This window comes from Phasianus colchicus, chromosome 19 (assembly GCF_987193195.1).
Source record: "Phasianus colchicus chromosome 19, bPhaCol1.hap1.1, whole genome shotgun sequence".
Lineage (NCBI taxonomy): Eukaryota > Metazoa > Chordata > Aves > Galliformes > Phasianidae > Phasianus > Phasianus colchicus.
This window is the reverse complement of record NC_143454.1, coordinates 259,808-330,392: the sequence shown is the minus strand read 5'-3', so window position 1 is coordinate 330,392 and position 70,585 is coordinate 259,808. Positions and strand designations below refer to the sequence as shown.

Below are 70,585 nucleotides of genomic sequence, written 5' to 3'. Positions count from 1 at the left end.
AAAAAAAAAAAAGCATGACAAAATCAATTTGATGATGACGTTATTTATTTATTTATTTATTTACCGATATTCTTAAGCACTTAGCAGAGTTTTGCTGGGCATAGAGAAGTTTTCCTTGTTTTTCTTCGTCTTGTTCCAACTGACGTAATTCTCTCCTCCCTCAACCCCGACCTAACTGCGTTTTTCCTCTGCCCTCACGAGAGAGAAGGAACGGAGCGCCAGAAGCTGCGGCGCGGCTCCGCGTCAGTCCAGTCGGAGCTGTTGTTTCCGCGGTCTCTGGTGCCCCCTCGTGGCCAATCGGTGGAATTGCGGCCGCGTATGTTCGGTGCCGCAGGCAGCAGTACGCATGCGCGCAGGCACGCGGAAGTGGCGTACGTACGTTCTCATCGCTCTGCGCAGCGAATCTGCCGAGCTTTGTTAGGGTTAGTCCTCCAGGCAACAGCACGCATGCGCCAGAGAACTCATAAATAGCTTTCAAATCTACCAAGCCCTGAGATGCAGTCGAGCAGTCAATTCCTGCTGGCTCAGCAACGGTTTTCTCTCTTGCTGTCGGAAGTGCTCCTTGTCTATTTCCTCCGACGGTCTGACGCTCGAGCCTGCCTCGGGAACAGGCACATGCGTAGTGCGGTGCGGAGGGTGGCGCTTGCGCAGTGCAGCGTCTAGGCTTGGGCACGCGTAGTGCTCTGCCGAGAGGGGCGCATGCGTAGCGCCGAGCCGCTACCGGCACATGCGCACTGCAGTGCCCGGGCTCGCGCGTGCGCGTTGCTCTCCCGAGGCTCGCTGGTCGCGGGTTGCTGCCGCGTCGGTGCTGCTGCACGCCAGTACCGCGACCGCGAATCTCGGAGCTGCTCGCGTTCCACTGCCGCTGGGAGGGCTTTTAAACGGCTGGGGGACGGTGCAGGGCTGGGGGTGGAAAGGGACTTTGCTGGTTCACCGGGGCGGAGAGGAAGTTGGATGCCACGAGGCGCTGAGGGGCAGCTGTGAGCCCAACCGGTCCGCTTCCGCGTGGGCTTGGGCATAAAAGGGCGGAAATAGACGAGGGGCATCCTGGATTAGAAGGGGGAGAATATCGCTGGGCCGGCGGCCCGGGAATCGACTGCTTGCCCGTCCCCGTCGTGGTCTGTCGAAACAATTGCTGTCTTTAAGTGGACGGGCGCACGGTCGCTATTAGCTGGAGGACTGATCACCATAGAGAGCGGCGCATTAGCTGCGCAGAGCGGTTAAAACGCCACTTCCGCATTTGTACGCGCATGCGTTGTGCTGCTTGCGGGACGCGGCGACAGACAGCGGCAGTTCCGCGCATGGGCCACGAGGTGGCAGCAAAGACCGCGGAAAGAACTTTTCTGACGGGATCGGCCCGCGTTTTTCTCCCCTGGCGACCCGTTCTCTCTGTCTTGTGATGGCGGGAGAAGAGCGCGAAGTTGGAAGCGGGGGCGTTGTGGGGGGAAAGACGAAGAAAAAAAGAGAGAGACTACCCCAAACCCAGGCAAGCTCTGCTAAGTGCTTATAAGTAGCTGTGAAAAAATAAGTTCTTTTTTTTTTTTTTTTTTCTTTTTGCCAGCATCTGTTGCATTGTTTCTAAATGTTCACAGACCAAAATGCAACTGCCCGGCAAATTTAATGATAACGAAATTAAAGCCCATTGGCAGAAAGCGCGGGGCCATATTAATGTTCACTCAGCCTCTGTCTTGTTCCTACTTTTAATGTATTTTTTCCCAAGGGCCTTTCTTCAACTCCAGGTTTCATTTTTGGCTTTTTATTCTTTTTTATGCCCTAAAATGGGTAGTGTTAGGCCCCAGCAGGTCTACGCAGGCAGTCACAGCACAGAGTTGCTGTTTTGAGATTAGTGTGGACCATTACAGCGTTTCCACAAAGACTAACGAAAACTGCAGTTCTCCACCTAAGTTTGCAGATGGAAAAAATTAATTCACCTGCATAGAACGAATCGATGCGTCACAGCTGCCATCGGCAAGATGGCCCGAGAGCTGTGCGGGTCTATCAGGCTCAGCTGCAGCTTTTCATCTTTTCAGCTGCCCTTCTCTGGTCCTCCTGCAGCTGGACAGATAGCCCACAAGGGCACGGGGTATACGCAGGCCCTCCCCAGCCAGCTGCGGCAGGCGCTCCTTTTTTGAGGATTACTTGTTCACATACCCAGTTTCCAGCTCATTCCCTTTGGAAAGCTTTTCTTGCGCTCCATGTTACTAGCGCGCAATAGAAGTTAAGCCAGTTAAGCCTCTCTCAAGCCCAAGGAGTCCAATGTGCAAGTGTTTTTTGTTTGGGTCTGTCTGTTTTTTTTCCGGGTGTAGGGGGCAGGGGGTGGGCATTTGAGATAGCTGAGCTGTGTGAAAAAAGTCAGTGTCAGAAAGGCCTCTCTCTGATGCCAATGAATATGTCGTTTCCTAAAGCCTGGTCAGTCTTCTCTGCTGGTTGCAGAGAGTTGAGCTATTACGTATGGCCAAGACGAAAGTGTAATCAGTGAAATAGGTGGAGTTGCTCCTTCTGGTAATTTAATGCCTCACCGTGGTATAGGGCGGATGAATGCTGGCTTTGTACCAAAGCACTTGGTAACCCTGAGATTCAAACCTTAATGCTTTCCAGCAAATTTATATTTTCAGGTAGTGCCGCAGAGATGCGGTGACTATTGTTCACGTATTTTCACGTGTCACTGATTACATGGGTTTTCAAAACAGGCACAGCAGAAAACTATTCTCATTGACCGGAATGATTTCTAGTAGGATTCTGTTGTTTTTGCCTCTGGGCCTTGTGTTAAAATAGTAATTTCTGGGGGCTGGCAGGTGCTATCAATATCAGAGATGGGCAAATAAGGCATAAATCTGTGTCCTATAGTAAGCTGGATATGAGCGAGCCGGGTACCTTATTATGGGAAATTGTAAAGCTGTTTTTCTAGGAATGGTGCAGCTGTGTCTCAGTTGTGTGCGCAGTTGGTGTCTAGACTAAAGGAGACTTGTTAAGCGCTCTGCTGACACGTAGGGATGGATGGAAAATTACAAGAGGGAGCTTGAGCATGTATGTATAGAATGTAAGGACCTGCAGTTAAGGATTTGGATTGGCACCTGAGTCCGTGCCTTCAGATGATGCAAGCGCTATGCCTTATCACCCAGTGGAAACGGTCAAAGAGCTGCTTTGGGACAGAATGTTTATATTGCTCAGGAAGTGTGGCCTTCCAAGGTACTTCAGGTATCCCGAAGAACAGAAGCAAGCAGTAATGATTCCTTTCTCTCTCGATTCCAATACTTGTAGGTAGTGCGCTTGAGAAAGACTTTGGAGGCTTTCCTCAGCCTCTTGCTTTCCTCATACCTTTACAAAAGCGGACTGCCAGAAAACAAGAAGACTTCACACGTGCGTTTTGAGTTTGGTTATTTTATGGTGTTTTTTAATTTTTTTTAGATTTTTTTCAGTCCAAATGTAGTAAATTCCCAGTCATACAAGTGATAAATTTTCAAGGTCTTTGTGCCGATGGACCATGCTTCAGTTGAACATCAAGTGGAGCAGGAGGTATTCTTCATCTATGTGGATGAAAATATGGAATCTTGATGGGATGCTGCCGTATTATGGAGAGGAATCTCCGCATCCCCCAGGCTCAGCCAATACACGGACACAGATTTCTGGATGGTGACCATCACTTTCTGCCACCGCTCCTGCTGCCTAGTTGCTCGTCATCGTCGGTATCCAGCAGGAGATCACGAAGCTGTGGAGGCACAGTCGTATCCAGGTCATCATCTGAAACTTCTTCCACCAGATTGGAAGGGACCAGTCCTCTTGTGCCATCCGTCAGCTCTCCCAGAAACCAGCCATCTTCATCTACGTCTCCGAAGATGTAAAGGTATTGTCCAGCAGTCAGTGGAAGCTCGTTTTCTGGGTCCTCATTAGGGCCCTCAAAAGGATTGTAGCTGTGACGAGCTATGAATCTTCGAATTAGTGCTGGTGATCGTCTGCGAGAATGCAGGCTGCAGCTTGCCATCAGCCACCCTCCCGACTTCTCCAGCCATTCCTGTTCTGGATTTCCGTGCGGCTCCAGCTTTTTCCCACTCTCCTTTTCCAAATGCTGCCCCTGCAGCTGGTTGGCTTCCTCTGCCTTTTCTGCGGCCCCTCTGGATGTGGAAGAGGCCTCCTTGAGCTGCCGGACTGTTTCCCGCAGCTGCTTGGTAAGGAGGCTGAGCGTATGCGTCTTGTCCTTGAGCCGCTCCACCTCCTCCCTCATCTGCTGAGAGCTTCTGCTCCTCAGCAGGCGGTTCTCCTCTCCAAGGAGGCTGCATTGTCTCTGCAAGTCCTTCAGTGCCCTCAGCAGATGGGCACTCTGCTCCCGCAGCTCCCTGTGCTCAGGTGGGCAGGCCTGTTGTTGCTCTGCAGCCTGAACACCCGCTTCTGCTACAGCCCGACGGCAGGCTGGCCTTTGCCGTGTGCGCGGCCCAGCGGCTGCAGCCCTGGCCCCGTTGCAGGAGGCGGGCGGCTGCCCCTGTCCGTGCTCCAGGATGTAATGCAGGAAGCGTCTCCTCTGCTCCTGCAGTTCGCGCTGGAGGCGCAGGACGTGGGCGGCCTGCTCTGCACAGGGCTTCCTGCAGAGCTGCCGCTGGACTTCCTGCTGCAGTCTGTGGGCCTCTCTGCTGCTCTCGCCACTCAGCAGCTCCTTTGCTAGCTGCCGCAGCAGATCCCGTACCTGGCGGTTGGCGTTGTTGCACCGCTGCTGCAGCCGCTCCTGCGTCTGGCGGAGCTGGGCCTCCTTCATCTGCAGCAGTTGGCGGATGTCCGCCTCCCGCTGCCTCTGGCTCTGCTCCCGCAGGCGCTGCAGCTTTGACGCCCGCTGTCGCTCCCAGTTGGAGCGCAGTCGGTCGGCCAGGAGCTGCCGCTCCCGCTCTGCCGCCTCCTGCAGCTCACGTCTCTCGACGGCCCGGCGGCGCTGCATCTCCTGGGAGCGGAGCCGCTCGCCCTCCAGCTGGGCCCGCAGCGCCTCCAGCTCCCGCCTGTGCTCCTCCCGCTGCGCGGGGCAGGCAGGGGGCTGGGCCGGGCCCCGGCGCAGAGAGGGCTGGCAGCACTTTGCCTGTCTCTGCGGCATGGTCGCAGGGACCTGAAGAGACCCTCAGCCTCCAAAAGCTGTGGCCGAAGGCCGCTGAAAGCTGCTCTCCTTCCTGGGGCCTGCAAGGACAGCTGCCCCTGGCCCCGTAGCGCCCACTGCCTCTCGTCCCTGTCGCAAGGGTGTGCAGACAGTGAATGCCGTGGGGGGGTGCGCCCACAGTCTTCTATGCTGTGTGCCTGCCTGGCACGTAATGGAGGGTGGGGCAGCGGCCTGCAGTGCTATTGGGCAGTGCAGCCTTCCGGCCTAACTCACAATGAAGGGAGGGTGGGGCTATAGGGCGGGGCGGCCTTCTGGCCCCAGCTCAAAATGGAGGCTGAGGCACGGTGGCTTCAAGCTGCGTTGGGTGGCAGAGACGTCGCGGTGTTGGACAGAACTGCCTTCCGCAGCACTGGGCTGTGTGCATGACCTTTTGTGGTGCTGGAATATGTGGACTTCTCTGGCACTGGAGAAGAAAAGCAGGATGCCATCCAACTCATTGTGATTTCCATTTCGATTCCCGTAAAGGAACTATCTCACCATACCTACCAGCCAGTTAAAGGAAGCTAGTTGCAGGCGTACTCTGCTTAAGGAGCTGCTGGGGCAGATGGCCAGGCTGTCACGAGAAAGCAGCAGCCTGAGGTGCTCCTGGGAATCTCTGAGGGAGACGGATAGGAGGTGGTGTTGTGGGAATCAAATGTTGTTTCTGCATTAGAATTGGATAATATTTATATTTCGTGAACTCCGTTGTCATAGTTCTTTTGGGGAGTCCTTCTACTTAACTTGGGGAAGATCTCAGATAGTTTGCATCACTTATCGTCTAGCCAAATCTTCCCAGGAATGCCCGCTCTGTATATAGGTGTATATATGTATATTTTGTCACACACATTGCAAGAATATCCTGCACGAGATCAAACCGGAGAAGGCTGGACCCTGTGTGGGGCTGGTGCTGCAGTCCAAAAACTGGGGTGGAAAGACACTGCTTTGAAGGGGTTGGGTATGCTCAGCCCTTTCATCCCCCAACATGTATTGCCCCAGCCCCAGCTCTCTCAGCCTGTCCTCACAGGTGAGGTGTTTGATCCGGAAGTGGTGCGCGCACGGTCCTGCTCCTCTGCGCAGGCACCCCGCCGATCTGCGTTATGCTCGGTCCTCCGGGAAGTAGTGCGCATGCGCCGTCCAGCTTTCCAATAGCATCCATTTCTTCGAAGCCCTGAGATGCAGGTGAGCAGGCAATACTTGGACCGCCGGCTCCGCGACACTATTCTCTCTTTTCCAATCCAGAATGCTCCTTGTCTATTTCCTCGGGCGGTTTTATGCCCCGGTCTGCTTCCAGAACGTACTGTCTAGGCGGACCGTGCACCCGCCGCTTGCGCAATGAGGCGACGAAAAAAGCGAACGCGTAGGTGCGTGCCCGAAAACGAGCGTACGCCGTAATCCGCGCGCGAGAAGCGCATGCGCAGTGCCGTGCCAAGGCGGCCGCACGCGCAGTTCGGTGACATGCTTGCCGCATGCGCACTGCAAACGATGGCGCATGCGTTTTGCGGCCGTGAGGAGAGCATGCGCATCGCGGTGCCGAGACTGGCGCATGCGCAGAGCGGCGCGAACGGTCGCGCATGCCCAATGCGCTCTTGCAGCTGGCGCGTGCGCAGAGCACTTGGCACATGCGCATTGCGGGGCACAGACAGGCGCATGCGCCGTGGCGGGCAGAATCCGGCGCATGCCCCGTTCGGAGCAGAATCCAGTGCGCGCGTAGTGGTGTGTGGTTTTTTTTTTTTTTTTTTTAAACCACTGGCGCATGCGTTGTGCTTTCTCATGAACCGCGCGTCCGTACTCCGTGCTGTTGTCTCGAGAACCGCGCCTGCGTAGTGCGGTGCCTAGAGAGACTGCCGCGTGCGCAGTGCCTAGATTCGCACGTGCGCGTTGCTCTCGCGAGACTTGCTTTTCCAGGAACGCTGCGGTGCAGAGCTGGGGCTGGAACGGGACGTCTGCTCCTCCACCGCGGCGGCAAGCACGTTGGGTGCCACGAGGCGCTGAGAGGCAGCCCTGAGCCGACCCGGTCCGTTCCCGGGTGGGCTCGGGCATAAAAGGGCGGAAATAGACGAGGGGCATCCTGGATTAGAAGGGGAGAATATCGCTGAGCCGGCGGTCCGAGAATCGGCTGCTTGCCCGTCCCCGTAGTGGTTTGTCGAAACAATTGCTATCTTTCAGTTGACGGGCGCGTGTTCGCTATTACCTGGAGGACTGATCACCACAGAGAGTGGCGGATTAGCTGCGCAGAGCGGTTAAAACGCCACTTCCGCGTTTCTACGCGCATGCGTTATACCGCTTGCCGGCCTAAGCAGCGGGCAGCGGCAGTTCCGCGCATTGGCCACGAGGTGGCAGCAGAGACCGCGGAAAGAACTTTTCTGACGGATTGCCGGGGACCCGCGGCGCAGTCCCTGGCGATTCGTTCTCTCTGTGTCTCGTAATGACGGGGGCAGAACACGAAGTTAGAAGTGGAGGGTGTGTGGGGGGAAAGACGAAGAAAAAAGAGGGAAACTTCTCCAAACCCAGGAGAGCTGTGCTAAGTGCTTATAAATAGCTGTAAAAAAAGAGGTTTTTTTTTTTCCTTTTGCCAGCATCCGTTGCATCTTTTCTAAATGTTCGCATTACCAAAGTGTAACTGCCCAGCAAATTTAATGATAACGAAATTAAAGCCCGTTGGCAGAAAGCACAGGGCCGTATTAAAAAATTAAATAATAAAATTATTTTAATAATTAATAAAATCTGCTGTTATCAGAGATACCGTCCTGACAAAAAGTATTTGGATGTTTCCAACAATTTGGGGCTCGTCTGGGATTATTATCACCTCTTTGGATGTCTCCCTACTGCCCTGGACAGGATAGGTGCAACCTGCTGATTTCAGCGGTCCTGTCCGTGTAGTGAGGTGACTCCTTGGGACGGCCGATAAGAAACCGAGGCTGTTCCATGAAGGTGGGCTCTGTAAAAGCCACGGGGCAGGTAGGCATGGGTATTGATCCCTGGAGACCCGGTTACTTCGTGCGCGGACCAAGGTAAGGGAGTTTGATTCTTACCTTGGGGGTCGGTGGAGACTCGAGTGAGTGTGTATGACTGAGACGCGCTTTCAGTGTGAAGCGAGTGCTGAGTCCCGATTTGCGGTTCTGTTGTCCCGTGAGGGGCACGGCCAGGGACGGACGAAGCTGTGTTGGTAAAAGGAAGAGTCTCGGCAGGGAGCTGTTGGTGTGCGGTACCCTGGACACTTGACGAAGTGCCAGCAGTACACCCCTATTAATCCGAGAATCGGAGCGAGGTGCTCCAGAGGGATTGGCCCTAGATCCGAGAATCGGAGTGTGGTAACCTGTGAGCTGGGGAGTTCACAGCAGCATTCCGGAGGGATGGGGAATAGGAGCTCCGTAGAACAGGGGAGAAGGGTCCCCAAATTCGTGCCTAGAGATAGCCCCTTGGGAAAGAAGCTTCGGAATTGGAAAATAATCCCCAGACCAGGGATAAGAACAGGGAAAAGATGTTTAAATACTGTATACAGACATAGTCTAGAGAGCCACTACGGGGAAAATCATGATTTTGACCAAAATAGGGGTCTGACGGAGATTGGGCCTGTCAGACTTTGTATTTATATGTAATCAGTAAGACTCCTTTTTCTGAAACAGAATTGGCTTATGTTGCTGAATGGGTGTATGAAGTAAAAAAAAATGTTCCTCACAAGAAGGAGTTGAAGTTCAAAAGAAAAAGGAAAGAGAAGCAGAAAAATCATAAATGGGATCCCTTATATAACTCCCCCCCCCCCCTTCAATTTCTAAAGCAGTGGAAGTGGCAGTGACATCTCCAGAGAAGGAGAGTGGCCGTGCAGCTGATCCTGAGCAGGGTTCTGGAGAGAGGATGCACTCTCGATTACTGAGGGAGTTGGAGTAATGTGAATGGGACCTGGAGAGTTTTCCTTTCCCCAGCACTGACCTTACTAATACTTCACTTTATCCTCTTAGGGCAGTCTCCTTAAGTCATGGGAAATAGGGTATGCTAATGCCTGCTGTTTTTACTAGAAGAAAAGTTAGGAGTTTCAAGAAGAATTCCTTAGTTGAGGATCCTAGAAGTGTAGTAGAACAATTAGATCAATTTCTAGGGCCTAATTTCTACTCGTGGATGGAAATGATGTCTATTATTTGGTATGTTGTTTACTGGAGAGGAAAGAGGTATGATTAGGTGGGCACCTATGCAAGTGTGGAAAATGAATACAGAGGGCAGGTTGGGCCCTGGAAGGAGGCGGAGAGAGGAAGGATCCTGAGGATAAATTGTACTTATTATTGTCATTGTCTTTGTGATTGTTAAATGTTTATGTTGTGAAAGTGTTATGTTACGTTACATTATGTTATGTTATATCATGTACGAGGCTGTTGTGGAACAAAGGGTGTCTAAAGTGATACCGGGAAGACCCCCTGGGTTGTATTTTGGCTCACTGGAGAAACACTGCTGGTGAGCCAGGGGGAATACTGAATAAGAAATCAGGAACATAAATGGAGTAATGGGACCGGTTTTATAATTGAGTGCCCTAATCATAAGACCAAGTGCTGGGTGTTTGTTGAAGGTGAAGAACTGTATTGTTTGATTTGTGGATTTGGAAGGCAGTGGGAGAAACTGTCTTGATGATATATGGAAGTGCAGTTGTTAATGGTGCAATTGGTAATGGTATATGGAAATGTAATTGAGGGTGTACAAATAGTGGAATTGTGGAAAAGCAAACAAACAAAAAAAAAAACAACGGCAAAAAGGTTAAGGAAAACAGTGAGCTTGAGATATTAGAGTTTGGGTCGGCACAAGAACACATCCCCCACACTACCCCCCCCACCGCGGCTTGTAAGAACAACTTGGTGCGAGAGAGAGGGCTGGGGGCCGGAGCCTCCCGCTGTAACTGTGCGGGGTGTATTAATTGTGAATGGGGATGGGACGGGACAGTGAGAGTGAGAATAGCTGTCATCTGCAGAGATCTCGGGAAACCCGACATCCCAGTGTAAGCACTGGAAGCCTGGGGAGGGGAGGATGTGAAACAGAAATTACTAACATTATATTTCAGTAATGATGAAAGTCTGGAAAGTGAAAAGGGTTTGGGAAAAACACGGACTGAGGAAGGCAAAGTTGAGCAAGGTGTTACAGGGATGTCCTTACCTAGAAGAAGAGGTAAGGGGGAGCCTGGAAGGGCTCAGGGAGAGTTCCACCCCCACTGGACCGAAGGCAGCTGGGGAAGCAGGGTAAAGACGCTTATTTTCTGATATGGGTGCCTCTTACTCTGTGTTACATCAAGAATTATTACCCATAGATGATTTTTGTAATAGTTGTAGGAGCTCTGGCAAGAGAAGTTTACTTTTGGGGGACCAATTAAATACAGGTTAGGAGAACAAGTAGGATTATATAAATTCTTGTACATGCCAGGTTCTCCAAAACCATTACTTGGGCATGATGTATTAGAACAGTTGAATGTAGAGATTAAGTTCAGTAGAGAAAATTGGAGCTAAGTGTCAAGCAAGACCAATTGATGGAAAATTTTAAGTCTGGCTTTAACACAAACTGGGAAAAGCAATGTTGTACCCCCAGAAGTCAGGTAAATCCTAAATCAGGCATACACAGGATTGCAGGCATCAGGAATGCCTGGCAGAGCCAAAAATGCAGCCCAATAAAGGTTAAGTTAAAGACTGGAGCCAGCTTAACCAGGGTAAAGCAGTGCTCTTTAAGGATACAAGATTGCAGGAGGATAAAAGAAATAATAAATAACTTTTTGAATTTTGGATTATTAATTGGATAGAAATCCAAATAGAACACCCCAATCTTGCAAATGAAAAATTGGATGGCAAGAGCTATAGTTTGGTTCAAGCTTTGAGGGCAATTAATAGAAATGTTGAATATATACAACCCGTGGTGTATATCTTTATTAACCAAGTTAAGGAATAAGTAGGCGGGGTTTACCGTTCTGGATTTGAAATACGCCTTTTCCTGCCTGGTTTTGCCAAAGAAAGTCTAAGATTATTTGCCTTTGAATAGGAAAACTCCAATATGGGAAGAAGGAAAAAAAAAAAAATTAAAAATACACATATATATAAATAAATAAATAAGAAAAATTCAGCTAACCTGGACAGTGTTACCCAGGGTTGTGAGAACAGCCCAGTAATTTTTGAGAACTGGTCAACTCGTGAGCCTGAGATTTGGGTTCCTCCATCTCACAGTGGAACTTCACTGCAGTACGTGGATACTACAGTAACAAAGGAGGACTGTGTACAGTGGACTGTGAGTTTGCTGAATTTCTTGATTTAAATGGCTATCAAGTTTCTCAACAGAAAGCACAACTGATCAAAGAGAAGGAAGCAGTTTGTGGAACACCCAGAGCATCAACACAGAGCTACCTCCAAGCCAGCAGTGTGCACTGCAGGGAGGCTGTCTATGCCAGTTGGTCAGACCTACAGGAGGAACCGCTGGACAACGCTGAGGATTCCTGAATTCACTGACGGAAGCAGCTTTGTGAGACAAGAAAACTGTAAGGCAGGATATGCAGTAATGGCTACTGACAAGGTAATTGAAGCAAAACCATTACCTGTGGGGACTTCTGCTCAGAAGGCTGAAATAACTGCCTTGACAAGAACCTTATATATATGGACAGATGTTAAATATGCTTTTGGGGTGGTACCCACTCATGGTACCATCTGGAAAGAGCGAGGTTTTCTTACACACATGGAAAACAAATTCAGCATGATGTAAATCTACCAAGGAGCTGCGTGGCTGTTGTACATTATAAAGGACATCAGAAGAGTGACACTGTACAGGAAACTGGGAATATGATGATGGATCAGGTGGCAGAACAGGCAGCTGAAGGAAAAGAAATTGGTGAACTGGCTTTAATTCCAGACGGCAAACTTAAAATATCTGAACCTTAATCAGAACCTCTAAGGTATTGTAGAGAGGATAGGAATCTAATTAATAATTTAGAAGGGAAGAGAGCAAGCTGACAGGTGGGTGACCCAGATGGACACACTGTTGTGCCCTTTATTATTTTATAGAAATTGGCTCTAAGGGAACATAATAAAACACAAGGGGGTACAGACATCAGAAAGTAACTGTACAATCCTAGTACCAGGACTGGGTACAAGAGGGGCTTGTTGGGAAAGGGAATCTTTTAGGACAACAATTGCAAATTGATTTTTTTCAGAACTGCCAGGAAAAAGGAGGGTTTCGGTATATGCTAGTTCTAACAAATACCCTTTTCAGGGTGGCCAGAAGCATTCCCTTGCAGGACCAATAAAACCAAAGAAATGAAAGGTATTGCTGCAGGAGATTATACCAAGGTTTGGGTGTCCTGCAACAATACCCTTCAACCAGGGAACTCACTTTATTGCAGAGATTGTCCAACAGGTCAGTAAGCATTGGGAATAAATTGGCAATTGCACATATCACACAGACCACAGGCGCGTGGTCAGGTGGAAAAGATGAACTATCTAATTAAATCACAGGTTGTAAAACTGGGCCAGGAAGCTGGATTATCCTGGCCAAAGTTGTTGCCTTTGGCTCTCCTTAGGAGCAGAATGAAACCTAGAGCCAAAGAGGGGTTAAGTCTTTCAAAATACTGTACAAAAGGCCTTATGTTGTACAAACAGGATCTCTACCCAGGTAGGGAGTGAAATACTGAGCATGTGGTAAGTCTACAAGAACAGCTTCAGGAAATAGAGAAACTGGTTCTAGGAACTAGAGCCCAAGGCCTTGACGGCTTGATACATAATATTTTAACAAGAGATTATATGTATATAGAAGATGTCTTTCACATTTGCCCCTGAAATCAAGGTGGGTAAGTCTGTTCCGGTGCTGCTAACATCCCACACAGCAGTGGTTAAGAAGGTCCCTCAAATACAATGGAATAATTGTTAGAAATGTTCATTTGATTAAGTGCAGCATTTGATGTAAATGTTTATGTATCTCTTGTGAAAAACATCATTGCAAAGTATACTTACATCAGTAATTGTTTGGTATGTGGGCAAGCTAAGGATTTAAACTTTTCACTTCTTGTTGTCCCTGATGATTTTAAGGCGAGAAATCAAATTGTTGCAGGGTTTGAGTCACTGTCCTTGTGGGTGATGATCAACAAGAATGTAGATTGGATTAACTACATTTGTTATAATCAGTGGAGATTTACAAATTATACAAAAGAGTGCAATAAAGGGAACTGCAGAACAGTTACATGCCATAAGTAGGATGGCCTGGGAAAATAGAATCTCCTAAGATATGATACAAGCTGGAAAAAAAAAAAAAAAAGGGTGTATGTGTAATGCTGGGTACCGGTTGTTGCACCTTCATCCCAATAACACAGCTCCAGGTGATACAATAACTAAGGCATTGCAAGGGCTTACCACCCTTGCCAATGAACTGGCAGAAAAATCGGGGATACTTCTATCACTGGATGGTTGGAGTCCTGGTTTGGTGAATGGAAAGGGGTGATTGTATCCACGTTTACTTCTTTCATAGTAGTAGCAGGAGCCCGATGGCCACTGGTTGCTGTGTTATTCCCTGTGTGAGGGGACTGGTACAGTGATTGATCGAGACAGCACTATTGAAGCAAACACCAATGGAGTCACCACATTTGGATAAAATGATGGTATTAGAGGAGATGGGAAATAAAGAAAGTGGAGAAGAGGGAGATGTCTATAAAAGTGAAACTTTAAAAATTGCAGAAAGCAACAGTGTATGAAAAAAGAAAAGGGGGGGGGGAATTGTGGGAATCAAATGTTGTTTCTGCATCAGAATTGGATAATATTTTTTATTTCATGAACTCTGTTGTCATAGTTCTTTTTGGGAGTCCTTCTACTTAACTCGGGGAAGATCTCGGATAGTTTGCATCACTTATCCTCTAGCCAAATCTTCCCAGGAATGCCCACTCTGTATATAGGTGTATATATGTATATTTTGTCACACACATTGCAAGAATATCCTGCACGAGATCAAACCGGAGAACAAGTCATGGTATGCCTGAGGAAGCGCCTGAAGAGACATCTGAAGGCCTGCCATCATCCCCCCCGGTGCTCTTTGTTTAACGAAAACTTCGGAGACAATCACCATATCGATACGACGACAAGAAGAGCACTGAGACTTCTTGGAAACAACAGGACGGCTGCTGACTGACACCAGATAACACACAAATCAACAAATGTAAACTGATAAGATTGTGAACCTGGAGCACCCAGCAAATGGGGAAACTGGGCAGGGGATGGATAAAGGGAAAAACAGGGTATAAAGATTGTCATCTTGTGTCCATAGGTGCGCTCCTGCTTGCGGGACGCCCGCCATTGCAATCGCAAATAAAATCTGCCTCTCTGGATGTGGAAGAGGCCTCCTTGAGCTGCCGGACTGTTTCCCGCAGCTGCACGGTAAGGAGGCTGAATGTCTGCTTGAATGTCACTGGCACCTCCTGGTACCGCCTGCTACCTCCCTGTGTTATCTCCTCTCATTTCTGCGGCTCTGACCCCACACGTCAACCCCATGTCCCCTCAAGTCCCCCCGTGCCCCCTGGCCGACTTCGCTCCGGGTCGATGTCACCATGGGGTTGACAGGGATAGGGATGCCTGTGGGGTGCGTGGAGTCCTGGGAGAAGTTGATGGCCGTGCGCCGTGGGGTGATGGTGTCCTCGTCTGTGACAGTGGGGTGGGGGCAGTGCCCCACAAGTGGGGGTCATTGCCCCCAGAATGGGGCTTGTGCCCCACACACGTGGGCAACTTGCATGGGGACTGCATTCTGGTGATGCTTTGTCCTTTCTCCAAATGTGCTGTGACTTCAGCAATCCCACGTTGTGCCGCAGCAGAAATGGGGTCCTGCAGTACATCAGTGATCTCTGACTTGAGGTGTGCAGGGGCTGCACGAAGTACGCACGCTGCAGCCTCCCAACTTCTTCGGGGTTTGGGATCGATGTTTGAGCCAAAGGGCTTCACGCTGCCATGCGGGCAGGTGCCAGGTTCACCCGCTGAGGACACCAAATCCTAAAATAAGTTCACAATGGTCTTTAATTGCTGTGCGAGTAGATGACACATGTTTCTCACTGGGAAGCCATAAGCTGACCCCGGCAGTTTGGCAGACAGCACTCGCTCCATTCACACCATAATCGCAGCCCTTTGCTGTCCAGGCTGCACACACAGCTTCTCAGCACCTTGCTGCATTAGTATAGATATCTGTACTCCCCTACTTATTAGAAATTTCACCAGTAGCCTTTGAGGACAGACTGGAATCAAAATATGTGGGCCTTCATAGCTCGTCTTTTTTTTTTTCTTTTTTTTCCTTCATGCTTTTATGGGAACTTTGAGATCACAGCCTGAAGCAGTGACGGAGCACCTGGTGAGGGGTGTAGCCCTGCAAGCACTGGTAATGGAGGGACTGATGTTTATTCCGTTTGTTTGCTCTTGTCTCATTTCTGGAATGCTTCAATCGCCCCAAGGTAATGCTGGTTGGCTGACTGAGTATTGCAACTCTGGAAATGCCTGGAGCTTTTCTGTAAAGGGATTCTGTGTTCTCCAGATCTTCTTTACAGCTCTTTTTAAGTTGAATATCTTCTCGTGAAGTCTCTGTTCCCTCTTACGTGATACTCCTTGCATGATCTCCAACCTGGGACTCCAAACTTGGTTTGTCTGCTACCTTGTTGCCCCAACTCTTTTTATGGCACATTCCCTCTGTGTCCTTGTGTCCTGTTTGTGTCTTGGAGTCCTCCCTGTGTCTCCTGCGCCACGTATTAATTTCACCCATGCTGAGTATTGTTTAAGGGCACGTATTTAAATTATGCTCCGTGTCTCTTTGGATCCCGTTCTGTTTTGCAGCTCGATGGGGTTTAAGGGTTCCTGGGGCTCTTCTAGTTAGTGGTTTAAGCACTGTGAAATCTGTGGAGCAGATAATAGAACACCACGAATCCCTTGTATGCAGGTGGGTTTTGTGATGGCTGTGGGACGCTCACTTAGAGATGGAATGGGGGTCACAAGGGGCTCGCCTTGCTCCCTGGGGTTTATTCTTCCAGCCCAATAAGCTACGTGGCTGGTGATAGAGTGAGGTGCGTGTATCAGGCTGGGACCTGAGCTTAAGAAAAGCCCCAGCCCCAGTGGCCGTTTTCTTCATCCTCGCTTAGTGTAATGCAGTCTCCACTACTTGAGCATACTGAACACGAGTATTCTGTTCCTGTTTTGTCTGGTTCTCTCCTAGACCTCCCTTACAGATTTGTCAGTAGTAACAGATGTCAGGGCACAGTTCTCAGAGCACGTTGTGGCCGACCACCCCAGGGTCCTAGGGTTCTTTCTGTTTTTATGGCAGATCCGGCTTCGTCTTTCTAGGAAACAAAGGATTGTCTTCTACTGGACCACTTTGTCTGGATCACCCCAGATATCTCCATCCCAATTGTCAGGGGATGCTGTTAGTTTCCTAGTCTGTATGATACCCAACCTCCCCACCCCTCTTCCTTCCATCCCCTGGCCCCCATTCAATAGCTAGCTCTGCCGCTGTGGGACCCACCAGTGTGATGAAGCAGTACCTCTGGTGTGCTGAATACTGGGACTGGCACAGAGAGGCTCTATGGCTGATGTGAATCTTCCCGACTGGACTACTTGGTGAGTTTCCCCGGAGCTGTTGAGCACACAGGCTTCCCCACCTACCCTGGTTGCTCACCATGCCATCGATGTCCTTTGTGGACATGGCTTCAGGTATCATACCAGAGACTCCTTAGAGTCGGAAGCAACCATTTATGATGATCTAGTCCGACTCACCCACAATGAACAGGGACATTCACAGCTAGATCAGGTTGCCCTGCGTGTCACCTTGGAAGGGACAGGGCATCCACTGCATCTGGGCAACCTGGTCCACTGCGCAGAGTCACAGAATGTCCCGGGTCGGAAGGGACCTCAAGGATTGTGGATCTCCAACCCCCTCCCCCGCTACGTGCAGGACCATCAACCTCCCCATTTCATACTAGACCGGGCTGCCCAGGGCCCCATCCAACCTGGCCTTGAACACCTCCAGGGATGGACGGGGCATCCACAGCCTCTCTGGGCAGCTGTTCCAGCACCTCACCGCTCTCTCTGTGGAGAACTTCCCCCTGCCATCCAACCTAAATCTTCCCTCCCCCAGCTTAAAACGTTTCCCCTTGTCCCTTGCTATGAAGGATATTTTCCTTATATCTAACCTAAATTTTCCCTCCTTCTTTCCTTTAGCTCCCCTTTGGGTATCGAAAGGCTGTTACCAGGTCACCTCGGAGCCTTCACTTCTCCGGGCTGAACAGCCCCAGCTCTCTCAGCCTGTCCTCACAGGTGAGGTGTTTGATCCTTTGGTTCTTTTTTTTTTTTTTTCCTTGTGGCCGTCCTCTGCATGTGCTCCAACGGGTCCATGTCTCTTCTGCACTGAGGGCTCTTCATATGGACGCAGTACTCCAGGTGAGGCCTCTTCAGCACAGAGCAGAGGGGCAGGATCACCTCTTTTCAGCTGCTGACCGCACATCTTTTGGTGCAGCCCAGGATGTGGCTGGTTTTCCGGGCTGGGAGGGCACTTTGCTGGCTCGTGTACAGCTTGCCATCCACCAGGTCTTTTGGGACAGGCCTATGCTCAGCCCTTTCATCCCCCAGCATGTATTGGTAGTGGGGGGTTCCCTTGTCCCAGGTACAAGACACTGCGCCTGGATTTGTTGAAGCTGATGAGGTTTGTCTGTGCCCGCTTCTCAAGCCTGTCTAGGTCCCCCTGGCTGGCATCCTGTCCCTCTGGCGTGTCGCTGCTCCCCACAGCTTGGTGTTGTCAGCAGGGTTTCTGAGGGTGCGCTCGATCCCGCTGGTGATGTCACTGACGAAGATATCGAAAAATCTCAGCCCCGGCACGGACCCCTTTGAGATGCCATTCATCACCGATCGCCATCCGGACACGGAGCCATCGGCTCCTGCACTCCCTCCTGCAGCCGGGTCTTTGTCCATTGAACAGTCCACCCATCGAATCCGTGTCCTTCCAATTTGGAAAAAAGGATGTTGCGGGGTATTGTGTCAAAGGCCTTACTGAAGTCCTGGTAGATGATATCAGTGGCTCTTCGCTTGTCTATTGATGTCTAGGGACACCATCACAGACAGCCAATGGATTAGTCAAGCAGGATTTACCCTTGGTCCTCTGGATGCTCCAACAGGTCCATGTCTTTTCTGCACTAAGGACTCTACATCTGGACACGATCCCTAGATATGGGATTATGTAGAATATGGTCTCAGATAAGGGAAACCACTTTACTTCAAGTCCTACAGGAGCTAATGAGAACTTTAGAAATCAAGTGGGAGTTCCATACTTGCTGGCACCCTCCTTCTTCAGGGAAAGTAGAATGAATCAATCAGATGCTGACAAAGCACTTGTCAAAATGCATTTTAGAGACCAAATGACCATGGACAAAGCGTTTACCTTTAGCCCTTCTCAGAATACGAACCGCTCCCAGAAAAGACTTAGGAGTATCACCATATAACATGCTGTTTGGGTTGCCGTACTTGAGAGGGAGGGGTGAGATGCTCACTCTCGAGACCAAGGATAAGTTTCTTAAGAACTCTTGGAAATCTGGCCCTCGTATCTCCATGGAGAAGTACAAAACATACCGAAAAACAACAGGTTGGTAATGGACCTCATTGGAAATGTATCATAGCAACAGCATCGGGGAGATTGCAAGCCTGAGATGCTCAACCAGTGAGCGAGTGCCAGGAGAGCATTACCTGCGTTCGGTTTAGAGTATAGAACGGAATGAATTTCGCTGACTGGTGCACAGTTTCTCCCTTGCTAATGGGGCATATGAGCCCAGTATTGCAATAACAAATAAACTTTGCTGCTATCATTAAGTTTCTTGCCTAACCCGAAATTTTTGAGTATTTCTCACATGGTCTTGTTCAATATGTTTGTCAACTCCCTTGCTGTGGGGGATAGTGTCCACCTGTAGTAAGTACACTGATGAGACAAAGCGGGTGAAGTGGTTGGCACGCCAAAAGGCTGTGCTGCTAGACCTGGACAGGCTGGAGAGCTGGGTAGTATCAAACCAGATGAGCTGTAACGAAAGCAAGTGTTGAGTCTTGCACCTGGGAAGGAATATCCACAAGTATCAGTACAGGCTGGGATATGACATGCTGGAGAGGAGCTCTGCAGAGAAGAATCTGGGTGTCCTGGTGGATGACAGGTTGGCCATGAGTCAGCAGTGTGCCTTGGCAGCCAAGAAGGCCAATGGAATCCTGGGGTGCATTAAAAAGAGCAAGGGAGCTGATCCTCCCCTTTTGCTCCTCTCTGGTCAGGCCTCACCTGGAGTACTGCATCCAGTTGTGGGTTCCCTGATACAAAAATGACAGGTTTCTCCTTGAGAGAGTCGAGCAGAAGGCCACGAAGGTGATAAAGGGCCTGGAGCATCTCCCCAGTGTGGAAAGGCTGAGTGACCTGGGTCTGTTCAGCCTTGAGGAAAGAAGACTAAAAGGGGATCTGGATTAATGCTTATTATATTAAGTGTGGGAGTCAAAAGGACGTGGCCAACCACTTTTTAGAGGTCTCTGGGGACAGAAGAAGGGGATATGGCCATAAACTGGAACACAAGAAGTTCCGCACCAAAACGAAAGGAACTTCTTCACAGTAAGGATGATGGAGCACTGGAGCAGGGAGGCTGTAGATTTTCCTTCTCTGGAGATATTTCGCCTGGATGCCCATCTGTGCAGCCTGTGGTAGGGAACCCATTTTGCAAGGGGGGTTGGACTCAGTGATCTCTGGAGCTCCCTTGCAACCCCAGTTTTGTGATTCTGTGATTTTATTCATTGCTTCTTGCAGCAATGCAGCGTTTCAGAAGAGAGAAAAGCACGGCGGGCGTAAACTGGGTTTCTGTGGTTGGTAAAGCTGTGCTGAGAACTGGGCTGACTACTGCACCTGGAAATGTGTGCAAAGTCTGCAGACACAGAAGAATTACTTTTCCTTGCAGGTTGGGCTTGTCTAAGGTAGGTGATTGCTAGGTGAGCTTGTGCTTTAAAGCATCAAGTTGTATAAATAAGGAAACTTTAAAAGCAAGATTGCCAGTTCTTTTTTACCTAGGTGATTTTTTGCAAGGAGAGATTTGAAATGCTGCTTGCTAATGGAAGATGGAGAGAGGAGAATCAAGTCAAAGGCATGCTGTGCATAGCCACCACGTAGCATCTGCGCCGCTCTCCCCCTGCACAAAGGAGGAGCAGCTCAGCAAGCTTGGCCTGGGCCATGGAAGGGAGCATACAAACATCTGGACCAACCCCAACGGAGCGGGTTCTGCAGGTTGGTTGTCTTCTGCTGTTTGTCTCCCATCCTGTTGCTCAGGGGTAGACGTGTTCTTGATCAGTGCTAATAGGAAACTTTCATGACATTTTTGTTTCAGCTGTCCCAATGCTTTGATCCCTTGCTGCTGGGATGGGGCGTTTGCAGAATGACAATGTCCAGTCAGATGTTGGGGATGAGTCTACGCACCGGGGTATGTCTGGCAGGACTGAGGCTTGGGGACCAGGCCAGGTCAAATCCAGTGCACTTTGCTCTCATTCTTAGTGCTTGCTTTTGCTCAGGAGGGTGGGTGGTGAGCCTTATGAACCAGTGCCTGCAGATGGGGTTTGTGGAGAAAGAGGTCCTGCAGGCCTTGTGTGACACCCATGGAGCTATAGTGAGGCTGCATCAGTGTAAAACACCAGAAATCCCCAGAGGTGTGAAGGTGAGCTGTGGGCACCAGTAACACAGGAGGGAATGTGCATGCTTGGGTTTGGATGCTTCTGTGTGTTTTAAGTGACTGTGATACCACTGCTCAGTCAGTTTGAGTGCGTGGAACAAGTGTGACATCCTCTTTGACTGAGTCCTGTGAAAGGAGTCCTATGAATTTGAGATCTGAGTTCAAGCCTGTGGGCATCGTCCAGGAGTTGGGGAAGAGTACGAGGCAAGGAAAGTTGGGTAAGAGGATGAGGCTTCGGACCAGGAACCTCTTCCATCGGTATTAAATCTTGTTGTTCTCTTTTTGGATTAGGAATCCATGTGGGTCTTTTTATGAAGAACAGCCTCGTTGTGCAGCTTATGAATTAATTCATTCACGCCTGTTAGCTGGTTTTCTTTCCTACATGAAGCTGCAATTGAAATGGACACTTTGTGATCTGATCCCCTCTGGCATGCTCAGATCAGCCAAGTTGGCAAGGTCTGGCACAGGCTCAGAGGCGAGGCCACAGCAGCTCTTCCGTTGTGACACAGAGCAGGGACATAGAAGTGGAAGAAGGCCCCACAGCTGTACAGGGGAAATTCCACACAATCATCAACTTTCCATCTGAAAGGTAAAGAGGACTTTGTTTTCCAGCAACCATCATTATTGTTTGGGTGGGTTGTGTTGTTGTTTTTTTTTTCCCCCATTATTTCTTGCGCCAAAACATGTGGAAGATAAATTAAAGTAACGGTGCCTGAAGTGAATTGTTGCAGTGAATCTCTGCTCCCTTTGGACTCTGAGATTCAACTAACATATTCGGTTTAGCCACACGAGGCTGCCATTCCTTCCTTGCTGGGCACGCAGTCACGAGATGTATAAAGCCATGCTGACGTCTACCCTGGCCTGAGCTGGCTCTACCTTGAAACGTTGGGGTTTTCCAGCTGTCGGGGCCACATGCCTGAAACCAGTTCTGGTTCTCCTCTAAGCAGAGCTGTTGGTCAGACCTGCTGGCACTAGAAACTAAACTTGGCGGTGAGATGGGGCCGACGAGGTGTTGATGTCAGAGTCAGAGGTGCTTTTGAATTTCCTTTATGGCTGCACGGTTCCTCAGAAAGCAGTTACGCCTGCTGGCTCCAGAAGAGCCATCCCTTAGATGCTGTCCTGTACAGCCGCGGAGCCTTTGCTCACGTGCTCTGCATCTTGCTTGACACAGTTTAGGGGAATTTAGCCAGCAAGACTTCAGGGCTGAGCTATAGGAGTGGAACCATCCTCAACTGCTTGAAAGAGAGCGAGTTTCTAAGTTGTGCTTCAGCAGAAACCAGGCGGTGCCAGGAACAAGCAACTGTTGGCAAGAGCTCAGTGCAGCTCTTCCCTCACCCCGCACCACGCACGACTCACACCAGTCACTGTTTTCTCTCTCCAGACAACGTCCACCCAGCAAGACGAAGGAATCACCAGCTGGCAGTTGGCGTTCCTGCTTCAGCCTGCGGAAACCATCCTCTGTGGCCAAACGCCGACTGCAGCGCAGTCCCAGGGAGCCCTCAGAGACAGAAGTCGTGGTGCTGGCAGGTAAGGGTGTGAATCCAGCTTTCAAAGCCTTGCTTTTCAGCAACATAGAATTCATGCAATACAAGTGGACTTGTACCTCCTTCTAGCATTCAAGCCCGTGCCTAACAACAACTTCGGTTAACTCCTGTCTTTCCCAAATGAGTCTCTTGTTAAGTCAAGATCTGGACCTGCACAAGGATTGCTGTCAAGACAGTGGCACTGTTGCTGGAAGCCTATTTGCTTCTTTCCGCCATCACTACCTAACCAAATGTCAATGACCGCTTTCATAATTCAGCCTGTCAGTGTCTTGGTTTTGTTTCCCTAGGGGGGACGAGGAGACCACGGGATTCTTTGCTCAGCTGACAGCGCAGACTTAATTAACAGCTATTGCTAACTCCATTCTTTGTTGTTGTTGTTTAGAGCTGGCCAGGGAGCATCTAGCATGCTGCTTAAAGCTACTTGACAGACAACACCAAGACATTGGACAGTGAAAGTTTGACACTAACCCTTGTGTATCCTTCCTAGGTGAATCGAGCCCTTGTCTACCCAGAAGAGCCAGGGCAAGCAGCGATGATGCGCTGTGTGCTTCCATCAATGGAGAGCTCTTAGGAAGCACAAACTGCTGCTGTTCAGATGACAGCCTTCCACATAACAACAGCGATGGAGAGAAGGAGCTCATCTGAGTTCATGCCCTCATTTTTCCCGGCTGTGCTGAAGATGCTGACCTGAGCCTGCCAGACACCAGCCTGGTCACCAGCCTGGACTGTGACCCAGTGCCTTTGCAGAGCAGCCCAGCCCAAGCACAGTCCGAGTGCCCCAGCAGCAGCACCTCCACGCAGGAGCAGGTCAGCATCGCTGAGGAGAAGCCGAGCCTCTTGGAGGGGGACTTAGAATCAGGCCTCCAGCCCCAGGCACCGGGCAGCAGCACTGAGAGCTCTGAGCCACTCTCTCCGTGACAAGAGAGGATGAGTCCCATCTTTACCCTGGACCTCTCATGCCCTCCTGTCTTTTACATAATAATAAAAGCACGCTTGTGCTCAATCAACGCCTTGACTGCCTTCCGAGTCTTCATTCACAGAGACTGGGACGAATGCAACGAAGAGCAAGGCACCCCAGCTTGCAACGCGATGGCTGTGGGGTGCGCACAGCAGAGCTCTGGGTTTGTTCCCGTTCTGTCTGGCTTTGGGACGTCTGCAGCGAGAGCTCAGCTACCATCTGGTATGGTAGCAAATGATGTTTAGCATCCTGGATGCTGCTCATGATAATCCCGAGCTTCCTGGCTGTGGCTTTGTGATGCTTTTCAGGGCTTTTTGATGCATTTCGAAGCCTCGGCTGCTCCCTAACGCCTCTCTCCTCCTGCCGTGTCCATTCCTGGCTCCCGACCTAGGAGCTGGCCGTGCAGACCTGTCGTCATCACGCTGCGGCAGGAGGAGCTCACCTTGAGCAGCATCTCCCTTGCCCCGCCCCCTGCCTCTGATTGGGCAGCGGCGGCGCCGCCCCGCCCCCGCGGTCTCCTTGGTCCGCGGTAGCTCCGCCGGCTGCCGTTGGCCGAGCCGCCGTGCGCGGGAGCGAGCGTTGGGAGCCGGCTGTCGGAGGCGCGGCTCTCCTCGCAGTGCGCCGCTCCTGCCGCCTGGGCCGCCCCGCAGGACAGCGCGGCGGCAGCCGGAGCTGTCCGGGCAGCACCGAGAGGGAAGCCGCGGCGCGACGGGAGCGAGTGCTGAGGACAGCTGTGCCGGAGGTGTGCGGGAGAACGGTCCCGGGACGGGGAGGGGGGCCGTGCGGGGCTCCAGGAAGCTGCAGGGAGGCGACGGGGGGGGATCTAGCGAGATCTGAGGCTGTAGGCGGCTGCGAGGGGGTGTGGGGGTTCTGGGGAGCTGGATGATCGTTGTGGTCCTTTTCAGCCCCCCTGCCGTTCTGTGGTTCTGGTAAACGCTGTGGAAAGTGAAAGTGGTGTTTCTGCATTGGATATTTAAAAGGGCAATTAATCTAAAGAATGAAGCTGTAGCATGTCCTTAGAAATAGCTGATGTGAAAAGTAAGATTACCATATACGTATTAGTGACATATTTTAGAGACATAGTTACCGAATTACGTGACCAATTCTTTCTCCCAAAGCTGCAACAGACTTTAAATGTTCTAAACAATGTGGGTATAGTATTCTGACCTGGGAAACGTACTGTAAGGTTGTTCATTAGGCCAGCAGAAGTGGAGTCCATTGAACAAACTCTCAAGGAGTCGGGGCCTTTACACAAAGCAGAACTGTCCCACTCTGTGGGAACGTTAGGATGCCGTAGGCAGGCTCCAAGATACTGCCCTCTGTCCTCCTTCCAAGCTTATCTCTAAGCAAGGACAGACGGATGACCTGAACATTGACCCAGTGCAAACGGCACAAATGCTAGGGGGTAATGAAGCAGTTAAGAGGTTATGTTTATGTTGTAAAGTAGACATCCAAAACTTACGACCAGATGTTTGTTAAGAAAGCAGTTGTTAGAAGGCAATTGATCAACTAAGATATTTGTGGTTGGGTGGTAAGGATTTGTGCTTTCTTGGTATTCGTACAATTAGTGAAGTGTCGCGAAAGAGTGTGAACCTGCAGTACTCAGCCAGTGAGGAGCCGGGGAGAAAGAGATAAGGGTCGGGCAGTAGGGGATAAAAGACGTAACACTGTTTTCTCTGCGCTCTCCTGCTTGCAGGAGGCCCGCCATTGCAGTTGGGAATAAAGATAGATATAACGATCAGAGATACTGTCCTGGAAAATTATTTGGCTATTTCCAACAATGCTTATAAATATCTTAGAGAAAGCCTATTGCATACTTGTCCAAGGTACTAGACCCTGTATCTCGAGGTTGGCCTGAATGTGTCCAGGTGGTAGCAGCAAGTGCCCTATTGGTAGAAGAGAGAATGTGTGTACACTTTGGGGGTGTAAGGAGTAAATTGTTGGGACTTTGATAGTATGTATTTGTCCCCCCCAAAGAGATTGCTCCTCATTTTGAGGTATGATCATTAACAAAAAAAAAAAAAAAAAAAAAAAGCAAATTAAAAAAAAAAAAAAAGGAATGAGGGCAGGAATCCACTCCTTGACCTCTTAGAAAAGCACGGTGCCAAATTCTCCCCCACGGAGATGAATTGGGCACAGAATAATTGGCCCAACTTAGAGGGAGTTGTGGATCATATAGATTCCCTCCACAAGCAAACTCGTATGGTGGAGGAAAAGGGAAAATCAATCACTTGTGCAGTTTCAGGAGCTGCTCTTACTGCTGCCGTAGAGATCCACAATGAACAGCACACGGCAGAAACCCAAATTATTCAGTCCTTGCAGGAATTGGTTACAAAGACAAATCAGAAAACCTGGTGATCCTTCTCTGCCTTCCGATAGAAACTGGGCATGCATATGAAGAGACTGAAAGTGGGTATTCTGATGTTCGTATCGAGGAGGTCTCCCTATTCTGCTACAGAACTAGCCAAATAAAGGAATGTTTTTGGTTACACACCTAGGAAATCAGTATGTGTGGAAAGTGCCACTAACAGCGGGAGATGAGATCCTGTTGATTGAAAAGGAATCAGAGGGTTACTGGGGACCACCACTGGCAACCACTGTGCCCCGTGGTCCCTTACTCAAAGAGCTGATTATTGGGATGATTACTCCCCAGGACAACTAGTGTTGATTGATTTGCCCCACCCTGGTCCTGTCCCTTTAACCCTCAGGGAGACTCTTAACAAATACATCTGAAAGGCTCAAGATGATCAGGAGGAAATGTACAAAATTAGCTATCTGGATTTCACCTACCTTCTAACTTTGGTTCACTTGGGACCAGGAAGTTTTATGTTTGTTTTGTTTTTTCCAGTTATGCTTCCTCTAACCTTGGTTCCTTTGGAACCGGGAAGTTCTCTCTTGTTTTCCAAATGCTAATGAATGCTGATCCTATTTCTGTGCCTCACATGTTCCCTTCTCGCTCTGTTCCTTTCTCTGGGATCCCCATGGTATCATTAGTCACTGTTTTGGACAGGAATCTTCTTCAGATTAATTTTTGTAATTGCTTATGATGACCTTATCACAGTCACTGGCTGCTCATGGAGCCATGCCCATATTGGCCGTACTGGGCATATGGGACTGAATTCTAATTCTAACAGAGGCTTAACCCTTTCAACCATGGTTAAACACAGTGATTAAATGCATTCAGGAAATGAATAGGGCCAGGATAGCACTGGCCGATTGCCCCCAACTCCGGAGAGATGCAGGATAAAGAATAAAACTAGGGTGTCAGATTAACAAGTGATCTTGTGCATTGCTACACCCCTGCAGTTTTCCCTATCAGCACTGGGAACAAATCAGCAGTTATTATGTAGTGTATTATCTCAGTGGGAAAGAACTAATATAAAAAGTCCACCAGTTAATTGTAGATGCACTTGCCATAATTCAAATAATGTCTCCCTAGCTCTAAGTTGTGGAAGGTAAAAGAAATGCTTTACCCACTGAATTTTGAAAGGTGATTTGGGACAATGCATACAAATTTCAAAGAGAATTTTAATCTTGGTGACATCTAGTTAATTTTACTTGTGATCCTCTCACTAACTATGCCACAGCTTTTGTCCTAACAATATGCAATGCTTTGGTACATATCATATACCTAATAATTGTGCTGGGACTGAATCACAATGGAGTTGGGTTTTTTTTCCTGCAAAGAAGAAAGAATCCCAAATGCTTGTGGAGAAAGAAGATTCAGGGATTTCCTTTTCTTTCTCGCTAGCAGATCTTGATGCTCTCCTGTTCCTGCCTGTGGGCTGCTTGTCATGCCAGAGTCCTGCAGTCTCCAGAAGCTACCCCACATGGTACCAAAAGAGATCATGGACCTGGATTCAGGCATTCCTCATTCTCCCACTGCATGAGCTCTCATGGAGCAGCATGCTCCTCAAAAGTGGTCATGGTCATTTTGTGCAGTTACACAGTGTTTGTGTACTTATGTAGGAATGGAATGTTGTTTCTGCATTAGAACTAATAACGTGAGTATTTTATGTCGTTGTTTCTGCTCCCATCTTGTGTTGTTTGTCAGTACTAATAGCTCTTCTGTCTCTCCCAAATAGCATGGGTTTGTTCTTTTCTTTTTGGGTTCAGTATCATTTCTTGCCATTATGGAGTGTTTCTCTTCCTTTCCTTTGTTTTCAATGCTGTTAATTGACGCCTCATTGGAGCTACAATGACCCAAACACAGACTACTATGCACTGACCAAGTGAGATGCAAAAAGAAGAGGTAGGCTCCAAAACAGGCTTCGGGTGAGTGCTGTGTATGACTTGTGGTTTCTAGAATGACACCTAAGTCTTACTAACCCGTGTTGTTTAGTATCTCGTGTGGAGGTTTCTTTTCTCCTTCCAGGACTGGAGACTCCAGATGCTATTGCCCTTCCTGATCTCTTTGGGTTGCAGTGTTAGACATGCCCACATGCTTGGAAAGGGGTGATTCCTTCATCCTTATTAGAAAATCTTGTCTTGTGTTCAACAGGTGGCATTGGAGAACTGTGGCCCTCTGAGCCGTGCGAGGACGGTACTGAGGCTCTTGGTGGTTACAGCAGGAAACCAGAGCCATAGATGGGTGCCAAGATGCACTCCTTATTTTGTCCGACTAGCTATGTTGACCCCTGAGGCCACTCCCATGCTTGTAGAGGTCCTATATTCATGGCATTGGTTGTCCCTTGTGCTCACTTTGTGTTCACCAGATGTTCTTATTTTACACCATCTTCCCCACCATATACTTACAAGCAAGTGTTCCTCTTGGTCTCCATATCTCGCTCTGGCCAGGCAGATGCGGTGTGCCAACAAAACAAAGCATGCAGACCCTGAGAAGAAAAAAAAACAGGAGAGAAGCTGTCCTGGGTGAGACAGGAGAAGTGTCCCTTGAAGGGATGCTCCACTGGCACTGCCTCTCACATCCGCCGCCTGCACGTTCCTTCTCTCTCTTGTCTTCTAGGGCTCACAAAGTCCAAACGTACCCTGATGGAGTTCAACTCTAGCTTGACCAACACTCACCACGTCCACAGTAGCTGGCTTAGGCTCCCAATTACCAATGGGATGTCTGCGGCTTCTGTCACTCCTACCAAACACGGGTTTGTTCTTTTCTTTTTGGGTTCAATATCATTTCTTGCCATTATGCAATGTTTCTTGTTTCTCTTTTCTAGTGTTTCATGTTGTCAATCTGTGCCTCATTGGAGCTACAGCGACCCAAATGCTGACTGCTCTGCTTTGACCAAGTGAGATGCAAAAAGAAGAGGTAGGCTCCAAAACAGGCTTCCAGTGAGGGCCATGTATGACTTGGGGTTTCTAGAGTTAACTTCTTCTTTTTCAGTTCCCTTTCCAGTTCTCTTTTGTTTCTTTTTTTTTTATTTCCCCCCCTTTTTCTAATTTATTTTCATTTTCTAATTCACTTTCTAATTGTAATGCTTTCCTTTTCTCCGATTCCTTTTCCAGTTCCTTTTATTTTTTTCATTGCTGTTTCTGAATAATTTTCTAATCTGTTTTTTCCCTTTCTTTTCCTTTTTACCTTTTTCTTTTTTCTCCTTTTCATTTTCTAATTCTTTTATATCCTTTTCTACTTCCTTTTATTTTTCTTTCTAATTTATTTTAAAAGTCTTTTTCCAATTCTTTTTTGTTTTGAATTCTTTTTCTACTCCTCTAATTCTTTCTTTTGCTAATTCTGTTTCCAATTCTGTTTCCGTTTCCAATTGTTTCTTTCTCTTTTTCTTCATTATGTTCCTTTTCTTTGTCATATTACTTTCCATATTTTTTTCTTCATCATATTACAATTCCCATTCCAATTCTCATTCAATTTCTTTTTCCTTTACCAATTATTTTTCCATTCCTTTTTCTAAATCTCTCTTTTTCTCTTTCTAAATCTGTTTTTTCTTTCCTGTTTCTAATCTATTTTGTTTTTCTATTTTTTTTCTAATTCTTTTCCTATTTCTTTTTCTAATTCTTTTCCTATTTCTTTTTCCTGTTGCAAGTCTTTTTCCTTTTTCTATTTCCTTTTTTTCTTTTTTGAATCCCAGTTCTTTTTCTAATTGTAGTTCTTGTGTTCTCTTTTTCTGGATAATTTTCCATTTTTTTTTTCCTATTTCTTTGTCTAATTCTAATTATTTGTCTAATTTTTTTTTTTAATTTTCCTTTTTTTCATTGTTTTCCAATTCCTTTTCGTTTCCTTTTTCCACTTCTCATTCTAACTTTAATTCTTCGTTTTCTTTTTATAATACTTTCTGTTTTTTCTAATACTTGTTTCATTTTCTTTTTTCCTTTTCTAATTATTTCTCTAATTCTTTTTCTAATTCTTATTCTACTCTTGTTTTTTTCTTTTTCTAATTCTTTTTCCAAGTCTTTTTTTCTTTTTTTCTATTTCGTTTTTTTTTCTAACTCCAACTCTTTTTCTAATTGTAGTTCTTTTTCTTTTCCCCATTCCAAATCTTTTCCCCAATCCACATCCTTTTCATTTTTTCTATTTCAGTTTTTTTCTTTTACATTTTCTAATTCTTTTCTGATTCTTCTTTTTAATTCGTTTTCGATTTTTTTCTGTCCTTTTTCTGAATCAGTTTCTTTTCTTTTTCTGATTCTAAATCTTTTTCTACTTCTCATTGTAATTCTTGATATTTTTCTATTTTTTTCTTTATATTTTTCCTTTTTCTAATTCATTTTATTTTTCTCAATCTTTTTCTAATTATTTTTGTTTCCAGGTTTTTCTTTTTGCATTTTTAGTTTTTGCAGTTTTTTCCTTTTCCAATTATCATTCTAATTCTTTTTCTTTATCCATTGGTTTTTCTTTTTCTAATTCCTTTTCTTTTCATATTCTTTCTCTTGCTCTAGTGCTTTTGTTTCCTTTCTCTTCTTTTTCATTTTCCAATTCTTTTTTCAGTTTTGATTCCATTTCCAGTTCTGTTTCCAATTCTTCATCTATTTTGTTTTCCATTTATTTTCTCAGTTCTTTTTTGTCCAATTCCTTTTCTTTTCATTTTCTTTTCCATATTCTTGTTTTTCTAATTCTATTTTTTCTAATTCTTTTCTTTTTTCTTATTCTTTTATTTTTCATGTTCTATTTTTATCTTTTTCTAGACTTTTTCTCACTCATTTTCTAATGGTATTTTATTTTTTCACTCTTTTTTCATTTTCTAATTCTAGTTCTTTTTCCAATTCTTTTTCTAATATTTTTTTCTAATTTTTTCTCATTTCCCAATTCTTTTTCCAGTTTTTTCTTTTTCCAATTCTAATCCTAATTCTTCTTCATTTTTCTTTTTCTAATTATTTTTCTCTTTCGTTTTCTAATTCTAATTATTTTCTTTTTCTGTTTCTAATTCTAATAATTTTTATAATTAGAATTCATTCTTTCCCCTTTTCTTGTTTTTTTTTTCCTATTTCTTACTCTAATTCTTTTTCATTCTTTTACTTTTTATCTTTTTCTAATTCTTAATTGTTATCCTTTTCTAATGCTTTTTTCCCTAATTAGTTTTCTTTTCCTTTTTCTTTTTGTAATTCTAATTCCAGTTCTTTTTTTCCTAATTCCAGTTCTTTTTCCACAGCCTTTCCCAATTCTTCTTCTAGTTTATTTCCAATTCGTTTTCTATTTATTTTCCTAATTCCAATTATTTTGTCTTTTTCCTATTCCCGTTCTAATTTAATTCTTCTTTTTTCTTTTTCTAATAATTTTTCTTTTTATAATTCTAATTATTTCATTTTCTATTTCCTCTTATTATTCTTTTTCTATTTCTTTTTCTACATCTTTCTTTTACTCTTTCCTTTTCCCTTTTTTCTTTTTTTTTTCCCCTATTTTCTTTTTTTTGTTGTTTCATTTTCGTCTTTTGTGAACCTGAAGTACTCAGGCAATGAGAAACCAGGGGAGGAGAAGGTAAGAGTCAGGTAATAGGGCATGAACAATGTCCTACTGATTCAGATTTCATTATTTGTGAAGAAAATACTACCAGTCTACAAGGGACTTATCCAGTTGGGTTGCATTGCCAGAATTCCAAACCCAAATAAACCAAAGGATGCCCAATTTTGTGGGTTTTCACTTGGTGTACTTGTATTGTCTGTGCGGATTCATGGTATTTTTGTACAGGTTTGTGGGTCTTCACTGGGCTTTGCAGAAGTCCGCCCTGGTTCACTGAAGACTTTTCAGGATCACTGGTCTTCACTGAGGTTCCATGAAGTTCACGTGGTTTTGTAAAATTTTGCATGGCTTCACTTCTGTTCACACTAGTTCACATATCTTCACTTTGGTTCAGTCAAGTCTGCACAATTTTGCTGGTCTTTGCTGCCTTAAAATTTTACTTCTTTTCTTAGTCCCTGACAGTTTGCGGGTGGAATCTCAATTTCTGAGTCATCTAGTGCTGCTGCCACTTCCCCCACCTTTCCAGGGTATGTGCCTGCAATTAAAATATCTACACACGGATACAATTTCACATTCTAAGGCAGTGAAACTTTCTGTCAAAGTTCAGTGAGGTGGCTTGAACAACAGTGGGAGTCTGCTGAAGGTATATCGTATCCCCTCCTGTGTAAAAGCAGTTTCTTTATCCTCTTCCTGCAAGGAAACTGTAAAGAACATGTTTTTTACATTGAAAACTGCCATCCAAATAGGCTCCAAAGCCTATTTCACCTCATACTCCAGCCCCAAACCATCAGTATTTCAGATCAAACTCCAGGTTCAAGTCCTTGCTAATTCACCCCAAATTGAGCTCCCAAAACCTCATTATTTCATCCCAAGTATCAGCCCCAAATCCTTACTATTTTCCCCCAAACTCTACTCCCAAGCCCTACCTATTTCACCCCAAACATCAGCCCCCAACACCCCCTGATGTCACCCCCCAAGGATGCTCCAGAATAACTCCCCCAGCGTTATTCCTTAATATCATCCCCCTATCATCCCAACATCACCCACCAGCATCAACCCAACAGTGTCACCCCCCAACATCACCACAGTATCAACCCTCAGTGTCACTCCAACATTGTCATACCCCAACGCTCTCACCCCAGCATCAGTCATTCATGTTAAATCCCAGTGGTACTCCAACATCACCCCAATGGTGTCACCCCAGTGCTACTTGCTGATGTCAACCCTATTGATATCCCAACATCACTTCACTGCAACCACAGTGTCACTTCCTCCAGTGTCGCTCTCTGAAATGTTAGATAATTCCATTAAGTGGGAAGCAGAATCTCCCTAAGCAAGTGTGCTATTACTATCTGACCCTTGAGAGATGGCAAGCCACCGAAGAGGAGAGAGAAGGAACATGCCAGCGGTAGATTCGATTGGCAGCACCAGCACGGCATCCCCCACTTCAAAGTGCACTTCCGTGCTTTCTCCCGCTTTCATTCTCCCCAGGGTCTGTAGGGTTTGTTCCACTTGCATGCTGTACCCATGCGGTCAGCGTGTGATACAGAGCCGAAGTGGAACATCAACTTGCAAAACAAGTCTTTGCAAGAACAAGACCAAATACCAAGGACAGCTCTCTCCACAAAACATTTGCAGCCACAGCCACAAATATCAACTCTGTTAAAACTGCCAAAATACCTTATTCAATTCCAGGATCATTCTTCAGTCAGGGGCCTTTAGATCCCCAACAGTATCACCACCCAGCATTCACTCCCTGATGTCACTCCCTCCAGAAAAGCCCCAACATCACCCTTGTCACTAGAATGACACACCAGAATCATTCTCCAGTATCCCCAATGTCAGCCCCCAGTAATACTACAACATCACCCCAGTGTCACCCCCCTGTTGAACCCCCCCAGCAATAACCCAACCTCATCCCCCCAACATTACTCCCTAATATCACCCCACTGTCACAGCAGTGCCACCCCAGTGTCATTCCTTGTATCACCCCAACAATGTTCCCCCAGCATCACCCCCTGATGTCACCCCCAGTCATACTCATTACCTCTCAGTGTCACTCCCCAAAATAAACCCAGTGTCACCCCAACAATTTCACCCCAGTAATGTCTCCCCCAATGTCACACTTAACATCACCCCAGTGTCACCCCCACGTTCCCCCCAAAACATCACTCCTTGATGTTAAACCCTAGTAATACCCCAACATCAACCCACAACTTCATTCCCCGACATCAACCCAACATCACTTCCTCCAGTGATAACCCAACATCGCCCCCAGTGTCACCCCCTAATAGCACCCCTGTATCACCCCAATTTCACTCCAGTGTCACCTCCCAGATCCACTTCCTGATGTCAATCCCAGCCACACCCCACCAGGACTCCCCAGTGTCATTTCCAAACATCACCGCAGCGTCACTCCCTGTTGAAACCCCCTTAAGATAGGGATAGCCCAATATCCTTCCTAGTAACATCACCCCAACAATATCATTCCTTGATGTTACCCCAAGCGATAGCCCAACGTCACCACCCAATGTCTCTTCCTTGTCACCCCAACGTCATTTCCTGATTCCTCCCTCAGTGATACCCCAACATCACTTCCCTTCCAGCATCACCTCAATAATATCACCCCCCCAACAACATCACTCCTTCATCTCATCCCCCAGAGAAACTCCAACATCACCCTACAGCATCACTGCACAACCTCGACCCAGTTTCACCCCAGTATCACACCAGTGTGCCCCCATCAGTGTCACCCCAACAATGTAACCCCAATATCACTCCCTGATGTTACCCCCTAGTGAAACTCCAGCAGCATCCTAGTCTTATCTCAGTGTAACCTCCCAGCTTCACTCCAACAATGCTACTCAAAAAAAAACCCCAACATCACCCCCACCAGTAATTACCGCCTGTAATACTGCAATGTGGTGGAAAATGCAACAACAATAGCATTAATAGGTTGCAATAAGTGAGGACTTGCTCAAACACAGCAGCTGTGAACACAAAAACAAGGAACAAAATCTGCTTAACTTTAGAAGATCTCAAGCAAGCAGGGACCTCTAGCAAAAGCCTCTCATTCCCACTGCCAACACTTAAATAAGGCCTGGGAGGAGGGTGGAGCCAGGATCCACCCCTTCCATCACTCAGGTGCATTTCATGAACCTGAGCTCCTCTGGTTTGTCCCTTCTCAATCATTGTTTCAAGCCACAACTTAGGGTCTCCACTACATTCCCCCCAACAATATCACTCCAACATCACTCCCTGATGTCCCCCCCTGTGATAGTCCAACATCACCCCCCAGCATCACCCCCCCACATCATCCCAGCCCAATGTCAGCCCTATGTCACCCCAGTGTCACCCGCAGAGTCACCAATTTTAGAAAGTCAGGCAATTTTACCAATTGCCTTTGAGGACAGACTTGAATCAAAATATGTGTGCCATTGTTGCTCATCCACTGATAACACTCCCCTTGCCGGACAGGCAGATCCAATCGCCTGCTTGTTATTTGTCTTTTTTTTTTTGCTTCAGGCCTTATAGGAACTGTTAGGTTACAGTCAGAAGCAGTGATTGAGCACGTGGTGAGGGGTGTAGCCAGCCCTGTGAGCACAGGTGGAAGCAATTCACCTATGGGAGCGGATAGGGCTGACCTTGGCTCCACCCCCTCCCTGACCACATTTAAGGGCTGGGAACAGTAAGGGCAGCATCCCTACCTGGGGGTTGCCTCCTTGGGAGTGAGTGTAGACCTTTGGAAAATGGTGATTATTGGCTCTTGCTGCTTGTTGTTGTTACGTTGGCTCTTGCTGCTTGTTGTTGTTACGTTGGCTCTTGCTGCTTGTTGTTGTTACGTTGGCTCTTGCTGCTTGTTGTTGTTACGTTGGCTCTTGCTGCTTGTTGTTGTTACGTTGGCTCTTGCTGCTTGTTGTTGTTACGTTGGCTCTTGCTGCTTGTTGTTGTTACGTTGGCTCTTGCTGCTTGTTGTTGTTACGTTGGCTCTTGCTGCTTGTTGTTGTTACGTTGGCTCTTGCTGCTTGTTGTTGTTACGTTGGCTCTTGCTGCTTGTTGTTGTTACGTTGGCTCTTGCTGCTTGTTGTTGTTACGTTGGCTCTTGCTGCTTGTTGTTGTTACGTTGGCTCTTGCTGCTTGTTGTTGTTACGTTGGCTCTTGCTGCTTGTTGTTGTTACGTTGGCTCTTGCTGCTTGTTGTTGTTACGTTGGCTCTTGCTGCTTGTTGTTGTTACGTTGGCTCTTGCTTCAATCTTTCCCTTTTTTGGGGTTCCTGACCACTTTCAAGGGCTGGAGACCATAAGGGCAGTACTTCTCTATGGAGACTTCTTCCTTTGGGGTGTGGGGTGAGTGTGTTTGGAATGGGGTAATTGGTTCCTTCTTTATTGCTAGATTGTAATCTCCTTTTCTGGGGGGCTCCTGATCACATTTAAAGTCTGGCATCAGAATGAGCAGCTACTGTACCTGGAGAATGTTTCCTTTAGAGCATAGAGTGAACCCTTAGAACAGAATGATTGATTCTTTATTTCAGGGTTGCAATCTCTCCTTTTTTGGTAGATCTTGACCCCACTTAAGGGCTGTAGCAGCCTTAAAGGTGGTATCTGTCTTCAGAGACTGCCTCCTTGGGAGTATGGGGCGAGGTCTGGTCCTTGAGAAAGGGTGAGTGATTCCTTCTTATTTTAGGGCTGTGATTTTTCCTGTTTTTGGGGCATCCTGACCACATTTAAATGCTGGCACCTGTAAGGGCAGCATTTATCTCTGTAGACTGTCTCCTGTGGAGCATGGGCAAGTGTTGGTCCTTGGGAAGGGGGTAAGTGGTTTATTTATTTCAGGGCTGTAATCTCTCTCTCTCTCTCTCTTTTTTTTTTTTTTTTTTTTTTTTTTTTTTTTTAGTATCCTGACCACATTTAAGGGGTGGAAGCCACAAGGGCAGCATCTCTACCTGGAGACTGCTTCCTTGGCAGTGTGGGCTGAGTGTTCATCCTTGGAATGGGATAACTTTTATTCTTTTTTTTTATTTCAGGGCTGTGATATCCCCTTCTGGGGTATCCTGACTACATTTAAGGGCTGGTGGCCATAGGTGCAGCATCCTGGTGGCAGCTTCCCTTGGAGAGTGGGGTGAGTATTTGGAACGGGGCATGTAATTCTTTCTTTATTTCAGGGCTGTGAGCTCCACCTTTTTGGGGGGATCCCAAACTGGATTAGAGCAGCTGTATTTGCATGTTTGTCATCATGATGCCCTTTTTTCTTCTCTAAGGGAGATGAAGGTGTTATCTCCCTTTCTCTGATATGGTGATTGAAGGACTGACATGTTTCTTTTTTTCATTGCTCCCTCATTTCTGGAATGCTTCTATCAGCCTCAGGATAATGCTGGTTAGCTGACTGAGCATTGCTGTTGTGGGAATGCCCAGAGCTAACATCCTTTTCCATAAAGAGGTTCTTCATTCTCCAGGTCTTCTAAGCAAATCTTTGAGCTTGTTATCTTCTGGTTCCACCTCTGTTCACCATTTCATGGTTCTTACAGCATGATCTCCAACCTGGGGCTCCAAACATGGTTTGTGTGCACCTCCATCATCCCATTTCATGACTGTAGTTAAGAGTGTCATGCACTGTTCGAAACCTACAGAGTTGTTTAAGGGCATTCTGTGCGCCCTTACATGTAATAAATCAGCTGATCTCTTTTTTTTTTTTAGCTTGATGGGGTTTAGGGATTGCTGGAGTTTGTCTCATCAGGGGTGTAAGCACTCTGAGATCTACTGGGCAGGTAACAGAGCATTCCAAGCCCCGTGTTTGTGCACTAGCTTGTATGCAGGCAGGTTTCTGATAGCTGTGGGAAGCTCACTTAGGGATCAAATGGGTTGCAGGTGGCTCACTTTTCTCCATGGGGTCTATTCTCCCAGCCTGCTGCGCTACACGGCTGATGATAGAGTGAGGTGCTTCGACCAGGACATGAAGAACACTCCCAGAACATAGTGGCCATCTGCTTCATCCTCACTGAGTGTAATATGGTCTGCACCACTCGAGCATAGTGGTAACAAGTATTCTGTTCCTATTTTGTCTAGTTCTCTCCCATATCTCCCTTACAAATTTGTCAATGGTAATGGATCCCAAGGCATTGTTCTCAGAGCACATCGTGACTGATCACCTTGGGATCCTACAGTCCTTTCTGTTTGAACAGCAGATCTGACTTCATCTTTATAGAAGGCCAAGGATTATCCTCTTCTGGACCAATGTACTCAGCATCACCCCAGATATCTCCATCCTAATTGTCTGGAGATCCTATTAGTTTCCTAATCTCTATGACACCCAAACCCCCATCCCTCTTCCTTCCATCTCCTGTCCCCCATTCAATAGCTCTACAGCTCTGGTTCCCAACAGTGTGATGAAGTGAGGTCCCTGGTCTGCTGAATACTGGGACTGGTCCAGAGAGTCTCTGTGACGCATGCAGATTATCCCAGCTGGAGTACTTGGTACCATCTGTAATGATCTAGTCCAACTGCCACACAATAAACAGGAACATTCACAGCTAGATCAGGTTGCCCAGAGCCTGTCCCAGCCTCACCTTGGAAGGGACAGGGCATCCATCATGTGTCTGGGTAACCTGTTCCACTGTGTCACCACCCTCACAAGATTTTCTTGATATCTAACTTAAATTTTTTCTCATTCTTCCCTTTAGGTATTGAAAGGCTGTTACCAGGTCACCTCAGAGCCTTCAATTCTCCAGGCTGAACAGCCCCAATTTTCTCTCTTTATAGGAAAGGCATTCCACCCCTCAGTTCATATTTGTGGCCATTCTCTGGATGTACTCCAACAGCTCTATGCCTGTGTCCTACACTGCAGCCATCCAAATCCAGACACAGCACTCCAGGCGAGGCCTCACCAGCGTAGAGCAGAGGGGCAGGATCATCTCCCTTCACCTACTGACAACGCATCTTTGGATGGAACCCAGCATACAGTTGGCTTTCTGGGCTGGGAAGGTACATTGCTGAGTGCCCACTACTCAGCCTGTTGAGGTCCCTCTGGATGGTGTCCCGTCCCTCTGGTGTGTCACTGCACCCCACAGCTTGGTGTCATTAGGGTGCACTTGACCCTCACTGTCAATGTCACTGATGAAGAGGCAATCCTGGATGTTTATACAAACTTGGCAAAGAACCCCTTGAGAGCAGCCCTGCAGAGAAGGACTTGTGGATCCCAGTGGATAAGAAGCTGGACGTGAGCTAGCAGTGTGCACTTGCATCCTGGAAAGACAACTATATCCTGGGCTGCATTAAAAGAAGAACGGCCAGCAGAGAGAGGGAGGTTGTTTGTATTTTTTTTTCCTCCTCTACTCGGCTCTCGTGAGGCACCATCTGCTTAACTGCGTCCGGGCCTGGAGCCCCCAGCACAGGAAGGACTTGGAACTCTCAGAGCGGGTCCAGAGGAGGGCACTAAGATGATCAGAGTCCTGGAGCACCTCTCCTATTAGGAAAGGTTGAGGGAACTGGGCTTGTTTAGACTGGAGAAGAGAAGGCTCTGGAGAGACCTCATTGTGGCCTTCCAGTACTTGAGGGAGTGGATAAACAGGAGGGGAAACAGCTGTTTATGAGGGTGGATCATGATAGGACAAGGGGGAGTGGTTTTAAACTAAGACAGGAGAAGTTTAGGTTGGATATTAGGAGGAAGTTTTTCACTCAGGGTGGTGATGCACTGGAACATGTGCTTTAGAGTCACTTCCAGGAGGATCTGTTCTGCGATCATTCACAGCACGGAGGTGAGACTGACATGTTGGTAGTTCCTAGGGTCATCCTTTTTATCCGTAATAACAGGTGTGCTGTTGCCTTTTTTCTACTCACCAGGGATTTCACTTGACTGCCACAACTTCTCAAATACCATTGAGAATGGCTTGTTGACTGCATCAGCGAATACCCTCGTGACTCTGGGATGCATCTCATTGGGACCCATAGACTCCTGGATGTTCAGGTTCCTCAGGTGATCCCAAACCCTATCTTGACTCACAGTGTGGGGCAGGGAGGTTGTTGGTGGGGGTGGCATTGCTTTCTCAATCTCCACCTGCACAGCCAAAGGTGAGGGCTGGGTATAATGAGCAGTTATCAGAGAAGATGGAAGCAAAAGTGTTGTTGGGTATTTGAGCCTTTTCCTTGTGCGTTGTTCTCAGCTACAGTGCTGCTGGTGAGCAGCATCATGCACAGAATGCAGCCCCCCAATGTATGCAGGGTAGTGCTTTCATTACTGTGCAGCATTACTGGGAGCTGTGGTTCTCCCAGGTGCTGTAACGACTGCATGGAGTGATGTGTGGATCTTCATGAGAAGAGCTAGGAACGGAAAGCTGGATTTCCTGGAATGCCCCAGAATCCCACTTTGCTGACTGGTAATTGTCTGCCCAGCAGGTAAGGGCAGCGTACGCACACCAATGTTTACCCATTATGTAGCGTGGCACAACGTAGCACTCCCGGAGCTCTTTACTGCATTTTAGGGTACCCCAAAGGCTGCCTGTCCTTTCCACATTCTATTTGTCTCTGGCCTTTCACTGCAGTGTTCTCCTTCTCTTTACCCTAGACATTCTCTACTGCATTTTCTTGCTGTCTTGTTTTGGTGTTCTGTGCCCCATTGTCTTGGCCATTGTACTTGGCTTTCTTTGCTGCATTCTCTTCAGTGTTTGGTTTTGGTGTTTCTTGCCATGTTCTCTTGGCCTCGTGTTTTGGCATTTCTTGCCATGTTATCTTGGCTGTTGTCCTCAGCATTTCCTGCCATCTCACAGCCATTGCCTGGGCGTTCCCTGTGACATCCTCCTCGGTGTCCTGTTTTGGCGTTCCCTGTGGCATTCTCCTTGGCCTCCTGTTTTGGCCTACCCAGCCACCTTTTCTTGGCCTTGTGCATGGGCTTTTTTTGCCATGTTCTCTCTGGCCACTTGTTCTGGCGTTCCCTGCTACATCCTCTTGGCTTCCTGTTTTGGCACTTCCTGCCATGTTCTCTTAGCCCTTGCCTAGGCATTTACTGCTGTGTTCTCTTAGCCTTCTGTTTTGGTATTTCTTGCCATGTTCTCTTGCCCGTTGTCCTCGGCATTTCCTGCCATCTCATAGCCCTTGCCCGGGCGTTCCCAGTGATGTCCTCCTGGGCGTCCTGTTTTGGCGTTCCCTTCCCTGTGGCATTCTCCTTGGCCTCCTGTTTTGGCCTACCCAGCCACCTTCTCTTGACCTTCTGTATTGGCTTTCTTTGCCATGTTCTCTTTGGCCGCTTGTTCTGGCGTTCCCTGCCATGTCCTCTCGGCCTCCTGTTTTGGCATTTCTTGCCATGTTCTCTTGGCCTTCTGTTTTGGTGTTTCTTGCTGTGTTCTCTCGGCCTTTGCTGTTGGCCTTCCCTGCTGCACTCTCATTGCCCTCACCATAGCTTTTTGTTGTCTGTTTTCCTTGTTTTTGCCCTTCCCTTAGCCTTAGCTGTTTGCTTTGCCTTTACCTTGGATTTCCCTTTGCTTGTCCTGGGAGTTTGGCTCGCCTTTGCCTTTGGCTCTCTGGGATTGGCTGGGAGGCAGTGTTAATTGTAATCTTGACCTGAACCCCTAGCTTACTGAGAGCTCTAACGATAATTACATTTACCTGCAATGTGTCTGTCACCCTAACCCTTAGCCTGATGTAAAAAATGTCTCTAACCCGAAATGCAGCAATAAAAATAACACCCCTTGTTTTCTGTCAAAGTAACCTTCATCCTAATTGTAGTGCAGAAAAGAAGTCATAGTTAGCTTAACAATTCAAGCCAACAAATAGCATTAATTATATCCCTAATGCTCCTTTGTGACATCATTAGAGCAGTGTGCACAGGGTGCAGCCCCCACATATGTGGAGCAGTGCCTTAATTACTGTATTGTGTCCAACAGGTGGCAGCGGAGAGCTGTGGCACTCCTGAGCGCCATAACAACTGCACAGAGCGATCTGTGGCTCTTCATGAGAACAGCCAGGAACAGAAATCTACATTTCCTGTGATGCCCCGGAAGCCAACTTTGCTGACGGTAATAATCTGCCCAAGAGGTAAGGGCAATGTTTACCCATTACTTAGTAAGACACAAGGTAGAGTACCCGGAGTTCATTTCTGCATTTCAGTGTGCCTTACAGGCTGTCTGTTGTCTTCTTTCTGCGTTCCCCTTGCCTCTCCTCTTTGCCTGATTATTTCTTGCAGCATTCTCTTTGGTCTCTGTTTTGGTGTCTGTGGTGGCGTTCTTTTGGGCCCTGCCCTCCATTTTGGCGTTCCCTGCATTTTTCTCTTGGGCCCTGCCCTCCGTTTTGGCGTTCCTGGCGGTGTTTTCTTGGGCCTTGCCCTCCATTTTGGCGTTCCTGGCGGTGTTTTCTTGGGCCTTGCCCTCCGTTTTGGCGTTCCTGGCGGTGTTTTCTTGGGCCTTGCCCTCCGTTTTGGCGTTCTATGTAATGGTCTCATCAGTCTTGTGCTGTTTTGGCATTCCCTGAGGCCTTTTCTTCAGTCTTGTGCTGTTTTGGCATTCCCTGACGCGGCCTTCTCTTTGGGCCCGGCCCCTGACGCGGCCTTCTCTTTGGGCCCGGCCCCTGACGCGGCCTTCTCTTTGGGCCCGGCCCCTGACGCGGCCTTCTCTTTGGGCCCGGCCCCTGACGCGGCCTTCTCTTTGGGCCCGGCCCCTGACGCGGCCTTCTCTTTGGGCCCGGCCCCTGACGCGGCCTTCTCTTTGGGCCCGGCCCCTGACGCGGCCTTCTCTTTGGGCCCGGCCCCTGACGCGGCCTTCTCTTTGGGCCCGGCCCCTGACGCGGCCTTCTCTTTGGGCCCGGCCCCTGACGCGGCCTTCTCTTTGGGCCCGGCCCCTGACGCGGCCTTCTCTTTGGGCCCGGCCCCTGACGCGGCCTTCTCTTTGGGCCCGGCCCCTGACGCGGCCTTCTCTTTGGGCCCGGCCCCTGACGCGGCCTTCTCTTTGGGCCCGGCCCCTGACGCGGCCTTCTCTTTGTTGTTTTCCATGACTTAGCCTTGCCTTTGATGTGTTCAGCCGTAGGCTGAAGAGCCTATCAGGAGCTCGGGCTTTGCAATGTGTATGAGCTTCATTAGCGCCAACATAAATGCACGCAACCTTCTGATTAAAGTTGAGACTTTCTGATCAATTCTGTGGTCGTGTGTTTGTCTCCCGCCGAGCTCCGCCAAATGGTGACCCTGACGTGATAACCCGTTGGATAGAACCAGACGAGCGGCGTAGGAAGTTCGGGTCCCTAAGCAGCGGGGACGGCAAAAGCACTCCGAGAAAGAAGAGGTGCCGCGCCTCAGGACACTCTGTGAGACCTGACCGATACGGGCTGCCGGACCTTGCAAGGCTGCAACAGCGCTGAAACTTAGGTATGGAAAGGGAAGCAGCTTATCAATTATTTACTCGCTTTTTAGAAGAGCGTGGGATAAAAGGAATAGATCTTAATAAAGAGCTCCCTGGATTATTGGCCTATGGTCAGAGCTGGGGTTTGCTTGTTAACCCTTATTCAGTTCATGAGCTGAGTGAGTGGCGGAAGTTTGGAGATGTGTTGTGGGAGGCTACGATAGAGGACGATAAAGTGACAAGGAAACTGGGGAAATTATGGAAGGCAGTTCATAATGAATTGCTTCAGAGTCAGGCTGAGAAAAGGGCAGCTCAACAAGCTGTGGGGGCACACCAGCAAAATGAGGGTTACTGGAATTGGCCGCCAGCAGTTCCTCCTGCCGTAAGCACAATCCCAGCTGAACGGGCTACGGGCTCAGAGCCTGTAAATGCTCCAGCCGCGGGCTCGGAGCCAATGACTGTTCCAACTGCGCCACTTGTGGAACCATTAACCCCTTCAGCAACTGCCCTAGAAAAGCAAGGCGATGAGCCGGTCCCTGGGGCAGAAAGTGCCCTGGCGGAGGCAATCACAAGAGAGCGCAGAGAGGCGTGGGCGAGCATAGCAAAAGCATGCATGGAGCAGGGGGATGGTGAAGGCACGGCGGCGGTGCAGGAATTGGCGTGCCCTGTAACCTATACTCCTTTGGCTGCAGGAGGAATGCAGGCAACCATATCAGCATTAGATTGGAAATTATTGTCACAGCTGAGGGCTACAGTTAGCCAGTGTGGAGTCACGGGTGAGCCGGTGAAGCAAATGTTGGATTTTATCTGGGGTTCACAAATTTTGCTACAAGCAGACATAAGGGGAGTAGCAAAGTTGATATTTACTCAGCATCAGTTATTGCTGTTTAATGCTCACTGGCATGATCTGTGCCAGCAGAGTGTGATGTTTCAGAGGCAGCCAGGAGATCCGCTGCATGGGGTAACACTTGATGAACTATTAGGGCTGGGACCATACGTGAGGACGGAGACTCAAGCCCTCTTAGGTCCAGACAAATTGAGGGAATCTATGCGATTGGCTAGGCATGCCATGTCCAGAATTAAAGCACCAGGTGGACTCCCCTCATACATGGGAATCCAGCAAGGAAGGAGTGAGGATTTCGGGAGCTTTATTGTTGGGGTAGCGACAGCTATAGAGGCTGCAGGGGTACCTGAATACATGAAGGGAGCTATGTTAAAACAATGTGCATTACAAAACTGCAATTCTACAACTCAGGGAGTTTTAAACACATTGAGTAGTGGATGGACAATAGAAGAAGCACTACAGCGAATATCAAATATACCTAGTGGTCCACAAGCATTATTAGTGAAGGCAATCGCAGATCTGGGTGAGGGATTAAAAGCCCAGGCACAAGCTAGTCAGCCACAGGAATGGCAGCTCTTGCACCTTTGCGAGCGTCAGAAGTCCACACACGCTGAGCAACAGATGACACTCCTGCATGAAACACTGGCAGCAAAGGACTAGTGATAGCACCGGAAAAGATCCAGCATACGTCCCCCTGGAAATATCTCGGACTGATATTAAACGACACAATCGTCACGCCATGCTTACTTAACAAACTGTCCACTACTGTCTTGCTTGCACAAAAGGAAAAAGGGGAAATGGTTGTGCGTACTCCCATTGCAGCTCACGGAACCCACAAAAAGAACGGTGTCAGGATGTGAAATGATGAGAAAGACTGAAACCAGGCTTGAAACGACCATGAACTCATAGTGATTGGGATTGTGTGCTTCTTATTATTTGGTTTTGCTTTGTAACTTGTTGTATTGCAAATAGCAGAGTAGTAACCTTTGTTGTGTGGTTTTTATTTTTATTTTTTAACTTTTTTTTTTTTTTTTTTTTTTTTTAGTAATAGATTGAATGTGAATTAACAGGATTTAATGTTACTAATGCTGAAATCTATGGAGATAGCTATTTTAATGTATTAGTAGTGCTAAGACAAAACCTGGAAAGGAATCCCAAGCAAAGGGATGACCTTATATTATAGAATGATTAACTCTCTTTCATCCCACTATTTGGGAATTTAAAATATGATCATGAAGCACCTGAGACAAAGGCACACGCTAAGAGAGTTAACCTTGATAGTTTATTCTGCAAGCAGATGTTCCATTTGGCCTCTGTATCACGCACTGGCCATGTGGATGCAGTGTACAAATGGAAAATACTCTTCGGACCCTGAGAAGAATAAAAGAAAGATAATATAATATAATAAAATAAAATAATATAATATATAAATTATATAATATAATTATATAATATAAATATAAAATAATATAATATATAAATATAAATAATATAATAATATATAATATATAAATTATATTATATAAATAATATAATATAATAAAATAAAAGAATCTGTGGTGGGTGAGAGAGGAAAAGTGCACCTTGAAGCAGGGGACGCCCTGCTGGCACTGCCTATCGCATTCACCACCCTTTTTCTGCAGGTTGTTGTTTCTCAAGGGTCAGTAAGTAATAATGCCCCTAGTTCTATCTGGCATGCAAAGTTCCTCAACTATTAATTTTCTATTAGCCCAAAGGCACAATCATGAGCACTCTAAAAGCATCTGTTGTACAAATCTTAGTGATTTTTCAAAATCAATATATCAGAATATATAAAAGTTGAAGACTTCTTTCAAAGCAGTTAGAGATTAGCACAGAATGGGGCCCTTGGGGATTTATTTCCAGGTTGCAGAAAGTTGGGCTGCAGACCAAACACGTGTTTGTTCTTTTTAGTAGGTTAACAGTATTTCTTGTCATGATGTTATGTTTGCCTTGTTTCCTTTCTCACACTTATAGTATTGTCAATCGAGGCCTTGATTGAGTTATAATGATTGTATTATTAATATAATTAGTGTTATTACTTTATAGTATGGTAGAAGTTTGCTAATAAACAAAAAAAGGGGAAATATGGGAACGTAAGAAAAACTGCACGGAGCAGCAGCTGCGGAGCAAGATAAGCGGCATGAGAACCAAGGACACCTTCAGAAGAAGAAAGAACATCTCACGGCTCTGATTGGCTAAGCAGACAAATGCCACTTCAAGGGTATTAGAGGAATTGTTGGTAGATACAGATTCAGTCAGGCATGCCACGCTGCAAAATCGCGCCACTATAGACTTTTTACTGCTGGCTCATGGGCACGGATGTGAGGACTTTGATGGAATGTGCTGCATGAACCTCACGGAACACTCGTCATCAATACACCAACAAATAGCTAAGCTACAGACCCTCACCAGCCATTTGCAGGAAGAAGAGGGTTTGGGGTTAGAGGACTGGCTCCGTGGGCTAGGAATCGGTCCCTGGTTTCGAGACATCATACGATTCATGCTTATGATACTGGGGGTGTTAATTGTGTTACTGTTGGTGGTGCCATGTGTGTTCTCTTGTCTACATCACTTAATACACTGAGCAATTGATAAGGTAGTAGGAGTTAGCCTAGTTGTCCAAAAAGAAAACAGGGGAAGGGTGGAGAGTGTGATTGAGACCTGGCTGGTTGAGAAAGGCCACACAGACAGTATTCGGCTAATGAGACGAGAGTCCTTGAGCAATGTAACAGGATGTAAACAAGGCTAACGAGGAGAGAGTCCTTGAGCAAACTAACAGGATGTGTAGGAAGGCAGGAGAATGTAGAAATAAGAAAGATGTATGGCATGGTCTAATCACAAAAAGTACAAAGAAGGGCTGGGGCAACAAGTAGCTGAAGAGCCTATCAGGAGCTCGGGCTTTGCAATATGTATGAGCTTCATTAGCACCAACATAAATGCATGCAACCTTCTGATTAAAGTTGAGACTTTCTGATCAATTCTGTGGTTGTGTGTTTGTCTCCCACCGAGCTCCGACAATGGCCAATGCCCTCTGGGGCACCAGGCACATCTCCTACGCAGGATGTGCTGCACAAGTCTTTTTCTTTTTGTTATCAGCAGAATATTTCCTTCTCACCATCATGTCCTATGACTGCTACGTTGCCATCTGCAAGCCCCTGCACTACGGGACCTTGATGGACTGCAGAGCTTGTGCTACCATGGCAGCAGCTGCCTGGGGCACTGGGGCTCTCTTTGCTCTGCTGCACACTGCCAATACATTTTCTCTGCCTCTCTGCCAAGGCAATGCTGTGGATCAGTTCTTCTGTGAAATCCCCCAGATACTCAAGCTCGCCTGCTCAGAATCCTACCTCCGGGAAGTTGGACTTATCATGGCTGCTGTCCTTGTCTTATTTGGGTGTTTTTTATTCATAGTGCTGTCCTACATGCAGATCTTCAGGGCCGTGCTGAGGATGCCTTCTGAGCAGGGATGGCACAAAGCCTTCTCCACATGCCTCCCTCACATGGCCGTGGTCTCCCTGTTTCTCAGCACTGCTTTTTTTGCCCATCCGAGGCCTGCCTCCCTCTCCTCCCCATCCCTGGACCTGGTGTTTTCATTTCTGTACTCGGTGGTGCCTCCAGCAGTGAACCCCCTCATTTACAGCATGAGGAACCAGGAGCTCAAGGGTGCCGTCAGGAAAGTTATCCATTATACATTGTTTCTCCATCAAAACGATGTTCATCATACCCTCAAGACTGCAAAGAAGTTAAGCAAAGTGTGATCGATTTTATGTGATGTTTCCATTTTTTCTTCATATTTCTTTGTCATACTTAAAATAAATTTAATTCCAATTAAATAATATTCATCATCAGTCTTTTTGTTTACTTATTTTTACTTCCATGTGTTGAACCTATTGTACTTAAGGAACCAGGTTCTATGAATAGATAAAGAAATCAACACAGGATCATTTTTTTTGCCTCCCATCCAGTATGGATCATCAGCAGAAGGTCATGAACTAAGACACAAATGCCACAAGGAGCAGCAGTGTCCCTGAGGGATGTTCATCACAGCCTGGAGGGGACTTTCTGCTGCCTTTGAATTGTGCTGCTGCTTCCCTGGAGCCACGGCCATTGGCAGCAGCAGGATGTGGCCTTTTCAGTGCTGCTCTCTTTATGTTCCCAACTGCTATCTTGTGTCCATGCATTTGTGTCAGCTCTCAGTTCTGGTGCAATTGGTGACAGTGCTGTTGTCTCTATGGTGGCATCCCTTTGGCTGCAGGCAGGCAGGCAGTGTGCAGGAGTGTGCCACAGCTGGCCACCCTGCTGAGACCATCATAACAGAAGGGGCTGCTCAGGGCAGGGCCAGAGGGCTGAACACCCCTTCCAAATCTGTGCCAGGAATACAGCCAAGGAGTTGCCCTCGGGAAAGTCCTCTTGCTTTCCAGGGGTTCTGCATGGTTCAAAGTCCCAGGGTGATCAATGAGGACCAAAGGATGGATGAGAGCTCCCTTCTTGGTTGTACATGGCCCAGCAAATGGTAACGGGTCTTGAACATGTCTCTGTGGGACTGTCCCTACTGCGGTGGGACTAATGGCAGATGCTGTCCTGGACAGGAATCTGAAGCATCCTGGAGATGCCAGGGGATCTCCAGGGACAGTGTAAGAGATTGTGTCAGTGTAAGGCAAAGAATAGTTCCTTATGCAATAACAGACCACTGATTCAAAGGAACAGGGGAGTCTGAGGAGCCCACAGGCAAATGAAGGCTCTGCAGTGGTGCTGCTGAGCCAACTGGGCAGATGGAGAGAGACTCAACAATAGAGATCCCATCCAGTTGGGACTGCCTCCACCCTGAGCAGCACAGGGTCAGCCCGGTGTCCCAGGGCACCACAGCTCCCTCGCTCTGCAGAGCAGCTCCACCAGCTCAGGGCCCTGCACAGAGCATGGGGAGGGAAGCAGGAGGGAACAGGGAGCTTCTGCCAGGCCAGCAAGGACACACTGCCCTGGACAAGGATCTGTGGGAGTAGGGCTGGTCCTGGAGAAGCGCTATGGAGAATTGCTGTGAGTTAGAGGATGGATGAGAAGGAACATGCTCTGCTTGCCCTCCTGCTGCAGGTGGCTGCACCAGAGAGGACTCGCAGCCAGCACCTGGATGGAGCTCTGCCACCCGCCTTGCCCTCCCCCTCTCCAGTGCTGTCACTGCTGATGCACTCCATGACCTCCCAGTGCTGCCGGCCGGCACATCTTCCAGGGGCCATTCAGGTGCTGCAGTGACAGTGAGCTCACATCACCACTCCAGCCACCTGTCCTCAGCCTGCCTCTCCCTTGCTCCTCTGCCCTGTCCTGTCCCTGCTGGGATGAGTGCTGTAGGGATGCGCTTCCTGTCCCCACGTTGACTCTTCCCAGCTGCCAGCCTGGTGGGCTCCTGGGGGTACTGATAGTGGGCTTGATGGTGTGGAGCAGAGTCCAGAGAGAAAAGGTGATGTGAAGCAGCATTTTTTCAGTGGAGGCCTCCATGTTCATTTGGCAAGTGAGGACTTGTGCTCAGTGTGCTTGTGGCCCGGAGCTTCTACTCCAGCGCTATCTGCATTGGTCATGGCACAGGAACGACGTTTCATAGACCAGCCACCTCCTTTCTTCCTCACGTTATGTCATAAACCAGTGTCCTTCACTCTGACAGTGTTTGTATCAGCTCATGGATTAAATGAATTAGACCTCTTTTAGTTCTTTGAGTCACAATCCAATGCCTTTTGCTCTCCGCCTCTGTAGCAGATAAATTTTACATACCCTTCATCTGAGGACTGACCTGATAGTTCTTTTCACACTGTTCTTTTTCAACTTCCATAGTTTGGTGGGACTTTTCCCAATGTGATGGGTTTCACCGCAGTGACTGTGACCTATACTTGAGTCTTTTAGGCTGAGTTTGACACCAATGACCCACAATGGTTCATGAATGTTTCTGTTTATTGAGAATAAATCAGAGTTTCTTGGCATTTTAGTGGCCATTTCAGTGCTGGGTCACCCCCAGGGCTCCACTAAGTTGTCTGGGGGGCATTGAGTGTGCTGGGTTGGGCTGCAGCTACAGGGACAAAGACAACAGTTGGCAGTTACTGCCCTGAGACCCTCTTCCCAAGTTCCATCTGCAGCTTCTAGAGGGCTCTGGTCTCCTGCAGGTCCTCTCGGAAAGCTGCCTGTCCCAGACAGGACCTCTGGGGCCTCTGGAGATGGCATGGAATGCTTGTGATCACACAGTGGAGCTTTGCTCCTTGTCATTTATCCTTCAATTAATATGCATTTCCTATTAATATTTATTGTTTCCTGTCTACCTATGTAAAGTACTTATTCTTTTGGGAAGTGAACCATGCTGGTGGGATACGGCTGAGGAGTGTGTCTTGTTTTAGTGAAATTGTATCATGCTTTACTGTTGTTTGTTTTAAAGTAGGAAGCAACGCCCTGTGTTTGTGTGCAGACAGTTCTCTAAGGAAAGCAGGTGAAGGAACGGTGTAAAGGAACTGTAATGTCCAGCTGTAGATTTCAGTGGAGGATTCTGCTGTCGGGAAAAGTGATGCAAGTGCCAGGTGGCATACAGCAGACACGTCAGGCCTGGGGAGGTGAGCAGTCAGGTTGTCTGTACAGTGTCAGGCCTCAAGCAATTGCTTTTCCTGCCTATGCAGATCTCCTTCAGAGACAGTCTGAATCAATATCAAATGGTGAATGATTCCCCAAAAGCAACAAGTTGCACTAATTTAAATCAGAAAACATTTATATTGGGTGCCCTTTAAAGTCTTTCTTTCCTATAGTAAAGAGTACTAAAAGTGTGGAGTAAAGTGTGAGTAAATCCCAGAGGAAGGATTGAGTTCACGCGGAGTAGAGTAAGTTCAAACACACAGTAAAGGGTGGGCAAGCCTGGTGCAAAGTGTAAGTAAAACCTGGAGAAAACTGAGTAAACTCGGAGTCAAGTGTGAGAAACACCCAGAGTAAAGTGTGCGTAGGCCTAGAAGAGAGGGTGTACACACCCAAAATAGGGTATCAGTAAAACCCGGAGAATAGCCTGAGTAAAGCCAGAGGAAAGTGTGAGTAAAGTTGAAGAAAAGTTTGAGGAAACCTTGAGTAAAGTATGAGTCAACAACACTCAAAAAAGAAGTGTGAGTAAACCCGGAGTAAAGTGCGAGTAAGCTTGGACTAAAGTGAGAGGTAAGCCCAAGTGAAGTGTGAGAAAACCCGGAGTAAAGTGTAAGTTAAGACAGAGTAAGGTGTGAGTTAAACACAGAGAAAGGTGTGAGTCCACCCGGAATAGAGCAAGAGTAATCCCTGAGGAAAGAGTCTGCAAGCCTGGTGCAAAGTGTGAGTAAAACCTAGAGAAAACGGTGAGAAGACCAGGCATAAAGTGTGTGTAAACTCCGAGTAAAGTGTGAGAAACACTTGGAGTAAAGTGTGGGTAGGCCCAGAAAAGAGAGCGTACACACCCGGAGTAGGGTGTCAGTAAAACCCTGAGAAAAGTGTGAGTGAAAGGTGAGAAGGGTCCCATAAGTGGAAGTAAAAAGGCAAGAAGGCTTCAAAGTGAACGAGAATAAGGGGAGTGAAGGGAAATAATTAAAGATAGCTTCTAGAAGCAAGAATGTAGAGCTTGTTAGAAAATAAGGGATGTCAGACACTGGGTCTGGGATAGTGAGGGGGTGTAGAAGGCCATACCAATAAGGTCTGAGAACAGCCCGAGGACATTTCACAGAGAGATGATTAGACGTCCACAGAGCAAGAAGAAACCAGTTTGGGGCGATGCCCTCACTTTGGGTCAGAAGTTTACAGGAAGAAAGGGCAGAAGCCTTTGTGAGGAAGTCAAGAAATCTTCATCCCTTGACCCACTACCCACGCACAAGATGAGAGGGTCTGCATGCTAATGAAGTCACGGGATTGTAATGAATATGTATCCGAGTTCCAGGAAAGCTGTTGATGATGTATTAGTTTGGCCTATATCTGTTCCACAAGTATTCCTGATGTGGTGCAAGCTTGGAGGAATGATACCCCCTGCACCAGGGCTTTTGTGCAATTGCCAATAAAAAATAACTTCTCTATATCCTTACAGGCTATAGGGATTGATTTCCACACGTCAAAACCTTCAGTAAAGTTTGAGTAAAACACACACACAAAAAAAGAAGTGTGAGTAAACCCAGAAAGAAGAGTGAGCAAACTTGGCATAAAGTGTGAGGTAAGCCCAAGTCAAGTGTGAGAAAACCCGGAGTAAAGTGTTAGTAAATGAGGAGTAAAGTGTGAGTACAACTCAGAGTAAGGTGTGAGTCCACCCAGAGTAGAGCAAGTGCAAACCCAGAGTAAAAAGTGTGCAAGCCTTGTGCAAAGTGTGTGTAAAACCGGTAGAAAGCTGTGAGCAAACCAGGAGTAAAGTGTGACCAAACCCGGAGTCCAGTGTGAGAAACACCTAGAGTAAAGTGTGTGTAGGCCCAGAAGAGAGAGTGTACACACCCAGAGTATGGTGTCAGTAAAACCCAGAGAAAAGTGTGAATAAAACCAGAGTTAAGTGCAGACGTGCGGAATCAAGCTCTGTAACCCAAGTAAGGTTGCAAAGCAGGTACGGTTTATTCAGTGCTGCGCAGACACTGGGTGCAAAGGGGTAGATCCACCTAACTTGCACACCATCCAGAAAAATGGTGCTACAGATATAGGCCAAACAAATGCATAATCAATCCAGTTTTCCTGGAATTCAGATACATATTCATTACAACCCCGAGAGTTCATTAGCATGCAGACCCTCCCCTCTTGCACGTGCGTTGTGGGTCATGGGATGAAGATTTGTTGTCTTCCTCACAAAAGCTTTTGACTTTTCTTGCTGTAAACTTCTGATCTTTCAGGAGGACATCCCCCCAAACCTGTTTCTTCTTGCCCTGTGGACATCTCATCACCTTCCTGCCAAATGTTCTTGGGTTGTTCTCAAGCCTTATCAGTATGGCCTTCATCCCCTTCACTATCCCAGACCCAGTGTCTGCCATCCTTTATTTCTTTAACAATCTCTACATTCTTGCTTCTATAAGCTATCTCTAACTACCCCTATCCTCAGTCCCTGTGAAGCCCTTTTCTCACCTTCTACTCTTTTACTGTGGGGCCCTTTTCTCACCCTTCAAACAAGGTGAGAGAACAAAACTGAAATACAAACACAGCAAATCACTTTAATTACAGTAAATAGGTAAGGAATATGAAGGATGTGAAATCCTAACTGACTGTGAGCAGATTTCTGTCTTGGAAATGATTTAAATTATGTAAACTATTAGTCAAATGTGTTGTGGGTTAGGCGTTGTTTCAATTAATATATTAAGGTGAAAGGGACGCTGAATTCATCAGCTGTTCCAAAGTTTGCAGGAAAAAGCCTGCATTTGATATGTAGCCATAAACACTCACAGTTTATTGTCACTGGGTTTTAAGCAAGGAAAGAAGAAAGCACCTTTTCCCTCAACCCAGGAATTGTTGAGTTGTGTTTTCTCCCCTGTCCTGTTGAGGAGGGGCACCTGGGAGCCAGGCAAGGTGAGCACAGCGCAGCTGGGTGCTGAGTTCCAGGGTGATTTTGGGGTCCCAGCCCCGCAGCATGAGGCTCCATATGCCTTCCCCTCTGCAGAATAGCCCTCCCCCACCGCCCCACAGGGAGCTCAGTGCAGGCACTGTGTGGGGCAGCATGCGTGCAGTGGTACAGAGATGTGCCCCCAGCATAGCCCCTGTCAGCATGCACTGACCTTCTGCTCCAGCAGCCTCCCCCACAGGCTGTTCCCTGCCCAGCTCCAACATATCCTATACAGCTCACAGCCATCCCTGTTCTGAGCTCCGTTGAGCTCTGGGCTGGGAGAGGGTGCGGCCAGGCTGCCCACTCCCCAGTGAAGGCACTGAGCCCAGGGAGAATGTGGAATGGTCCCATTTCAGCCCTCAGCCCTCAGCAGATTACAGTGAAAAGTGCTGCTGGAAATCACTGGCATGAGGTCTGGATCTGCTGCTAGCTTCCTTGGGCAGTGTCTCCTTTCTGTTCACACAACAGGAAGCTTTGCTGGATCTGTGCCCTGAGGCACCCTGCTTCATGGCCCCACAGGCATGGGGTGGTCTCCAGGGCTCCAGGATCACCTCTGCCAGCTCCCTCCTCTTGTGGGCTCTCAGAGGCTGACGTCCTTGCATGGACTGAGCAGAGGGATTACCCTTTGAATGGTCACAACCAGACTCTGATGTTCCATCTGTCCCCCAGCACACTCATCTTGTACCACGGTTGACTTTGGGGTAATGGCCAGCTTGAGGGTTGGGAGACTGTCACAAGGACTTCTGCCTGGGACAGAGACTGAGCAACAGCAGCAAGGTCATGGGGTCCTGGTCGTACTTGATTCTTCAGGGAGATTTTATGAGCACATCAACTCCCAGACTCCATCCCTCCTCTGATCTGATCTGATGATGACACTGTGCTGGCCATGCTGATCAGAGTGGGCAGCAGACCCAGGTCGACAGGGATGAGTGCTGATAAATCCTCTTCCTAAGAGTCTGCGGGTGTGCAAAATGCTTGGAATGACAATGGAACATTTCCAAAGGCACTGTGTGTGCACAGGTATGCCTGAGGAATCTTCCTTCAGCCTCCTGTCCTGGATCTGCTGCATCCCCACTGCCTCCACAGTGCCTGCTGGCATCTCATTTGCCTACAGATACAGAAAGATAACACAGAGGCTGTGGTAGAGTCAGCACTGACCCAGAGTTCATATGGGCTCCAGGAGAAAGAGAGCACAGTGATGCCTCAGTACAAGTGGAAGGAAGCCAAACACTTGTATAGGACCATGATAACCACTACTGATACTCACACACACACACACGAACAGCAGAGAAAAACGTATCTATTAATATAAATAAATATTATAAACATTAAAAATCATAATGTAGGCCTGTTACTGGACAGACTTAGAATTATTTGTAGAGACAGATGAGAAGTTTATCCCTGGTGGATGTGGGAATACAAGATAGACTATTTAGAGCAGAAGTGGTGGAGCAAGACAAGCAGCATGAAAAAGCAAGGCTGAGAACACAGGATATATCTAGAAGAAAAGTAAAAGGAATGGTGCACAGCTCTGATTGGGTTACTGCCTGTCTGCACGGAAAAGGAATGTTTGTGGAATACATTGTCAACATGAAAAGGCAAATGGGAAAGTTGTAAAGGCTGATAGGAAAGGTAAAAAAGGAAACTTGTGAGTGTATATAAGTGATGTGAGAACCTGTAAAAAACAATTTGTATCATTCACATTAGAGTCTGAGCCTGTTTGCCATAGATGGAATTTGTCCATGACATCATTTTCCTCACTGCATCCTTGAGCTCCTGGTTCCTCATGCTGTAGATGTGGGGGTTCAGTGTTGGAGGCACCACTGAGTACAGAAATGACACCACCAGGTTCAGTGAAAGGGACAACAGAGAGGGTGACTTCAGGTAGGCAAAAAAATCAGTGCTGAGAAAGAGGGAGACCACGGCCAGGTGAGGGAGGCACGTGGAGAAGGCTTTGTGCCGTCCCTGCTCAGAGGGCATCCTCAGCAAAGCCCTGAAGATCTGCACATAGGACACAACAATGCATATAAAACAACCAAAAAAGGCAAGAACACTAAGGACAGTAAGTCCAATTTCCCTGAGGTAGTCTGATTCTGAGCAGGAGAGCTTGAGAATCTGGGGGATTTCACAGAAGAACTGATCCACTACACTGCCTTGGCAGAGAGGCAGTGAAAATGAATTGGCAGTGTGCAGCAGAGCAAAAAGAACCCCAGTGCCCCAGGCAGCTGCTGCCATGGTGGCACAAGCTCTGCTGTCCATCAAGGTCCCGTAGTGCAGGGGCTTGCAGATGGCAACGTAGCGGTCATAGGACATGATGGTGAGAATGCAATACCCTGCTGAAAACAAAAACAAAAAGAAAAAGACCTGAGCAGCACATCCAGCATAGGAGATGTGCCTGGTGTCCCAGAGGGCATTGGCCATGGCTTTGGGGAGAGTGGTGGAAATGCAGCCCAGGTCGAGGAGGGCGAGGTTGAGGAGGAAGAAGTCCATGGGGGTGTGCAGGTGGTGGTGGCAGGCTACGGCTGTGCTGATGCGGCCGTTGCCCAGGAGGGCAGCCAGGTAGATGCCCAGCAGGAGCCAGAAGTGCAGGATCTGCAGCTGCCGCGTGTCTGCCAGCGCCAGCAGGAGGAACTCGCTGATGGAGCTGCTGTTGGGCATCTGCTGCCTCTTGCCACAAGAACCTGTCCAAGGAGTACAAAAGTTAAAGACAGAGATTTCAGTGTGGAAAATTTTCAGTTAACCCCAGTTATGTGAGCCACATTTCTTGACGTTGAGTTTTGTCTTGAGGGCTTCTGCACTTTTTCTCTCCAGGAAGCAGTCTTGTCCCCATAGGGACAGGGAAATGTGGTCGTGTAGGGAAAGGTTTTCTTTCCAAAATGTATCACATGAAGTAAATTCTAATAGAGAAGTGCTTGTCAGCATCTGTGGACTCAAAGCCAGAAATATGTGGGTTACAAATGGAAGTTGCAGTGATAGTTTTTTCTGCACTCCATCCTCTCACTCAGTGTGTCCATGGAGGGTTTGCTGAATTGAGAAATTCGGAGCACTTCTGCTGTACTCAGTATGAATGCCTATGAGACCTGAGAGGCAAAAGGATTCATGTCTGCTTAGTGTGGAGAAAGGGCAGCTGGTTGGGCTTGTTTCTAATTGTTCTGAGCTTGTCAGTTTTGAAGAGGGAGATGGATTACACTCCCAGAACACTGTGAAAAGAAGGCAGACCCAGCTGAGAGCAGAGGAATCCACTGCCCATCACGGAATATTGCAAAGGAAACCTAACATTCATTCCCTGCTGCAGCAGGGAAGACCTCATCTGGAACAGCTCTTATTCTATGATAAAGAAACATAGAGTGTATGCAGCCTGATCTGCACTGGGATGTGCCAGATTTGGTGATCCCTCTTGGAAAAGTGTTTGCATTACCTATGGTGAGAGACTTACTCTGTCAATGGCTGAAAGCAATGCTCCTGCAGTGAGGTCGCAGCCTGCTCACACCCCACACATCCTGTAATCCCTCTCTCCTTTCTCTTCTATCTTCATGTCACCTCAGAACGTGCTGCTAGTACTGATGCAGAGTACACGGGAGCTGCTCTTAGTCAGAGCTGTGTCTCTGCAGCACTGCCCACTTGTAGGAGCTCCCTGTGTCCCAGGAGCCCAGACCAGCTCAGCAGCAGAGGATGTGATTTCTATCCTCCCGATGATCTCTCCTGAGATGTCCCTGGGTCTCTGTGGCCAACAGCTCCTAAAAGACAGCAGTGTCATGATTGTACTCTGAAATCTGCTGCATTAACCACCAAATGCCCACTGGACAAGGACCAATTCCAGACATACGGTTAGCCCTTCAGTGAGTGTTGCTGTATCAAAAAGTGCACACAGGCAAGGACAGGGAGGGGTGGACTTGCCCTGGGCAGGGCAGTGATCCAGCTGAGGTAGTGCTGGCATCTCATCCCTAGATGGAAACTCTATGGTGGAAATGGGTTTGGGATTTCTCTGGTTCAGTTCAGATATGCACAAAGAGTTGCCTGCATGTGAGCTCCTGCTCTGAGTCCTTGGTCCTCCAGTGGAGAGTCAGTTGCTCACACACAGACCCTGGGTGATGACCAAGGTGCCTGCGATGCTCCTGGATGTGTGCTAGTGCTTGTGAAGTGTGTGGGAAATCCCTGAGACAGACACCTCCTTCCTGAGCATCAGCTGAGGGCCAGAGAGGGGTTAGAGCTATTCTTGGCCATCCTAAATGACAACAGACCACTGCGTTTAGGGCACTGGAGTATGTCTTTTTTACTCATCTCCGTGGAGCAGGCAGAGTTATTCAGCTGACTAAATGGATGAGCTCACAAAAGAAGAGGCAGATCTTCCTCTGTTCTCCATCTGTTGCCTATTCTGGAGCTCAAGGCACTACAGAGCTGACGCACATCTTTGTTCTTCGTCTGAAGAAGCCTCAGTTTTCTATGTGCTCTCATGTGAATGACATCAGAAGCAGCCTAGTGTCATGCCAGTTCCCTGGGCTGTCCAGCACACTCACATGCAGCTGCAAATGCAGCACAGGGCCTTCAGGAAAGACATGTCCAGGAGTATCCATGCTGCTTGGATAACTTAGCTACCCATAATGGGTCCAATGATTATGTGCCACCTTCATAGATACCATGGATGCACTGAATCCAATAATGCCTCCTGAATAGGATGTTTTCTTATGTGATTTTACACTGATGAGAACACCAGTATGTGCTGGGCTACATAGCTTTGTACACTTGCAGGCCTGAGCTCTTGTTTGGATCACAGGAACACAACTGGACTGTAGCATGAGTCTTCATGATAGATGGGAGAGGAGACAAAAAAGAGCAACTGCCCTCTGTGGGTGTGCCCTGAGCTCTTCCTTGGGATGGCAGAGCAGCCAGGTGAGAGTGAATGGCAATGGCAAATAGAGGAGACCAACAGTGTCTGTTCCTGGCTTCCTGATCATGAGGAGGAAGTGGAAGGTGCCCAATGCAGACAGATAGGAGCCTGATGTTTCAGGCCCTTGTCCCCTTTGGGGGCCTTTTCCACTGCAGTATCTGCTGCAGGGACAGCACAGCAGGGCATACAAGATCCAGGATATCCCTGGAGAGCACAGCTGACAGTTTGTTCACCAAGCCTTAGAGAAACCAAAGAGGAGAGGTGCTCTGCTGCATCTCATACTCACTGGCAAGGAAGGGCTGGTGGAGAATTTGAAGGTCCAAGTGAACCTGGTCTGCAGTGGCCATGGGATGGTGGAGCTGTGGAGTCTGAAGGGAGGGCAAAAGTCAAGTTCACACCTTGGGTTTCAGGAGAGCACACCTTGGCTTCTTCAAGTGTCTGTGGTGCCCAGTACAGAAAGAATGCAGATATAGGAATTGGAAACAAGAAGTGGTCAGCTGGGAGCAATGCAGAGTGTTTGTCCTAGTGTACCTGCTGAGATTAGTTTAGAAAGTCTAAAGCTCACACAGAGTTGAACCTGCCCAGGCATATCAAAGGCAGAAGGGCTTTTAGAAATATATACACAACAAAAGGAAATCTAGGGTGAATGTGAGCTCACAGTGAAATGGGGCATGCTACCTGGCATGAAGGGCGTGAAGCCTCCTGTGCTGCATGTGACCTTCTAAAACAAGGTCTGAGAACGTGAGAAGATCTCAGTACCACAGTGTGACTCAATTAGTGGAAACACTGAGAGCTGCCATGGACAATTCTCAGCAGGGAAATTCTGGGGAGTGCCAGGCTCTGTTCAAAGCAGAGATGGATTTTCTCTTATTTTTGAAGCTGTAAGTCTGAAAGATGTTCCTGTCAATAAAACTGAAGCAATTGAACTAAATTGAATTGAATTGAATTGAATTGGATGGATTGAAGACCAAGATGGAAATCAGTGAAAATGAGTTAACACACCTCTCAAGTTCTGAAATACTCATGAGATCTGTTTTTTTTTCTAAGTTGAAAATTCAAGAGTTCTAGGGGATTTTGTGTCCTTTCTATTTTATTCAAAAAAGAACAACATTTTGCAGAACTGTGTTAGCAGGAAACACATGCCTTCAGATACGGGGACACAGACTGTGTTTCATTGTTCATCATGAAGGAATTCTGTTTGTTGGAAAAAAGAGAAATCTTTCATTGCCCATGTGCAGCTGGTTCTCTGAGGAATTGGTGCCAGTGCCAATGCCCTGTGACCAATGCCCAGCGTCCACCGCTGCTCTACCCTGCTGTGTATTTGATGTCCCTCATCCTCCAGCTGTCTCCAGCTCTCCTAAATCAATGACCATGATTCAGGACAAGTTTTCAGCAGGCCATCTGGACACATGCTCTTCCCACTGCTTTACAATCTTTTCCTTCCCTTGCTCTTTGTTCACTCAGATACCTCCCAACTATCTGGCTGATCTGTGAACTTCAGGGAGATTATTGGAACTTGCAACATTTCTGCAAAGTCTGATGGACTCCTTGATCAACTACTTAACTGTGATTCTATCTATGCCTTCCTATCTCTGCCTAACATATTTCTTGCACAAATATTCCCAAGACAAACCTCATTAGGTGTGGCTTGGACAAGGCATGCAGTTGATTACATTGCTCTACAGTTCGTTCAATTGCATCATGTTTACAATTGTTGGGAAAAAAAAAAAAAGAGAGAGAAATCTTTCATTACCCATGTGCAGCTGGTTCTCTGAGGAAAGCCAGTGGGAGATGGTGCAAACAAGGTTTAGCACTGAGCGGGTGACTGCAGAGGAGAAAAGTGATGTGAGGAAAACTGATGCAAGTCCCATGGGGCCAATGGGAGTAGAAATGGGGTGGGGTAGCTGCAGAGGACATTTGTCCACACAGTGACGAGGCAAAGGTCGTTAGGGGACATCCTGGATCAATATCATTTACAAAGTGCTGCTTCATCTTCTTGTTTAAACCCAACTATAAATAAATAAATAAATAGTCTTCATAAATACCCATCATTCTCTTCAAATTTTAACTCTCTCCCGACACCTGTCCAGTTTGCTGCACAAGTTCTGAACACCTGAAGAAGATGACAGGAAGGCACAAGGCACAGGAAGGCTCTTCAGGTTGTAATGGGTCCCAGGGAGCATTTGCTGCTGAGTCCATCAACCTCCAGTGCACAGAGAAGATTGCATGAAGTGCTCAAGAAGACAAAGTCTGAAGGAACAGTGAAGTTTCCTGGAGTATTAATGGGCCCCACTGAGGACCATTCACAAGCCAGCTTCCCCAGGGACTTGTTAGAGCAGATAATTGGAAGCCATGATTGCAGGCAGACCAAGGCACTGGGATGGTGGCTGTGATGCTGAGCAAAGCCTCCTTTGTCTTGTGAAGCAGAAAGGCCAAGGCCTGATCCCCAGAGCCTTGGCAGGGAGATCGTGTCCCTCCTGCTGGCTCAGGGCCCTTCCTGGGGCAGTGGGATGGAGGTTTGTCTGATGTCACATGGAAGACTGTGGGACAGCAGCTGCCACTCTGCATGGGGTGCAGGGATACCGTGAGGCCCAAATCCCATATGAGCAGTGTGTCTCATGCCAGGATGTGGGATGTGAGAATGGCCCAGTCTGAACAAGCATTCAATCCCAATGAAACTTTGAACTTCAGATCACTCAGTTCTAGTGCCCTCCTTTAGATAGTATCCCATAGTTGTATGTCCTTTATGTTCTTTATGTTCTGACCCATTCTCCAGCGGCTTATCCATCAAATTATGTTTCTGTGTAGCCCTGTGCAGAACATTTTGCCCAGAAGGATACTGTGAGAAATAGTCAAACTATTCTCTCTATACTCTATTGAAATCTTAAAGGATAACCTCAACTGGCTTCTCTTGGTCAACTCAGTGGGTGATGCTGTCATAAAGGGACATTAAGTTAAACAGGACCTTCCCCTCATGAGCTTGTGTTGGGTGTGACCAACGAGAGAATTATCCTTCAGGTGTTTTTAAGTAACTCTTAGCACCATTTTCTCCATAAATTTACCAGGCACTGAAGTGAGAATGACAGTTCTGTAATTACTGATGTCCTCTTACTTCCTCATGTTTAAAATAAGGACAATGTTTGCCATCTTTCTCTGTATGGGATCTGACATTACCCTAAACTACTTCTGATGCCATCCACATGAGAGCTCAGAGCAAACTAATAAGGAGTCATGAGTGAAATAATGTAGATGTTTCATAGCTTTGTAATGCCTTCAACTCCAGACTATGCCACAGATGGAGCAGAGAGGAAGGTCTGTCTGTTCTTTTGTGAGCATCCATTTGGTCAGCAAAATAACACAACATGCTCCATGGGGACAGGTGCAAAAGGCACAGTGGGTGCCCCAAGCACAGGGCTGTGGTGGCATTTAGGATGGCCAAGAATACCTCCCTTCTGGCCCTCAGCTGATGCTCAGGAAGGAGCTGTCTGTCTCACAGATTTTCCACCACAGTTTACAAGCACGAGCACACAGCTAGGATCACTTCAGGCACCTTGGTCATCCCTGAGTGTCTATGTGTGAGCAGTGCAGTCCCTGTTAAATAAAGAGCAAGGATTCAGATGAGGGGCTCACACACAGACACCTCACTGTGTACATCTGAACTCAGCTAAGAGGACTCCCTGCTCTCACGGTTCTGTGAGGAACTGATCCCATTTCAGCCTCAGGTTTTCCATCAGCGGATGAGATGAATAACTCTAGGGTTAGGATGAGAGGGTCTGATATTAACAGGACATATGGAAATGGCTTTAAAATAAAAAGGGGTGACTAAGGTTTGATATTGGAAAGGCATTTTTTACACACAGGCACTGGAAAATGTTGCCAAGAGTAGTTGTGGAGGCCCATACCTGCAGGCATTCAAGGTCAGGTTGGTTGGGATCCTGGGCAGCCTGTTCTGGTAGATGGCAACCCTTTCCATGGCTGGGGGGCTAGAACTAGGTGATTTTTCAAGTCTCCTCCACACTATGCTGTTCTATGATTCTGTAATGTTATGACTTAGAGCTTTTTAGCGGCTGTTTCCAGATTTGGCATTTGCTTCTCTCATGGTCAAACATCTTTTTCTAGGTACAACCATGCTTGTGGAATCCAGTGGACATGTGGTAATTAACTGAGCTGACTGTGTAGGACGTTCTGCAGTGATGACCCTGCTGTCCCTGAGGAGATGTCATCTCTGGAGACCAATGGAGGTCTCCATGGAGAGAAGGAAATCCCATCCTATGCTGCTGAGCTGGGCCAGGCTCCTGGGACACAGGGATCTCATACAAGTGGGCAGCACTGCAGAGGAACAACTCCTCTGCACAGCACAGCCAAGCAAGGTTAGGGGCATGATCTGCAGGTAACAGAGAGAGGAGAGAAGAAAGAGAGCTTACACGCTGTGTGGCACATTAGCAGACTGTGTGCTCACGGAAGAAGCATTTCTCACAGCCCTTGACAAGGTAAGTCTCTGGCTGCAGCAAATGAAGAGGCTTTTCCTGCAGGGATCACTAAATTTGGGACATCCCAGTGCAGCTCAGGCTGCATAAACTGTTTCTTTATTATGGATAAAGAACTGCTCCAGCTGAGGGTTTCCATGCTGCAGGATCAGAGCACAGCCCAGGGGCTGCAGCCGGGTGCCCAGGGCTGTCCTGCAGAGCAGGTCCCTGCTGTGCCTCAGGGGCTGTGTGCCAGGGCAGGGACTCTGCTGCCTGCCAGGCTCAGCACTGAGCACTCAGCACTCAGCATTCAACCTGCCAAGGGAGCTGCCCAGGGTGCTGCGGGGTGATGTGTGGGGGAAGGAGCCCCCCAGAAGGGCAGGGCAGGGCAGGGGCCTTCTGCTGCCACAGCTGCTGCCTGGGGCAACGGGATCACGGCTTCTTTGCATCCCAGAGAGTTTCCAAGGGCACTTTGCAAGAGCAGAGACAAGACAGGGATTTTCCCATACCTGTCCTTAGGGAAAGATAATGAGTTGGACACAGAATTCTGAAAGGAGTTGTGAAATATGAACACATCTCTGAGAATCCTAAACTATCTGTTTCTCAGTCTGCAGTTATATGAATAACCTCCCCATGTGCTTTCAGCCTCTTTTCTCCCAAAGGACAGCACCAGCTGAAATTATCGTAATTCTCTGCAGACATGTATAAAGCACTTATCCTGAAAACAGGCAGCTTTCTCTAACAGAAAGTGAAGTGCATAGAGTTTGGGATGGGCACTCTGAGTGCAGAAGGGGTAAAGACATGAGACATGGAAATCACTTGTAAGAGTAAAATATCCTGGCAGCTGAGATATGATTAGGGAATGAGAGGAAAGTAAGAGCTCTTTCAGCTTCTACTTCTTAAGGTGCAGTAAAGCTCATTAAAATAAACTCACGCTATGGAGATAAATGAACATTTTCCATACACATAGAAAAACTTCTATATAATGGTGGGAAGAGTTTCTGTGTGAATGGTCTTGACTTGTCATTATTTTCTGCACTGTGAACAGGACTCCAGGCCCAGGAACTGCAGATGCCCAACAGCAGCTCCATCAATGAGTTCCTCCTGCTGGCGTTGGCAGACACGCGGCAGCTGCAGATCCTGCACTTCTGGCTCTTGCTGGGCATCTACCTGGCTGCCCTCCTGGGCAACGGCCGCATCAGCACAGCCGTAGCCTGCCACCACCGCCTGCACACCCCCATGGACTTCTTCCTCCTCAACCTCGCCCTCCTCGACCTGGGCTGCATCTCCACCACTCTCCCCAAAGCCATGGCCAGTGCCCTCTGGGACATCAGGCACATTTCCTATGCTGGATGCGCTGCTCAGGTCTTTTTTTCTTTCTCTTCTTCATCTCAGCAGAATATTGCATTCTCACCATCATGTCCTATGACCGCTACGTTGCCATCTGCAAGCCCCTGCACTACGGGACCTTGATGGACAGCAGAGCTTGTGCCAGCATGGCAGCAGCTGCCTGGGGCACTGGGGTCCTTAATTCCCTGCTGCACACTGCCAATACATTTTCACTGCCTCTTTGCCAAGGCAGTGCAGTGGATCAGTTCTTCTGTGAAATCCCCCAGTTTCTCAAGCTCTCCTGCTCACAGTCCTACCTCAAAGAAATTTGTCTTCTTGTGATCAGTGCCTCTTTAGCATCTGGGTGCTTTGTATTCATTGTTTTGTCCTATGTGCAGATCTTCAGGGCCGTGCTGAGGATGCCCTCTGAGCAGGGACGGCACAAAGCCTTCTCCAAGTGCCTCCCTCACCTGGCCATGGTCTCCCTGTTTCTCAGCACTGCTTTTTTTGCCCATCTGAGGCCTGCCTCCCTCTCCTCCCCATCCCTGGACCTGGTAGTGTCATTTCTGTACTCGGTGGTGCCTCCAGCAGTGAACCCCCTCGTCTACAGCATGAAGAACCAGGAGCTCAGGGATGCAGTGAGGAAAATGATGTCATGGTCACATTTCAGTGGGGATAAATTTATCCTCTGTCATAACAAATGATTCCCAGTCTGTCCCCTAACACACCTATGTTATTTTTTTTTAATGTTTAAAATACTTAATTATATTAATAGATACATTTTTCTTTGCTGTTCATATATATGCGTAATTATCATTAGTGTTTATTGTGTTCCTAAACATGTGTTTGGATTCCAATCACTTCTCTGAGGCATCACCCTGCTCTCTTTCTCCTGGAGCCCACAGGAACTCGGGGTCAGTGCTGACTCTCTCACAGCCTCTGTGTTCCATCTCTGTATCTGCAGGCAAATGAGAGGCCAGCAGGTTTGGTGGTCATGATATGGGCTGGATTAACAAAAGGATCAATGTATTAGTATAAGGATCAATATATTACATTAGCAGAACGAATCAGTGTGTACTCATCTTAAATGTTACCAGTTTAGCTTTGCTTCGTGTGTGAACAGCCCTGTTTTTATCACTTCTGTTTCACAGAAGCACTGCAATCACATTTGTTTGCCTCCGCCAGGTGCAAGGACTTGTTCTTGAGTTTGGTATGAACTGTTGGCAGTTATAGTGCACCAAGACAGAAAGCTGCTGATTGTGCAAAACAAGCAATGGAAATTTGCCAAACTGGGGGAAAGGAGCTAAAAGGTGAGCCAGGGCGCACCATGATGAAGAGGAAGATGAAACAAAGGGGAGGAAGTAGGTGCTGTGAGAAGGAGGACGTGCGGTGTCAGGGGCTGTGCTGGGAGCCCATCTCTGTACCACTGCACGCATGCTGCCCCACACAGTGCCTGCACTGAGCTGCCAGGGGCTGCCTGTGGGGTGGTGGGGCCGGGCTGTCCTGCAGAGGGGAAGGCACACGGAGCCTCCTGCTGCAGGGCTGGGACCCCAAAATCAGCCTGGAACTCAGCGCCCAGCTGTGCTGTGCTCACCTTGCCTGGCTCCCAGGTGCCTCCTATGCTGCTCTGTCACTGCCCCTCCCCTACAGGATGGGAGAGAAAACACAATTCAACAATTCCTGGTTTGAGGGAAAAGGTGCTTTATTCTTTCCTTGCTTAAAACCCATGAGAACAAATTGTGTGTATTAATGGCTACATATCAAATGCAATGTTTTCTGCACACTTTGGAACAGCTATTGCATTTAGCGTCCTTTCCACCTTAATATATTATTTGAAACCATACGTAACCCACAACACATGACTAATTGTTTATATAATTTAAATGATTTCCAACACAGAAATCTGCTCACAGTCAGTTAGGATTTCACATCCCTCTTGTTCCTTTACCTACTTACTCTAATTAAAATGATATGCCACTTTTGTATTTCTCTGTCCTCTCACATCCTGAGCTTTCTTTTTCTTTTCTTTTCTTTTCTTTTCTTTTCTTTTCTTTTCTTTTCTTTTCTTTTCTTTTCTTTTCTTTTCTTTTCTTTTCTTTTCTTTTCTTTTCTTTTCTTTTCTTTTCTTTTCTTTTCTTTTCTTTTCTTTTCTTTTCTTTTCTTTTCTTTTCTTTTCTTTTCTTCTTTTCTTTTCTCTTTCTTTCCTTCCTTCCTTCCTTCCTTCCTTCCTTCCTTCCTTCCTTCCTTCCTTCCTTCCTTCCTTCCTTCCTTCCTTCCTTCCTTCCTTCCTTCCTTCCTTCCTTCCTTCCTTCCTTCCTTCCTTCCTTCCTTCCTTCCTTCCTTCCTTCCTTCCTTCCTTCCTTCCTTCCTTCCTTCCTTCCTTCCTTCCTTCCTTCCTTCCTTCCTTCCTTCCTTCCTTCCTTCCTTCCTTCCTTCTTTCTTTCTTTCTTTCTTTCTTTCTTTCTTTCTTTCTTTCTTTCTTTCTTTCTTTCTTTCTTTTTTTTCCCCTAATATTTACCAATAATTCCCTAAAGTAACCCCGTGTACCCCTTAGTTATTTCTGTTCTTGCTGTCAGACCCAGTCTGTTGTGTCAGTGCAGTTCAGGTAATGATTCACTTCTGAATGCTTTGGTCATTTGCAGAACTCTGGACCATTCCAATAACAGCTCTCTGGATCCCAAAGTAAAGGTTGCTATGTTACAGAAACACACGCATCTATCAGGTGCCACTTGTAAGCAAAGAATCAATCTTACGAACAATTTCTTTGTGTGTGCTGTAAAAAGATGTGTTTTACTATAACACGACCACTGTCCTGAGATTCACAATGCTTTGTTTAGCTCAATATTTTAAGGATATAAATGAGAAATGAGTGCTTTCCCAAAGCTTCATTAAATGCTGTGGTTCTTTACGGTCAGAATGATAATGTGGATGCTTTGACAGTACATCAGTTACACAGACCGGTACAAAAATCTAGCTGGACTGTTGAAAGTCCTTTGGCATGATCCCACATCACATCCTTATCTCTGTGGAGAGATATGTGAGATGGATTTGAAGGGTTGCTTCCCGCTCTGCCCCGAGGAGCCGCGCTGGGCCGAGATTGGAGAGCAGTGGGGAAGTGACCCGAGTCCAGGGCCTGGGACTCAGGGCCGCAGCCTCCCCCCGCCGTGCAGAAGGGTTCTTCTCCCGGGGTCCCATTTTGGGACTGGCAGAGCGGTGATCTCTTCAGTTTGACGGGAAGGCGGTGGGACCAGATGCACTTGAGGAAGGCTGACAAGGGCTGAACTGGGGAATGGAACTGATGTGAGGAAATCAAACTCTATAACCACTGAGTAGTTCTAAAGCAGGTGTGTTTAATCAGGGCTGCATGCACACCAGATGCAGAGGGGATATTGCCACCTAGCCTGCATACTGGAGGGCAAGAAATGCACATACTTAAAGAGCAGGCTGCTTACATATGCATTAGATGTCCACAAATAGGCTGGTTTATTACACTGAGTCCCAAAAATGATTGATACCCCCCCTCAACCCTGAGTCTCAGTTATTTTACACATACCGTCTTTGTGATGAAAGTCATTGTGTTACTTTCTTAAGCTTGGGTTAGGATGGAGGACGCTTGGCTGCTTCTGGTTGGTCATCTCATCGACCACAACTCCATTCACCAATCTGCTACTTCTTCATTAATTTGTGGTTTTACTGTCTGAGCCTGCAACCTTGCATTCCAGAGATAGGATAGTTAGCATCGTTATTGGGAAAAATGAGAGAATGACTGTCAGTGCTAATTGCCTGTAGAAAATGATGCTGTAGAAAAGCATGTTATTGGCAGCGAAAACTTGGCTAAGCAAAGTCAAATCTGCAGCTGCCAATTCAACACTATGAAGGCAAAAAACTTTTGACTTAAATTATTTTCTACAATTAATTAAACCTGGGGTAAAGGGTGAGTAACGGCAGGAGAAAAGTGTGAGTAAACTCAGAGTAAAGTGATAGTAAAACCCATAGTACAGATTAAACCTGGAGGGAAGTGTGGGTAAACCCTGGAGTAAGGCATGAGTACACCCAGTGTAGAGTAGGAGTAAATGTGTAGTGAAGTGTGTGTAAACAAGGAGTGAAGTGTGGGTGGAACCGGAGTAAAATGTGGGAAGACATGGAGTTAACTGAGACAAAAACCAGACTAAAGTATGTGTAAACCCAGAGAAAAGTGTGAGTAAATGTTGTCTAAAATGTGAGTAAACCCTGAGTAAAACGAGTGTGAGTAAAACTTTGGTACAGGGTGAGAAAAAGCAGGAGTAAAGTGTGAGTAAACCTAGAGTAAATTTTGAGTAAGCTTGAAGAATGAGTAAACCTGGAGTAAAATGTGAGTAAAAGCCAGATAAAAAGCCAGTGTGAGTAATACCAGTGCAAGTGTCAGTAAAAACAAAGTGTGAATAAACCTGGAATAAAATGTGAGCAAACCTGGAGAAAAGTGTGAGTAAACCCAGAGAAAGAGTAAACCCAGAGTAAAGTGTGAGTAGAACCCATAATAAGTTGGAACTACAATCCTGAGTAAAGTGTGGGAAGACACAAAGTAAAATGTAAGTCCAGCAAGAGTAAAGTGTGAGTAAACCTGAAGTGTGAATGCACCAGGAGTAGAGTGAGTGAACCTTGAGTAAGGTTTGAGTAGGACTGATTTCAATTGTGAGTGAACCTGGAGTCAAGTACCCTGATCCCAGGGTAAAGTGTGAGTAAAAGCCACAGAAAAGACAGGGTAAAGCAAGAGTATGTGGTAACCTGGGGAAAATTGTGAGTAAACCTGGAGTAAAGTGTAAGTAAACTTGGAGTAAACTGTATGTAAACCCAAAGTAAAATGTGAGTAGACCTGGAGTAGAGAGAGAGTAAACCCTGAGTAAGGTCTGAATAAACCCAAAGTAAAGTGTGATTAAACCCAGAGTTACTTGTGAGTGAACCTGGAGTCAAGTGTAAGTGAAACCTGAAGAAAAGACATAGTAAACCACGAGTTAAGCAAGAGAAAAACTTGAGTAAAGTGTGAGTAAAATCCAGAGTAAAGTGTAAGTAAAACCAGAAGTAAGGGGTGAGCAAAACCAACAGGAAGGTGTCAGTACAACCTGAGTAGAGTAAGAGTAAACCCGGAGTAAAGGGAAGGTAAACCTAAGATAAAGTGTCCATTAACCTGGTTCAAAGTGTGAGTAAAACCAGGAGAAAAAGTAAAGGTAAAGATGGAGAAATGTGTGAGACAACCCAAAGTAAAGTATAAGTAAACCCAGAGTAAGGTGATAGTAAATGTGGGGTAAACTGTGTGAAGACACAGAGTAAATTGTGAGTTCACCTGATGTAGAGAATGAATAAGCTCTGAGTAAGGTTTGCGTAAACCTGATGAAAAGTGTGAGTAAGCCATTGTAAAGTGTTAGTGAAACAGGAGTGGTGTGAGTAAAAACCAGAGAAAAGAGTGAACCATGAGTAAAGTGAGAGTAAACCTTGAGCACAGTTGCAGTAAACCAGTAGTAAGAGGGGAGTCCACATGGAGTAGAGTAAGAGTAAACCCGGAGTAAAGTGAGAGTTAAACCAGGTGTTAAGTGTTTGTAAAGCCGGTGTAAAACGTGAGTAAAACCAGGAGAAAACTAAGGTTAAACCCGGAGTAATGTTTGAGATTACCTGTAGTAAAGTATGAGTAAAACCCAGAGTAGACACAAAGTAGAGAGTGAGTAAACCCTGAGTAAGGTCTGAAATTAGCAGAAGAAAAGTGTGAGTAATCCTGGAGTAGATTGTGAGCACAACTGGAATAGAGAGTGAGTAAAACCTGAGTAAGATCTGAATAAACCCAAAATAAAGTGTGAGTAAATTTGGAGTGAACAGTGAGTGATCCCAGGTTAAAGTGTGAGTGATCCCAGTGTAAGCTGGGAGAAAAGTAAGAGTAAAGCCAGAGTAATGTGTGAGTAAGACTTGAATAAAAAGTGAGTAAAAACCAGAGGAAGTTGCAAGTAAAACCCTGAATAAAGTCTGGGCACATCTAGTAAGTGAGTAAGAGTAAACCTGGAGTGAGTTGTAAGTAAAACACGAAGGTGAGAGTACACCTGGAGTATGGTGTGAGTAAAACCTGGAGAAAAGTAAGAATAAACAAGGAGTGAGAAAAAAAGGACTAAAAAAGAAGTAAAAAAGGAGTGAAAGTGTGAGAAAACTTGAATTAAAGTCTGAGTATACCTGGAGTGCCAGGAGAGGCTATACCTGTGTCAGATCCTTGGTACATAACAGAAAGAATTACACTGGTAGTTGTGCAATTTCTCCCTTGTCAATAGGGGGTGTGCACCCATCACTGCATTAATGAATAAAATCCCTTCCCAAACATCTTTGCCTGATGAGAACTTTTTATCCTGAGCGTGTTTCTCACATTCTCAATTCACATCGAGTTTTCTCTTAATTTGCTGTGTTTGCCTCACTCATTACTCCCAGTTTTATACAGTTACATCTAGGCTTTTTTTAGACTTTACTCCAAGATTTACTCACGTTTTACTCTAGGTTTTCCCTCAATTTAATCCAGGTTCTACACACACGCTACACCGAATTTTATTCACATTCTACTCTGGGTGTACTCACAGCCTACTCAGGTTATTCATATCTACTCTGGTTTTTACTCACAGTTTACACCATGTTTACTCATACTTTACTTTGTGTTACCGCACACTTTACACCGAGTTTACTCACACTTTACTCCGGTTTTATTCACACATTTTTATCTTTTATTCACATTTTACTCAAGGTTTACTTGAACTTTTCTTCAATTTTACTCATACTTTACTCTGGATTTACTCAAAATTTCTCCAGATTTTACCAACAGGACTTTATCACACTTTACACCAGGTCTTTCTCACACTTTATTCTGAGTTTACTTACACTTTACTGCAGGTTACTGACACTTCTACATGGGTCTTACCTTCCACTCTGGCTTTTGTGCACACTACCTCAGGTTTACTCTCAATTTGTAAAGGGTTTTCTCTTACCTTTCTGCAGATTTTACTCACTCT

The 70,585-nt window shown here is 47.1% G+C and overlaps 2 protein-coding genes, 1 long non-coding RNA gene and 1 pseudogene across 17 annotated transcripts; all 4 read left to right on the top strand.

Annotated features, from left to right (window-relative positions):
• The first annotated feature begins 17,246 nt into the window (after positions 1–17,246).
• LOC149915420 (uncharacterized) lies at positions 17,247–41,705 on the top strand. Of its 15 annotated transcripts, none has more exons than XR_016458957.1 (11): positions 17,247–17,391; positions 17,801–20,368; positions 20,469–20,561; positions 21,099–21,396; positions 22,189–22,334; positions 22,839–24,051; positions 27,064–27,561; positions 28,107–28,575; positions 36,196–36,290; positions 36,866–37,203; positions 37,849–41,705. It is a non-coding gene; the product is annotated as an uncharacterized LOC149915420 (long non-coding RNA). The 15 variants fall into 15 exon arrangements; XR_016458956.1 differs by having other exon boundaries at positions 27,064–27,584; XR_016458945.1 differs by having other exon boundaries at positions 27,064–28,575; positions 37,849–39,559; positions 41,044–41,705.
• A 414-nt stretch (positions 41,706–42,119) lies between these two features.
• LOC149915419 (uncharacterized) lies at positions 42,120–44,318 on the top strand. Its single transcript, XM_090121476.1, has one exon. The coding sequence runs from the start codon at positions 42,515–42,517 to the stop codon at positions 43,988–43,990; it is 1,476 nt and encodes a 491-aa protein (XP_089977602.1). The 5' UTR covers positions 42,120–42,514; the 3' UTR covers positions 43,991–44,318.
• Positions 44,319–44,885: 567 nt separating this feature from the next.
• Positions 44,886–47,163, top strand: LOC149915418 (olfactory receptor 14J1-like). Its single transcript, XM_090121490.1, has one exon. It carries the CDS (start codon positions 46,369–46,371, stop codon positions 47,107–47,109), a length of 741 nt encoding a protein of 246 aa, XP_089977616.1. The 5' UTR covers positions 44,886–46,368; the 3' UTR covers positions 47,110–47,163.
• Positions 47,164–63,314: 16,151 nt separating this feature from the next.
• On the top strand, positions 63,315–64,276 carry LOC149915417 (olfactory receptor 14J1-like; annotated as a pseudogene).
• The last annotated feature ends 6,309 nt before the right edge of the window (positions 64,277–70,585 follow it).

What these genes read in the sequence shown, in the direction of transcription:
- LOC149915419 (XM_090121476.1), top strand. Translation starts at nt 42,515, where the DNA reads ATGGAAAGGGAAGCAGCTTATCAATTATTTACTCGCTTTTTAGAAGAG.
- LOC149915418 (XM_090121490.1), top strand. Translation starts at nt 46,369, where the DNA reads ATGGCCAATGCCCTCTGGGGCACCAGGCACATCTCCTACGCAGGATGT.